The sequence below is a fragment of the Cupressus sempervirens genome, chromosome 10 (genome assembly GCF_028749045.1).
Source record: "Cupressus sempervirens isolate cs-2001-9-10 chromosome 10, ASM2874904v1, whole genome shotgun sequence".
In the NCBI taxonomy this organism is placed as follows: domain Eukaryota; kingdom Viridiplantae; phylum Streptophyta; class Pinopsida; order Cupressales; family Cupressaceae; genus Cupressus; species Cupressus sempervirens.
The window spans coordinates 434,155,879-434,227,967 of NC_143127.1; positions in this window are offsets into that span (position 1 = coordinate 434,155,879).

Below are 72,089 nucleotides of genomic sequence, written 5' to 3' on the forward strand. Positions count from 1 at the left end.
CTCAAGATGCAGTGGAAACTAAAGTTGATGAGGTGAAGAAGGTACTTGAGAATATATTCTCACTATACACAAAGCTATGTGATCCTACACTCTTAACTCAAGAGACTAGGAGTCATATTTCGAGTCTAGAGAGAAACCTCAACATATTAGGTACTAAGCTACCTCATAACCCATCTCAAAGTAAGAAGCATTTTAGAACATTGCTTCAAACACAAAGTCAATTAGCTATACTGATAGTAGATGAGGTTAGTATAAGAGCCAAATTGACATGTGTATAGGCATCCCTTACCCCACACATGGAGATACTACACAAGGAACTAGGTTATGCCAAGACTCTACTAAAGAAATACCCTAATTTTTCTACTTTAGATGGACTAGTGGACCTTGCTACCAAGCTTGCAATCCAAATCAGGTCATTGGATGTTGCATGTGACAACTAGGATGCAAACCTCAAGATCATAATCAATGTCCATAAATCCTTTTTGGAGAAACACACTATAAGTGTATAGCCCATTTGATATAAGTGTCAAAAAGGGGGAGAATAAAGCAAGCAGGAGATATAACAAGAAATGAGGGAGAACAAAGAAAGGAGGAGATAGAAATAGAGAAAGAATAAAGAATGGGGAGATTCATTTTTCAAGAGGGAGATATAACAATAAATGGGGGAGAACATGTTGGCGCTAAAAAATGGCATGGTCAATTTTGAGCACCATTGAGAAAATTGAGCCCTATGAGCGCTTTTAAATGAGATTGTACTTGGTTGTACCTCTGAACCCCAAGTGGTGTTTCATGTTTCTAAAACCTTTCATTTAGTGGTTCTATGCATTCCATGAAGTTAAATTGACATTTTGAACCATTCTGCGAAGTCCCATTTTGAGCTAGTGTCAAAATTTGCAATTTTGCCCAAGTGTCAAATAGCAACCAAAGGCCCAGTTTACATTTGAATATCTTTTACCCATGAATGTTTCATGACTTACTAATTTGGGAGTGTTTAGTGTCCATACCAAAGAACCTATGTTTCAGATTTTGAGTCATTTTGAGTCCATTTGACTAGGTTTGAATCCCTCAAAGTTGGTAGTTTACTGTTTTCATGCTGATGCAATTTGTTCACATTCTTGGGAAGCCCTGTTTGTCATGTTATAACTTTGACCTAGTTGACCTGAATGCTAAAATTACTTTTGCATTGCATTGTAGATATCAGAGACTTGTTATGTTTCAAGTTTCAACTCTTGACGAATCCATTTGATCAATTTTCAAACTTGATTCCAAATGCAATTTCTATCTTTTACTGGTGTTGCATTTGCAGATTTTTCGGAAGCCCTGTTCATGATGTTATATCTTGAAATCCATGATTTCTTAGATCGAATAGATTGTACCACTATGTTTTCCTCTAAAAATAATTTAAGTGTGCTAGTTTACAAGTCATGACGAATCCATTTGCACACTTTTCCAAGTCAATTCCATTTGCAAAAAATGATTTTGTCATTGTTTCTAGTCAGCAATTCCAAGTAGCCTACTTTGACTGTCTGTCATTCGTGTCCTATTATTTTTCATGAGCCTAGATTATAGATCCATAATGTCCTCATGACAAAGAACCAACATCCCATTTTTCATACCTCCAAGTGTCTGTATACCTAGTCTTCAAAGCCAAATCAGAACCCATTTTAGTGTTTTCTAACATGTTTACTTGCAAGTAATTCTAAAAGGGTAAATTCAATAGTCAATATATTTTGACTAGAAATTCGTCATGAGATGAGATTTGATGGTGTGCAAGTGTGTGGAATAGAGAATCAGTGGGTCAGTTTTCAGAGCCCTATCAAGTGTTTGGATAAGTTTTTAAAGCCATCCAACAGGCCCTGTTAGTAGAAAATCACAGTTTGCAGATTATGTAAAATGAGCTTCAAATCGATTATTTAGCAGTTGAATTTGATTCTAATCAATATCAGATGGTTATTGGATCAGTTTGGCATAATCAGTTGTTTGGAAACGAATTTTTTTTTTAGCTGGACCCACTTTGGGGCTCGACTTATTATATCAGGCTGATAGGTATGTGGGATGGTGCAAAATTTGGGAGATTGAAACAACTATTACTCACTAAATGTTAGACATAAGTATATGCCTCTTCGAATCCAATGGTATGTACATGGAATATGTATGGGGTTGTGGAAGAGCTTATTCAGGAAAATGGAGCATTGAGCTTGAAGCCTAATGTTTGGACATTCATTCCTTTGATAAGGTCATATGGTAGACAGAAGAAAATGAGTAACAAAGTTGAAGATGCTTTCTTGAGATTAAGAAAATAGGATAAGTCTTTCCTGCCCAATAGGGATTTGGAATGGTATTTCTTCAGTCCTCATGATAGAAAGTATCCAATTGGTTCATGCACAAATAGGGCCACTAAAGCTGGTTACTAGAAAGCAACTGGTAAAGATCAGAAAATTAACTCTCACTTGGGTGTGATGGGAATCAAGAAAACCCTAGTTTTCTACATGGGCCGAGCCCCACAAGGGAAAAGAATAGATTGGGTGATACATGAATATCATCTAGATGAGATGTAATGTGTAGGTCCAGATGATTTGCAGGATGCTGTTGTTTTGTGCCGCATTTTCAAGAAAAATGGAACAAAGCACATGAATGATGAACAAAATGAAGCACAAATAGGAAATAATATATTTTCTTCTTCAATGAATAATTCCTTTTCTGAAGCCATGCCCTCATTTGACTATGTTCAAGACTGGTCAGAGAAAAAATACTCACAAATCAGGCACAAGGGAGGTGGCATCCAGGAAAACTTGACATCGCTCTTGTTAGCTTCATTTGAAAATCTAAATGATAAGAATGATTGTAAAGCTCTACATGATTGGTTGCTAGAATCTAGATTTATTAATACAAATAAAAAAGGAAAAGATCAATTTTGAAGAGGGCCAGCAGCAAGGGACTTGAAGCTACCAAGCCGTATGGGGAGATGGCGTAGTCAAACAAAGGGTAGCTCCATGCATCCACATTGAAGAGAAGGGAAGACACCAACAAAAAGAAACATCAATATGAATGTCCACAACTTGTAAGAAGGTGGGCAGCCCATATTTTGGCTGCAGTTCACACTAAAGGAAGAGTGGATGTTTTTCATGGCGACAGAAAGTGAGGGAGTAGGAAGGCGCTATAACAGGTTCCACATAGGTAGTAAGAAGTAGGGTCTATGCATTAAAAAGGGGCACCAACTTTGGAGCAGAACTAGTGCATGTAAAGTGTAGATAAGCCATGGCATTGAAAGAAATGCAAAGAGAGTAAGCCACCAAGGAGAATCAAAGATAGCAGCAAGAAGAATCGAGACCAACCAATTCACAATTTGAAAGGATTGTTGTCAAGGGCCCTAAAGATATCAATAGTAAACATAAGAGATTGCTTATTTTTCTCTCAAATATTTCAAATGGCCTTAAAACTAGGAAAGAGAAAAGATCCTCTTTTGTCATATGATGTAGATTTAAGGGTATCTTTGCTTCCAAATATAATGATTGGCTTCTTAGTTGTGCTACATAAATCAAGAGAGACTCTCCAGTCAATTTCATGGAGCTCCTTGGCAGTGTCATGAATGAAGCAATCCACGAGGGGTGTTATTAGTGCAGGGTCATTGTTGGTGGAGGCAACTTCCATTTTCAATTTATGCCACATTAATTTTGTAAGGGGATTTTCCAGTCTATAAATACAAAAGCATATAATAAGATGGTATCATAAAGACAACGCATTTTGAAGCCATAGCTACATGCGCATGGGTCCCAGTTGGATGCTGTAAGAGCTAAAGTTTTGAAGGAATATTTGCATGTAAAAGCTAGTGATATTAGTAGGTAGTAAGTTGCCAAAAAAGTCAAAAATTGGGCAACTCGCTATCTTGCCACCGAAAAGTGGTGAGAAATTTTGGCTAGTGAGGTAGCAACTAGCCGAAAAACTTCCAAAATTTGGCAAGAGTCAAAAATGGTCATGGGTCCCGCTTTTGAAAAATCAAGCAACCTCAAGTGGCAGCAAATAGAATAACTAAGCCATGATGTGGCAGGCAAATTTTAGAAGTCACCAGATCACGCCATGTGGTGAATCCAACAATTGTCGTTAACTCGCTATGGGAAAGTTGCTCACACGATAACATGGCAACATAGCAAGCGTTAAGGTGGCGACAACATGTGGTGCTAATGTGGATGCCTAGTTAGAATGTGACACATGGCACTTGCCCAGGTCTAACCCAATTAGAAGATGACACATGGCAAGGTCGATCAACCAAGTTTGACCCAAATTGAAAAAGCAAGAAATTTTTAAGGTTTCAAATTAAAAGTTTATTTTTCCTTCTCAGAACTACATGAAAGTCAAGAATTTCTTAAATCCAACTTAGGATTTATTCTATAGTTTGACTTTTGAAAAGGGATAAATTTTTGCAATTTTATTGCTTTGAAAATCATGAGCAAAGCCCTGAACTTAATAAGGCCATAACAGGAGCATTTTTTAACCAAAATAGGCATTCCAATATACTGTTGGAACCGAGACGATATGAATTTTTTGAATCTAGAGCCAATTTCTACACAAATGTTCACTAGCTTGTGTTATATGTCAGTTTATGATTTTTGAGGCATTGGCAGCAGAATAGGCAAATTTGATCACGGAGCATCAGAATTGGTTAGATGGTAGTTCTAAAGCCTTGTTGGGATCCAAATGTGAAGAAAATCATCTTTAAGTAGTTTTCTTGCATTCTGGAAATCACATTTCAACTAATTTGTTACTTTTACTTTTTGAATTCATTTTAACATCAGAAATTATTGCATCCTTTCATCATTACATTTTGAGATATTTTATGCCTCTTAGAGACCAAATGAAAGGATTTGATTCACTAGTTAAGGAGAGAGGATAGAAAGAGGTTTTTCATCTTCTTGGGAAGGATTTTTGAATGGACACCTGTTAGTTCAATCAGAGGAAAATAATGAATAGGGAGATTCATTTTTGGAGAGGAAAGTAGCAATTAGATACAATTATCAATAAGACAAAGAATATCATATGAAAAAGTATCAGATATAGTGCATTAAAGTTACAAGGGAGCACATATTTTGGATACAAATTAGATACATTAACTCAGGGGGAGTTATCAATTTTGAGGTATATAGGTTATTGCAGAATTTTGAAATTTTGAAGTTTTGTATATAAGCTGAGTCTTGGATATGTCATGCTCAAGAAGATTGCAGTTGATTATGTATATTCAAGTATTTTTGACACTCATGTAAAAGGAGAAGATTGTTGATCTTAGATTGGTTTTGGAAAGTGAGTGTCAACACACTAAAGCCATATACTTAGTTCATGTTGAACCAATAATACATGCCAATCACAACATGTAAATACTAGACCATGTTGAGTTGCAATGAGTGCCGAGTCACTCATGTGTCAAATCACTCAAGTGTTGAGAAAATAGACTATACCAAGTCATTTAGGAGAAAAGTAAATAGTGTATGCTGAGTAATGTAGGTGTTGAGTCACAGTATATAGAATCTACATGCCAAGCATTAGAGACTTCATATGTCGAGTGACACAATTTTGACATATTTTTTTCTAATGGCACAAACAACTATGTAAATCATTCTTAAGCTGACTTAAGGATAGATTACAATATTTTGGAGATAAAGATGAATCTATATGTAGCCAATCACAAAATGGGAAGGTTTAAGTGGTGAATTGGATGAATCTCAGCCTTAGATTCATACCTAACCCTAAGCCACCTAATTCTTCATAAGGAGGATGAAGCCCTAAACTCTTTACAACAGATGGATGGGTGAATGATCGAATTAGAAGAGTGAACAAGATAGTTTGTAGAGTATTCAAGGTGACTTAGAAGTAAGAGTAAATTGCAGAATTACTTAGAAGAATAGAGGATAGAGAGAAGGATACGTCATTGATATATCCGATCATGAAGGATCAATTAGACATTATTGATCTATTATCATGCAAAAAAGTGAAAATTTCAAGATCTATGCTAAGACATTTTAATAGGTGATTTCAATTAAATCTCTTAATAGAGTAGGCTTAATAGGTTGTATGAAATCCTTTAATAGGGCTCTTACTTAATTTTAAGTTAAAGTCCTCTAACTAGGCACACTTCTAATAGGGTCTTCAAATCCTCTAATAAGGTGAGACCTAATAGTCTTTGTAAGCTTTTAATGTGGTAGACCTTTCATATGGTAGACCATGATTCATGGTCAAATTATTGTAACTTTCATTGGATACACTTTATTACTACTATAGTAAAGATTTGTGGGTGTCATCCCCACCACAATTTTACCTTCTCACTTGGAGGGTTTCTGGGTAGTCATATCTAGTGTTATGTGTGTGACTGATTACATGGTTACATAATTTAGATGCATATGCTTTACATGTTATTTTAGTATATTAAATGCATGTGATGAATGCATGGTGAAAGTTTTTGGGTCCTAGTTTAAACACTTGATTCACCCCCCCCTTATAAGGAGACATTTTATAGATATATATATATATATATATATATATATATATATATATATATATATATATATATATATATATATATATATATATATATATATATATATATATATATATATATATATATGTATGTATGTATATATATATATATATACATATATATATATATGTATGTATGTATATATATATATATATATATATATATATATATATGTATGTATGTATATATATATATATATGTATGTATGTATATATATATATATGTATGTATATATATATATATATATGTATGTATGTATATATATATATATGTATGTATGTATATATATATATATGTATGTATGTATATATATATATATGTATGTATGTATATATATATGTGTGTGTATTTATATATACATACATATCTATATATATACATATATATGTATATACACACACACACACATACATATATATGTATGAATATATATATATATACATATATATATATATACATATATATATATATATATATTCATACATATATATGTGTGTGTGTGTGTGTGTGTGTGTGTGTGTGTACTGCAAACAAGTTAAAAATATTTTTAAAGTGAACAGTTATCCTAAGGAACAATATGTATAGGGGATTTTTGTATAAAGGTCAAGTTATTTGTGTACATAATATTTTTCCACTAATGTCAAAGGGAGAGAGTGTTACTCCTACACATAATTATATTACCAATTAGTGTCAAGTATATGCAGGATCATGGTGTACCAAAAAGTGGAGTTTTAAAACATTTAGAAGCATTTCAAAATCCACTCTGACCTTTTTTCACCCACCTTCTACCAAGGCAAAAAGGTTAGACCAACCGTAATTGGGTATCTAATCCATTATCGGGTACTTGATACAACATGAGATACTTGAAACCTAAAACTAGAAATTTAAAACAAAAAACCCGAGAGCAATCAATCATTTTCATTTTCCATCATTTGGCATTGTTTTAACTCTCCATTTTAGGTACCTGATATGAAAATGGGTATACAATTTAGGTAAGTTAATTTTTATTTTAAATTTGATGGTTTTCAATGAATTATATTTAAAATTAGGTTTTATTTGGTGGTTTTAAATGAATTATATTTAAAATTAGGTTTTTCTAAAGAAATTATTGAATTGTTTAAATTTAATTAAAATTAAAATTTTGGTTTTGAAATTTAATAGATGTGGCTTCAACCTGAATGATATTGACAACATTGAGCCATGATATAATGTTCCTTGATACTCTCCACCAAATGATCTAGTAGCCCCTCAAAACCATCCACCAAATAATCTCTTATCCCCTCAAAACCCTGCTGAAATTGGAGATTTGATACAAGAAAATCTTACCAAACTAAGGGTTTGCAAACTACATGTAACACTATGCCTACATTGGTACCCTTGTTATCCATGTTAAACACCATAGTGGATAATATTCAAACACCTAGCAATGAGAAAAATGTTGCTCTTCACTAGCATGAGAAAATGCATGCCACGTTTGATGATGGGTTGGACTATGATGAGTTTTTGGCCCTAAACATAAGTAAACATGATATAGTTAACCTCTTTTTGAACCCAAAAACTAGTAAAAATAATATATTATACAAAGCCCAAATAATCAATTAAATGGGGCACAAATGACGTTATGTGTGTGAACTTTTGGGATTGTTGGTGAATTACTTTTGGAAAACCTCCATAGATAAATTTAAAGATGTCATTCTATTTCATTAGAAAACTATATGTTGAATTTGTGTTGGGCCTCAAGGTGAACTACTAGAGAATGAAACTAACATGGGTGTAAAAGGAGGAGCTCCTCAAGATAGACCCTTTTTCCCAGTGGAAGAAAGATGACACTTTTGTCCCACCTATTGATGCCTCCCCCCTCCTCCAGTGCATAATCCTAATATCATTTTAGAGGATAGCTTTCAAACTATTAGAGTCATCCATAGATTGAGTAGATTATTGATATCCTAGGCTAGGTTAGTGTTGCCTCCCCATGTTGATTATATTGGCATGATTTCATAATCGACAACCTCATCACATGTTTGTTTGCCCCATAATTGCATAATGTAAAAGAATAATTTTTTTGGGTCCCATTGGTGATCTTCCTGAGTATTAGTTTCTATTTTAGGAGGATGATACAATAGATGTGGCTATAGAGACTACACACCCTGAAGTGAGAGAGGAGGGGCATACAGAGCCATGGGATCCTTCTATATCAATATGTGCATATATATATTTTTTAGATCATATGTGATTTAAGGTTAATCTTTATAATAGAATAAGTTTAATTGGATATGGACTTATATACATGTATATGATATTCATTCATGTTTAGTTGATGACTAACGAGGAGCTTAGACATGTTGATGATGTCACACTCTTTGCTATTTCATTTGCCCTCGAGACATCTATGGTACATTATGTTGTGTTCTCATTATTTTTATACTTGAGATTGGAACATATATAGTTTCTAATCTTTCTTTACTCTTGTAGGTATCACTTATCAGTGGGGGATAGAGCACAGTAGTGAAGCACAAACCATAGACAAGGGAAAGGTAATTAAATATCAATACATTCTTGTAAAAAAAATTTACTAGAGAAATTTAAGTAAATTCTTTAATGTATAAGGCATGGCTAGTTGTGATGATTCCAAGCTGATATGGCATCACAGGACCTCTAGTGTTTCCATTCGTAGTGAGAGCCCCATCATATGGATAAGTATCACTTATTTTTTATTTTCTTTCTTTTCATAAATACATTTAGCACCAATTTCCATGATATTAACAACTAGGATTTTTTATCTCATAGGAAACACCTAATGCATAGGAGCTAAACATCAGAGTTTTGTATCTTTGCTCATGCAGCCATTATATCTAAAAAAGGAGTCAACAAAGATAAGTTTTAGTTTGAATTCTTGATTATATGTTATAAATTTTGTATTCTATGAAGTATAATGTTATATTTCAATTTGTAGATCCATATGACAACCATACTTGAACATATACATGCCATAATCAATGAGGTTCAAGCATTGTCAAGGACATATGAGAGGACTCATGACCACTATAGGAGGTTGACAAGAGAGGTATTTATAATGAAAGTTTTCAACCATAAATCTTCATTAAAGAAATGATCATTATGTATTTGAGTAACTCAATGTTAGATACATAGAATCATGTAAATTTAGTAGTCTAACTTTGGGTTTTCCTTTTTTGTTTATGTAGGATGCATCCAATCCACCTAGTTCAGTGAAGAGGTTGCATTGTGATGATCCACCATCAACATAGGATGGTATAGTTGTCATATGATGTGTCATGAGACATTTTGAAATGGAATATGTCATATTGTATATAGAAAAATTGATATTATACACATTTAAATGGCATGATCAGCCAAATTTTGTATATGGATCTATGTATGTTGATATATATTTACATAATTTGTCTATGGATACATGAACTTTGACATATATTTGCATAATTTTTCTATGGATACATGTATTTTGATATCTATATTTTTCATTTATGTGCATAAGAATATACATATTAATTTAGTATAGTATTGTTTAATTTATCATGGATCATGTGTATTGTTCATGTTTATGGAATATCATTCATTTTGGTCATGTTTGTTGTATTCAATTCAAATGCAATAATTTGTGAAGAACATTTTAACAACATTCATTATAAATTTTTAATGCAATTTTTAATTTGAAATTATATCATATATTTTAAATTTGGAATGATCTTTGTAATCCCTTAAGATGTCTACAATTAGCCAAATCCATGGCCAATTTGGTCTTAGGAGCCCATCTTTGGACTTGCAAGATGTTTTAGTATGTATTGGTCACAAATGTTGTAGGGGCTCTATGGTCAAAATAGGGGTGTTACTAGATCAAGCACTAAGTATCAAGTGGTTGCAAACATTGTAAGCTCTCTATAGTTAGAACAAGCGTGTCACTAGGGTTCACCCGCCCATCTAGGTTTCATGATTTGATACCAAGATCAATGGTTTCAAAGTTATACAATGATGCACCAATAAAATAAGGTACATTACAAGTTTTGGTATTAAGCAAGATCATTGTGCCAAATCAAAATAGAATTTGTCTCTCCAAAATGAGATAGGTTATTTTATACCTTGACATGTCAAACTTGTATCATTTGACATTTTACTAATATCCCTCATGAGCTTCGAGTTACGACCCTCGAAAGATCAATATCCAAATGCACTTAGAGAATATTTGAAACTCTTTGGTACATGGTGGCTACAGATGTTACAATCTCTTCATGTCTAGAAAAAAGGTGTTAATAAGGTTTACATGCCCATTCAGGTCTAGTGGTGCTAATGATTGGATGCTAAGATCAGTTGTTTCAAAGTTACAAAGTGATGCACCAATGAACTACAGCACACTACAAGTTTTGGCATCAAGAAAGATCATTGTGCCAAATCCAAATAAAATGTGATCTCTCTAAAATGAGATATTTTATTATAGAAATTGACATCGCCATCCTATAGTGTTTGATGTTTCACCATTAGCTCCCACGAGCTCTGAGTTACAACCCTCAAAAGATTGATCTCCAAAGACACTTAGAGCATCTTGGAGACTCTTCAGTACATGGTGGTCATGAACATTGTAGGCTCTCTATGACCAAACAAAGGGTGTCACTAGGGTTCACCCACCCATTCAAAGTTAATGGCACTAACAATTTGATGCCAAGATCAACAGTTTCAAAATTATGAAGTGATGCACCAATGAACTAGGGCACACTACAAATGTTGGCATTGAGCAAGATTGTTGTGCCAAATCCAAATGGAATATCATCTCTCCAAAATTAGTTATTTTATTGTAGACCTTGACATCATCATCCTATAGCATTTGATGTTTCACCAAAAGCCCCCATGAGTTCCAAGTTACGACCCTTGAAAGATTGATCACCAAATGCACTTAGAGCATCTTTGAGACTCTTCGGTACAAGGTGTCCATGAATGTTGTAGGCTCTCTATGGCTAGAAAAAGAGTATCACTAGGGTTTACCCATGCATTTGGAGCTAACTGCATTGATGATTTGATGTCAAGATCAACAATTTAAAAGTTATGCAATGATGCACCGATAAATTGAGGCACATTGCATTTTTTGGCATCGAGCAAGATCACTTTGCCAAATTGAAATAGAATGTGGTCTCTCTAAAATTAGATAATTGATTGTATACCTTTACATGACTATCCTATAAAATTTGACATTTTAGCAATAGCCCCCATGATCTATGAGTTACAACTCTTAGAAGATCAATCTCCAAATGCACATAGAGCATCTTCAAGACTCTTTGGTAGAGGGTGGCCACAAACATTGTAGGATCTCCAAGGTTGGAACAAGGGTGTCACTAGGGTTAGTATTAATTAAACACATTATTTTTTACTTCCCTCAATTTTTTGACATTGGGTACAATGCAAGTTTGTTGTTAGTGTTAAGTAAATACATCATTTTTAAGGTCCCTCCACATTAATTACATCATATAAAAACATCCATGTTGCTCACATTAAATCAAAAAAATAATATTTTCAATATCTCAAGTGTTTCATCATTATTACATCAATACAAAACTACAAAAAATTGTAGTATCAAAAATCGTAGTGTAAAAAATAGAATAGATTTTTCTTCATTCTGCTCCTTATTTAGTTTTTATCTTCATGTACGTCTACTCTTCATTATGTAGCTACATTCCACTTTCATTAAAAATATCACTAAATAATCATATTAAACAAGATAATCATTGATTCACTAAATCATTATGAACAAAAGAACACAAGAAGTAAATATACCTAGTCAAGTGTTCCTATAGGATCCTCTCTCTGCCTTAGGATCTCTAATAGGGCTTCATGATCAGCATTGGTAATAGTAAAATGTTCTTTTACTTTTGGTCTTCATTAATTCTTCAACGATTTCACACTTTCTACTATAATAAGATTTGAATACATGAGAATTATTTTGTGCTTTTGATAGTCTTCGAATATGGGAATTCCATTCCTTCTAAGCATGTATATTTGCAACCATGTTCTAGAAACAACAACTCAACAAGTAGAATATGTCAATCCACCATCATCTATAATCAGTTGGGAAAGATTTTTTTCATCTCTTATAAAAAGTATTAACCAATAATCTAATTTCTTGTCATTCTTCTATGGTGCAACCAATGCAAAGATATGTCTTGGCTAAAGAAGATCTTATGGATGGTTATGCTCAACTGAACTTTCTATTTCATCATTGCTAATAGAGGGTATGGTAGAAAATGGTATAAGATAATGTGGATCCCATGTTTCCAACCACTCAATCAACTCATAGTTATCCCAATCACACTGAAAACAACTAAGAAAAGAGAAAGCTAGCAGTCATGTCCAAATGGTCCATGTACTATAATCAGAGCTTCAGAATGAACGCATTTTTGATGAATCTCTAATAGTAGCAAAATACGATCTATCTCCTATGGAACCTTCCTCAACCAACCAAAAGAACCTACATACTACTAAATCAAGATTCCCCCTATGATAATGTTGAACTACATCAATCAACAATGCTATAAGCATCAAGAAGCTTTGCTCCTGAAATCTTCAAATGATTCTTAACTAGAGCTCTCTTTACACATGCCCCTACTCCATCATGTTTTTCTTTCCCATGGTTGAATTTAAAAAAACTCTGAATATGAGGCATCCCCCTCTCTATGTGCATCGTACACAACCAATAAAATATGAGAGCATTCTTGAATTGACCTATGCAATTATATGACCAAATGATATGTATATCCATAAAAATGTCATGCTCCTAAAAGAAATCAAAATATTTCTCAAAAAAATGTTGCACAGACTCATGAGAGTGAGATTTATCATCACTCATGTAAAAATGGTACTCTCTAATAATATTTTTATTATCTTCTAACTATTAGGGGCATTTGTTAATGCTAAGTGAACAAAAATAGCAATCTGAATGGAGTTGTAATACTGAGATTGTGTCTCATTTTGGGGTTGCAAGGTGCAGTTCTCTACAAAGTCAGCAACTGATATAATGGCACCAATGGGAAAATACTCCTTACACATTCTAAATTGTTGATCCAACCACTGAGACTTGTGACTATGCCTTGCATACTTGTAGAAAAGATTTATCTTGAAATTTAAAATAAAACTAGCCACGCTAATTTCTTTTGCAACCAATTCACATCTAGAGCCCTCACCTCCACTCTTTAATGTGTATTTCACCATTTCATATACCTTATATTCTACTATTTTCTTCTCAAGATCTTGTTTTTACCCCCTCATGGAAACATGTATCGAACTTGGATAAGCCACCACATTGAGAACACTCCTCATTTAAGCAAGCATTTTTATAAAAGAACCAAACTATCAACTCTAGGACATAAAAATTGATCTAGAAAGTCTCTTGATGATCTTTGAAGCCCACTAGCACCATAATTCTCCAACATTTCATTACTATGCAAAGTACAATGGATTGAGTGTAACAATTCATGGTGCATAGAAAACTGTACATGATATTTGCAACAACATTTATTTCAAATCTTAAGTGGTACACAATAAAATGGCTTCAAAAATTCAAAAACCCTTTGTGATACATGCAATCTTAGATGATTCTCTCTAAATTCTCTAAACAACATAGTTTGACTTACCTCCAAATAATGTTTAGGATAGAGCATGTGATCTCTAATGCCAATTCTCAACTTCAACATGTCTTTAGCATTGGGTGAGAATCTTGAGCAAGAGAGCCAAAACAATGTAATTTATTGCTTCACATCATTGGTTAGCTTTGTATCAAAATATGGAAGTCTCCCAACAAAAGCCCATGAATTATTTTCAAGAGGATCATCAATTCTCTCTTGTCTAGTAAGTTCCTTCTCAAAGTAGTATGATTTAGGTTCAAGGCAATACAAGTTCGTCTCATATATCTACCCTTTCTCAAATTATGACTTACCAAAGAGGCTGTAATAACCCTTTGAGAAAATCTCTTATCCTTCCCCCTTCTATTTTTCCCAATTTTATTGAGAGCATTGAAAATATTCTTCACAATAACGGCATTTCTTTCCATTTTCTTATTGACATGAATCTTCAATTTGGAAAGCACAGGTCTCATTTTTTGCATCTTTAATAGGTGCATAAAAAGCTAACATTGCCACACCACTGACTTGTTTTCAAAGAAAATCTTATATAGTCTTGAAGTCCATAATCGAATGGTTCTTTGTGAATTTTTTCCTTCCAAATTACTAATTATCATTCTATCAATATCAATCAACCATGTTGCTGTTCTAGTATCTTCATTTCAGTTATAATTAGGAGATATGCAATGGTCTTCTGCATTTTCATTTTTGACATGATTGGGCATTCATATTATGAAGTGGTAAATTTTCATTCTCTGACTTTTCAATCTTTGCATTGTCATTATCAATTGGTACATTTTCATTTTCCAACTAAATATATTCATTTTCTGACTCTATGATTTCATGTTCACTAAATACACTATCAACTTGATTGACAATTAACATACCTTGTAATTCCTCTTATGTTTGCAGTCTGTACCTTGTTATATTTTGATTTGAGAAATACTTGTTACTCCTATTATTTTACATTTGAGATGATCTGATGGTCAGATCTTATACTTTGATTTCCAGTATCATAGATTTTAGATTATTATGTTGTTTAGTTGATCATATCTGCATGATGATGCATTTTTGAAATGACAGTATGTTTATGATGATATCTGGTTATCCAGATTTGGACATATCCTTGATTACATTTATGTGTTGGATTTTGTGATATCCTCATTTTGATATATAATTTAATATTAAATAGGTATTATATATTATTAAAATGATTAATAATGTATATAAACTGAAAATATAAATTATTATATATATCATAAATATTATCATATAACTATACATATATATACACACACAGATATATATACGTATATACACACACACACACACACATATATGTATATATATATGTATATATATGTATCTGTGTGTGTGTGTATATATATATATGTATTAGATATTAAAATACTATATTATTGAATATAAATAATTAATATATACATATAAATAAACTCTTGACAATTACATCTTAATTACTTATTAAAATAGTTATATTAATTACAAGGAATATGATTTATATAATTAATATTAATAATGAAAGGGCATGACTCTTGGAGATACACACACACACACACACACATAAACACACAGAGGATATCAAATAATAAAAAGGGGGAGTTGGAAACATTATAAGAATCATATGAATAAAAAGAAAAATAAATAGTTGTCCAAAAAGGGGACATTACAATTTGTGTTATAGCATAATCCTACCATCCTATGGACAATAATGAAAATAGGTCACTGGTAAGAAATAAAGAATATAATCCACACCACAAGCATATATTAAAAATATAAAGGTGTCTTTAGAAAAAAAAATATAGATCAACTCAACATTTATTAAATACTTTGACTTGACAATATCCTATATTCTGTATTAAGAGAGGAAGATGAATATAGCTATTCTGATGTTAATACAAATTTGATTTTCTAGACATTCTAGGGATATTACACAACATATATTGCCAGTCTAATGAGAAGTATAGGAATCATATGGGATAATGACTTAAGGAAGGAAAAGTCCCCATACCTATGGAAATGTTTGTTGGATGGGTGTAATAAATGAAATTTCCTGCATTTTATGATGGCAATGCATTGATAAGAGGTTGAGCTTGAAGTCAATAAATAGGAATATTATAAGGCATTCTTGAGCAGATCTATAAAGATTGCACTAGTGAATTAAATATTGCATTCCCACATCTTAACAGAGATATGTGGAAGGTGTATATGTCTTAAGGAGAAGCAATTAGGAGTGTCAAAGTTATCATATCATCATTTTTCTTATAAAACATAAACTTGTCAACATTGGATATTTATAATAAAGCAGACAACATAAGTTTGGTGCATAGAAATTGTGACATCAAGTGGCATCTAAGGAGATTCAAGGAGTGCACATCAACAAAAAGAGTTTTCATTTTAGACAAGAATAAGAGATTTTGCAAGATGCTATTTGCAAGACAAAATCTTACAATGCCACTGAAAACTCAAAAGCATATGGTGCATATCAGGGAACTAATTGAATTTCCTATTCAACATTCACAGATTTTAAGCTATTAATGATATGCCTTCAAGGATGTAAATAAAATGTTATAGTCAATTCAAAAAAAAACTTTGTTGGATCAGAACTAAACACCTTCATTGGGAGAAATAAATTTGTGGATTCCTAAAGATCATTTTCATTGGTAAATATCTTGTTATGGATGACATATCTTAGGATTCAAATCCAATAAATAAGGCATGATTTTTTCCTCCAATATTAAAGGAATATGGTGTAGGAATTTTACAAGTTAAGATAATAAATGTGATGACAACTATGGAGCATAATAGAGAGTCTTGAATATGATTGTACTAATAAAGGAAAGAGTAGAAATCCACTAACAGGAAGAAAAAAATCCATAGAGAAAAAGGTGGTTTGTATACTTAAAACCACCACATGATAAAAGAAGGAACTTGGAACATATGCATTAGAAGTGAGGTGGATAGACAATTCTCATCCAACCAATGCAACTGAAATATGTTATCTCTTGAATAAGTATCACCATCTCTAATGAGAGGTGGCTAAAAAGAATGAAGTTTAAAACTAGAAATTTCTTCTCATCCAGCTTATGCATCATGTCAGTAAAAGGAGCCACCACCAACATTAAGAAAAAGGATGTAAAGATACCATGCTAAGTTGATTGTACACACCATTAGAGTACAAAAGGATTTATTGCTCCCTACATGGGTTTTTATGATGTAGATATAGTATAAAGTGATTTCATCATGGGAATATGGATAGGTAGGTCCAAGTATGATCGCATTTTAATTACTATAAAGTATTATGTTATCTCACTTTTATTATTTAAAATATAAAATGAAGAGTTATCTTATAGTTGCTTATGATATATACAATTAGAAGATATGTGTATATATTTGAGATCAAATTAATGATATTTATATTTCATGATTCGCAAATGATGATAACATTGGGCATGATTGAGAGAAAAATTATTTAATTTGCATGAAATTAACTCTTGAAAAGTCCATGATAAATAAATTTGGAATTATAAAGAAATGTCTCAGAAGGAGACATTATTCAAAATATTTGTTCTTAAATTCATGATGGATAGGGAATGTGCACAGGGTGAGGAGTAAATCAGTTGCGTTGGGGCATAGGAATTATAATATGGATTTTAAGATTTGAGGGAGCCCCAAGCCAAGCATGTCCAAATTCGAATAGTAGTAAACCTTCCATCCATAATGAAACTAAAACATGTACTTAGTGGGTAGGAGTGTGCATAGGGGAAGGAGTAAATCGGTCGCATTGAGGCAAGATAATCCAATATGGATAAAGATATGAGGGAGACCCAAGCTGAGCATGTCCAACCTTGAGAAGAAGTAAATCTACTATCGATGTCAAAATTAAACATGTTCCTAGTAGGTAGGGAGTGTGCATGGGGAGGAGTAAATCGGTCACATTGGGGTCATAAAATCTCAATATGGATTAAAATTTTGAGGGAACCCCAAGCTGAGCATGTCCAAACTTGACCAGTAGTAAATCTACCATCCACTATGGATTTATAAACCCTATTATAGTACTAGCTATAGAAAATTTTCTTAAAATATGCATCTTCAAGAACTTTTGATTTTGAGACAGGGGAAAGGAGCATGACATTCATGATCAAAGTGGTAACACATTTTAGTAGGATTATAACATGTATACTATGTGTCTACCTCATGTTTGCATCACATCATCATGCATTAATGTGTCTACTTTGTGTCTTCATTCATATGTTCTTGTACATGCTATTATATACTAACATATTTACTTTGCAAGTGTCTAACACATATGTAGGAAAGAGAATGAATCTAGACAATAAATTAATGAGGATCAAATCAATTGCTTGAGGATAAGAAAATTCAAGAGGGGAGGACTGATATCCTCATTTTGATATATAATTTAATAACAAATAAATATTATATATTATTAAAATGATTAATAAAGTATATAAATTAAAAATATAAATTATTATTATTATTATTATTATATATATATATATTATCATATAACTATACTTGTATACAATATATATACTTATATATATTATATATTGAAATACTATATTAATGAATATAAATAATTAATATATACACATAAATTAACTATTGACAATTACATCTTAATTACTTATTAAAATAGTATTATTAATTATACAAGGAATATGATATATATAATTAATGTAAAATATAATCATATCTAATATAATAATATATGATATAATTATCTTATTAATATAATTAATATTAATAATGAAAAGCCATGACTCTTGGACACACACACACACACACACACACACACACACACACACACACACACACACACAGGATATAAAATTATGAAAAGGGGGAGTTGGAAACATTATAAGAACCATATGAATAAAAAGAAAATTAAATAGTTGTGCACAAAGAGGACATTACAAATTTGATGCTATGGTTATTTACTTCATTCTTGCTTTGTGATGTTTTATGTGAAAGTGAGTGATATAAATGGATTATTTTAGTTAAAAAAATAAATGGTTAAATTAGGTCATTTAATGAATTTATTGCTTTGGCTATTTTATTATATACTATTACACTTGATTGTGTGTTTAGTGTGTAAGATTTATGTCTTTGGTAGTGGCACATAGAGTTAGTGATTTAGCTATTCATAATCAACCAATGTCATCTATGTATGGTCAATGTATCCTATCTAATTGTTTAAAATAAACCTTTTGGTGATTTAATAAATCTGGACTCATTTGCATTATGTGATTAGACCTGTGAGCATGTCTATGAATTTTAGAGGTTTGTGTTAGTTGTGAAAGTTATTAAGAAATTCTGTAATTTTGGTTTATGGGAATTTCTAGCTTTATTTTACAGAATTTCATTCCTAGCATCTTTTTCATAGATAAAATCCAATTATTTGGAATAGCCTATTTTCATTTAGATTAGTCTAGGGTTTAACTAGGTTACCTAATTATTCAACATAATCAATTATTCACTCAAAAAGTGAATAAGTATCCAAAAAGTAATTTTATTCCTAACTTCTCACATTTGGAAAATAGAAATTTGAGAGAAAATTTCCAAATCCTCTTCTATAGAATTACATTTTGGTTTATTGTAGGAGCTATGGGCATGTGATCATCATGAGATCAATCTCATTGGATCTAGCTCAGGGAGACCTTGGTTTGCCACTATTTTTGGCAACTTTTGTGGGATATTTATTTTATTATTCAATTTCCTATTTTGCCTCTTTTGGCTGATAGGTAGGGCTCTCCTATTTTATTGTTTCAACTCTGTCTCTACTTCTATTCCTAATAACTATATGGTAGGAGGTTGAGAACTAGTGTTCCCCTCCATTTCTGATTGCTAGTTCTGCTTGATTGGTCAGGTATATACATTTCCCTAATTTTCGAGATGAGAGTTAGGGGTTTCACACCGTTATGCTAGTCATTTTTATATAGGGTGTTTGAACTTAATTTTAATTGGATTTTTGTGGCTTATTCATCCTTGGGGTGAATCAGTTTTATTTTCATTGATTTTTGTCGACATTAGTTTTTTGAGGTTTTGTCCTCAATTTGTGTGCCACCTAGTTTTCTTGGGTATTCCTAGCATGGTTTTGGTCATGGAATTGGATTATTTATAGGATGTCAATATAACCACTATTTTACTTTCATGTTTCATTGGGATTCATATCACATCCGTACTCCCAAGCTTGTATTTGGTTGAGTGTTATTTTTCTTGTGTTCTCATCTAGTCCTTGTTTTATGATCTTTGTGACATTGGTGCACCCACACAAAATCATGTGCGAGTGCATTCATTAGGTGTTTTTGAGGCTCAAACGTTTGATTTTATTCACTAGATTTATGTTCATTGGGGTTGGGTTGGGAATATGTATTGCCTATGGGCACTCATCATGTGATGAGCATGGGTATGTAGGGTAGCAACTTGGAGGGGCTTCTCTCACAACCTTGGTGACTATTTCCTAGGTTGGCATGAATTTTTTTGTAGATAATTGATAATTAAATAAATTACTGAGTAATAAATTGAAGATAATAAAAAGTAAAATGAACACCTGATTTGGTTTGAGGATACTTGATATGTGAGCACTTGGTTTAGTCTTAGGACATAGTGTGAGAGCCTTCCTGGTGAGTTGAGTCCAAATGATATTCATCTTTGACTACTTGATGCCAAGAGACCTACCCTCCATTGATTCCCTACATAATTGACCCATAGAGTGTCTGACTAGGACCTATTGTACTTGCATTGTCTTATGAGCTTGGTTGCAGTCCTCTTTACTATTTGGTGTGAGTGTTAACCATGGACATTTTCTTTATGTTTGGTTGTGGTTGGATCATTATCTCCATCAGCATGGTGGGAGTGGGCCTATGTGTTCCACATAGTTGGAGGTGTAGCTACCTATACCACTATTGGCGACTAGTGTATAGAGATGATCTATTTCCAGTAGCAATTGATGCTTTCTTTCACTTTGGATTTCAAGTTTCCAATGTATGTTTCCTTATGATTTATTCTTTAATTGGAATGCTTTAATATCATGTTTAGATGATGTTAGTTTATTTCACATGTTCCTTTTTTTGATGCTAGCATATGGTTGAATGATGTGATTCACTATTAGTTGGAGGTTTTGGATGTTACACACGAGGGATGGCTAGGGCCTTCAAGGTTTCATGATGCTAGTACAGTTGGGAGGAACCATGCAAGAGTTTAGTTATTTATGTGCATTGTGATATTTTTGTCCACATGCTCATCAAAATGTTTCCTTGCATCCCTAGATGATAGTGCATCAGCATTGGATGATAGTGGTTAAATATCGCACAATTTAATGAGTTTTATCATATGATACTAGAAAGTATCATATTCCCTTAAGATTTGTATTGTATGATGAAAGAAGAGTATCACACAACTATATGTAGCTCTATTTCCTAGCCCCTAAAAGTATCATGCAAAATGGTAAGGAATTTCATATTATACTAGTGAAGTATCACATGGATGTATGGAAGTATTGCATGGGCCTATGAGAAAACCTGTATAGGTGACCAGAGGGCACTTTTCAATTTGACCAAAACTTTTTGAGAGGTTTTTTGGCTACCCTTTATGGATTTCTTGAATCCTAGTGTTTGGCCTTTTAAATCTAGGATGTTTTAGATTCAAATGCAATTTTTTGACCTCCATAGCTTTGTCACTTTTGGTTAGTAGTAGTGCTTGGGTATCGTTGGTGTTTGGATGTTTTTTAAGTCTTCTATTGAATCTTTGTGATCCTTGTATGTTGATTTTTGTGTGCATCCATAATTCTTTTTTTAAAAAAAACTTGGTCTTTATTTATCCTTGTTCCAAGGATCTCTAGGTGGGGCATTACATCTAGTATTAGAGCCCATGTTGCAACATTGGGATCTCTATGTTATGCTCCAACTATGATATTATTTTTAGTGTGTATATTATTATCTTATGTTTTCTTATTTTGATATATTGTTTTGGTTCATTCTTGTGACTCTTATGATTGTTATGTATGACTCTAACCCTTATTTTGTTCCTCCCGTAGTGATGCCTCATGCATATAAACCAAGTGGTCAGGGTAATAACTGACAAAATACCATTGAAGAAGAACACCATGAGGAGTAACATCAAGATGGAGGGGGAGAATAAGATAATAATGATCATGGTTACATTAGGGCATTTATTCCTTTTCTACAAGAGAATAATTGTTTGGTTGGGACCTTGTGTAGAGGAACACAAAAATGGTCATGGTCAAGAAGAGGGATCTCACCATGGAGATTTCCACATGTTAGATCATCAAGAGGAAGAAAAATGTGAGCATGAATGAAATCACACACCACCTAGTCGTAGAGGGCACCATCAGAGAGGTTGAGGCCATGATCATGAGGATTCCATACACATGGACATGATGAAATCCCTTCAGTAGTCTAAATTGTCATACTATAATGGTAAGGGAGGTGGCCTCGGGGCTAAGAGTTGGTTATTGGACATGAAACATTGCTTTTCCATGTACCCATATGCAAACAACTTGAGAGATCATTGTGTTGTCATGTAGCTGAGAGACTATGCATCTATTTGGTGGAATATTGAGGGATGGTAGCTCTAGGTCAGTATAATAGATCTCACCTAGGAGATCTTTGAAGAGAGATTCAGAGAAAGATTTCTATCCCCTTAGTTAAGGGAGGCTCGGGCTAATGAGTTCCATGATATTAAACAAGGGGGAATGTTAATGGATCGGTGTGAGATTAGATTCTTTGAGCTCAATAAGTACTCATGTTATAATCATGATGAGATAATACTTACTCAATATTTTGTCAGTGGTCTTAAAGACTCCATTAGTGGATATGTATAGATGCAGCAACCTAGGACACTTTCTTTTTCTATTAAGAAAGAAAATATTACAAAGAGAAATGTGGCTAAGGGGTTTAGTGGATAATCAGGCTCTCAAGGCCATAGCACATGAACTTCATGGTAGGATGCATAATTTACTCTATTCTTTGGAAAGGGCCAAACCCAGTCAGGACCATTGCAAGGGGATCGTGGTCACTAGAGCTGACAAACTTTTCATCAATGGTCTAAGGGTGGATAGAATTTAGGTGCCTTAGGGAAGAAAGGGGATGACTAGAGTCATGGCCAAAAGTCTCAGCAGGATTGCCAATCTCAAAGTAGTCAATAGAACTCTAGCAAGGGAAGTGCACCCTATTTTAGTGCTTCTTAGGGTGGATGTGGGTAGGGCTCCTTTACAAAAGGAGCATGTTTCTCATGTGGTTAGTTTGGATCTAGAGTGATGGAATATCCTTCAAAGACTTCTTTAGGACCTAGTATAGGTGCATCCAAATAAGATCCTACCATGGGAGATGCAAGTAGGAGCCATCAAGTCTGTGCAGTGGTTGATAACTATCAAGTTGAGCACCAGGGTACTATAGTCATGGCTATAGGTACATTGCATGATATTTTATCTTCAATATTATTTGATTTAGGTGCTTTAGATTTTTTTATTTCACCATCAATTTTTTAGCAATGTGGGCTAGTAGTAGCACATTGGGTCAATAGGTGGCATGTTGAGTTAGCCACAAGATCCAAAGTGGTTGTGGACTCATTGGTGAACATATGTGAATTGGACTTTGGTACCTTCACCAACATAGTGGATTCCTACCTCTAGGAGCATATGAAATTGTATTGAGAATGGATTAGTTAGCCACCCATCTATTGAGTATAGATTACTAACATAAGTGAGTGCAATGTGTTGATGACATAGGTGGGCAAGTGGATCTTTTAGGGGCCTAGGGACCAGTCTCACCTTGGATGATCTCTACTAATTAGTTGAAGCAGAGTATGTGAAAGGGATGCCAGATGTTTAAGTCTCTATCAATAATCTTCAAGAGGCCAAGAATCATATGGTGACACTAGATAATCACCCACTCATTTGTGAGTATGCATATGTGTTCCCTAATGAGATACCATATATGATACTACATCATGACATTGATTTTTAGATCAATCTCATACTAAAAGTAGACTGAATTTCAAGAGTTCCTTACCACATCACTACTTAGGAGTTGAGTGAGCTCAAATTATAGTTGGAGGAATTTTTGGCCAAGGGCCATACTCTTCCTAGTGTATCCTCATGGGATGCACCTATCATCTTTGTGAAGAAGAAAGATGGATCATTGTGTTAATGCATTGAATAAGGTGATAGTGAAGAACCTATATCCTCTATCAAGGATAGATGACTTGTTTGATTAGATGAAGGGAGCGCAAGTGTTCTCAAAGATTGATCTTAAGTCAGGATACCATCACCTTTGTATTTAAGAGGCAAATATTCATCACACAACTTTTTGTACACATTATGGGTATTAAGAGTTCAGGGTTGTACCCTTTGGGTTAACCAATGTGCCATCAGTGTTCATGAGTTTGATAAATGGAGTATTTGGCACATACCTTGATTTGTCTGTCATTGTATTCTTGGATGAAATATTGATCTATTCTAAGACTATAGAGGAACATGAGGTCCATTTATGCCAAGTGTTGTAGTGCTTGTGAAATAAATGGTATGGAAACTTGGGTAAATGTGGATTCTTTCAGTGAGAGGTGAAGCATTTGGGTCATATCATCACTAGTGATGGTATTGCAGTGGATCTAGAGAAAATCCACGCTATCATGGATTGGATGGTACCTACTAATGTTTATGAGGTTCATAGTTTCATGGGATTGGTGGGTTATTACAATCAATTCATGAATGACTTTTCTCACCTAGCTCATCCCATCACTTCTCTTTAGTGAAAAGGGAAGAAGTATGTTTGGCCAAACTAGTGTGAGGAAACATTTGAATTTTTTAAGGAACATTTAACTAGTACACCAGTCCTTACAGTGCCTAATCCTATAGGCAATTTTATGGTTTACACAAATGCTTCATCGAAAGGTGTAGGTGCATCCTTGATGCAAGATGGTTGTGTGATTATATATGAGTCTAGAAAAATCAAGGACCATGAGTTTAACAACACCACTCATGATATGGAACTTGTAGTCATGGTACATGATCTTATGCATTGGAGACATTTCCTTTTGGGACATAGGCTTGAGTTGCATAGCTATCATAGGATCTTGTAGTATATCAAGTTACTCATCCAATGCACAATACTGTCGTTGGATAGAGTTCTTGTGTGAGTATGACTTTCATGTTCACTACATTAAGGAAAAATATAATTTTGTCATAGATGCCTTGAGTAAGAAGGAACATGAGATAATAGTTTTGTCATTGGGACTAGATTTACAAGGCTGTATCTTGGAGGCTTTTCTTAGTGACACATGGTATTAGGAGGTGAGGGGAGATTGAGTCTAGACATGCTATTGAGGGGAGGTTTTTAGGTTATTTTCTTGAGATTGATGGATTGATGTGACACATGGGGTGTATCTATGTAGTAGTGTTTGGTGATCTTCATACCTTGATTTTTTTGGAAGCACGCCATGCACCATATTTCACACATCCTAGCATCAAGAAGATGCATGCCAATCTTAGATAGTTGTACTCTTGGTTTGGGATGAGGTGCAATGTTGCTGATTTTGTTACTTGATGTATCGAGTGCCAGAGGGTGAAGGTAGAGCATCAACATCTGATGGGTCTTTTGCATCTACATACCATTCTAGAGTGGAAATGGGAAACCATATCTATTGATTTAATCATAGGGTTGCCTATTTTATCACAATAACTTGATTATATCATGGTGACAGTGGACAAGTTGTCTAAGATAGCACATTTTTCACCCATGAGGACATCTTACACAATTTCTTCTATATAACATGTTTTCTTGGAAGACATTGTTTGATTGCATGGGATCCCTTGTCAAATCATATCAGATAGAGATCTAGTGTTTACTTGAGCACTTTGGACATCTCTCCAGGATGCTTTGGGTGCACAACTCAATTTTAGTTTGTCTTACCACCTAGATACTGATGGTTAGATTGAGAGAGTAAAATAGGTTGTGGAAGACATGCTTCATATGTATGTGATGGACAAGTAAGTGAAGTGGAAGGTTTATTCATACCTTGTCAATTTTGCATATAACAATGGGTATCATAGTTCTCTCAATATGTCACCTTTTCAAGCCTTGTATGGTAGACCTTGTTGTACCCCTTTGAGTTGGGATCATTTAGAGGACTGAGTAGTTCTAGTTTTGGAGATGCTTCATGAAATGTAGCAACATGTTGTTCACATTAGAGAGCATTTGGTTACTACTTAGTATAGGTAAAGGAAGTATGAAAATTCCCATAGGTTGGATCATCACATTTCTATTGGTGATAGGGTTTTTTTGAGAGTGCATCCGAGGAAGAGCCCCATTCATTATGGGAAAGGCTCTAAGTTGGCGCCACATTTTTTTGAACTATTTGAGATCCTCAAGAGGATCAGTCCTATTTCTTATTGACTAGCATTGACAAATAGCCTATCACACATCCATGATGTTTCCTATGTTTCTATTTTGAGGCAGTATATTCCTGATGTGCCCCATGTTCTTGATTAGGATGCTTTATAGGTGGAGGATGAGAAGCTTTCTTTGGAGCTCATTCATATCCTTTAGCATTGAAGACTAACTTTGAGAGGTTAGGACATATAGCAGGTAAGGGTCCAGTGGTACCTAAGCGATGAAATTATAGCTACTTGGGAAGATGCCACATGATTGAGAGATTTGTAACCCTATCTTTTTGCAGGCTTCAAAGAGTAAGCCTATGCCTAGTGGAGGAGGATGTAGTTCCTCTCGTGTTTGTAGTTTGTACCTTATTATATTTTGATTCAAGAGATACTTGTTACTCATGTTATTTCACATTTGAGATGACCTGAAGATCAGATGCTATACTTTGATTTCTAGTATTATATATGTTAGATTACTATGTTGTTTAGTTGATCATGTCTACATGATGATGCCTTTTTGAGATGACAGTATGTTTATGATGATATCTAGTTATCTGGTTTTGGACATATCCTTGATTACATTTATGTCTTGAAATTGATGCTATGGTTATTTACTTCATTCTTACTTTGTGATGTTTTATGTGAAAGTGAGTTATATAAATGGATTATTTAGTATAATTAAATAAATAGTTAAATTAGTTCATTTAATGCATTTATTGCTTCATCTATGTTATTATATACTATTACACTTGATCGTGTGTTTAGTGTGCAAGATTTATGTCCCTAACAATGGCAGATGGAGTTAATGATTCAACTATTCTTAACCAATGTCATCCCTGTATGGTCAACATATCCTATTTTATTACTTAAACTAAACCTTCCAATGATTTAATAAATTTGGACTATTTTCCATTATGTGATTATACCTATGAGTGTATCTATACATTTTAGAGGTTTGGATTTGTTGCAAAAGTTATTAAGATATTAAGTAATTTTTGTTTGTGGTAATTTTGGGCTTTATTTTATTTAATTTAAAACTTGATAGCTTTGTCATAAATGAATTCCAATTATTTGGAGTAGCATATTTTCATTTGGGTTGGTTTAGGGTTTAACTTCTCACTTTTGGAATATAGAGATTGGAGAGAAAATTTCCATATCCTCTTTTGTAAGAATGTGTTTCTGTTCACTATAGAAGCTACGGGCATGGGATCATCGTGAGATTCGTCTTGTTAGATCCAGCTCATGGAGATCTTGGTATTCTATGGTAGGATTTTTATTTATTATTTAGTTTACCATTCTGACTCTTTTTGTTGGCAAGTAGGGCTCTCCTATTTTATTATTTCAGCTATGTTTGTACTTTCTTTCCTAATAGTTGTATTTTAGGAGGTTGAGAACTAGTGTTCCCCTCTATTTTTTGATTGCTAGTTTCCTTGGTTGGTTAGGTATGAACATTTCCATAATTTTTGGGATGAGGATTTGGGGTTTCAAATTGTCATGCTAGTTTTTTATGTATATGGTGTTCAAACCCAATTTTAATTGTATTTTTGTTGTTTATTCATCCTTGGGATGAATGGGTTTTATTTTCATTGATTTTTGTCAATTTTGGTTTATTGAGGTTTCCACCTTGATTTGTATGTCACCAAGTTTTCTCATGTTTTCCTATCATGTTGTTGGTCATGGAATAGGATTATCCATAGGATGTCAATCTAACCATTTTTGCACTTTTATGTTGTATTGGGATGTGTGTTGCATCCATACTCTTAAGCTTATATTTGGTTGAGTGTTATTTTTCTTGTGTTATCATCCAACCTTTATTTTATGATCTTTGTGACATTGGTGCTCCCACACATAAGCATGTGTGCACCTATTTCTTAGGTACTTGTGATGCTTGAACTCTTGGTTGTATTTGGTGGAGTTATGTTCATTGGGGTTGGGTTGGGAATATGCATTGCCTATGGGCACTCATCTTGTGATGAGCATGGGTATGTAGGGTAGCAAATTGGAGATGGTTCTCTTGCAACCTTGGTGCCTATTTCCTAGGTTGTCAAGAATATATTTTAAATAAGTTATGATTAAATAAATTATTGGGTAATAAATCTAAGATAATGAAAAGTAAAGTGAGCACCTGATTGTTTTTTTAGGACACTTGATATGTGACCACTCAATTTAGTTCGAGGACACAATGTGAGAACCTCCTTGGGGAGTTAAGTCCACATGATATTAATCTTGGGCTACTTGATACATTGATCTACATCAAGTACCTACATAATTGACCCATAGGTTGTCTAACCAGGACCTATTGTACTTGCATTATCTTATGATCTTGGTTGTAGTCCTCTCTACTGTCTAGCGTGAGTGTTAGTCATGGATATTTTCTTCATGTTTGGTTGTGGTTGGATCATTATATCCATCAGCATAGTGGGAGTGGGCATATGGGTTCCACATAGTTGGGAGGTGTAGGCACCTATACCACTACTGGGATTGATGTATAGAGATAGTTTATTTCTAGTTGCACCTGACGCTTTCTTTCGCTTGGTATTTTGGGTTTCTAGAGTATGTTTCCTTGTGATTTATGCTTTAATTTAAATGCTTTGATATCATGTTTAGATTATGTTAGTTTATTTTATGCATTCCCTTATTTGATGTTAGCATATGGTAAGATGATGTGATTCACTATTAGTTGGAATATCTATTGCTTTATTGGATTAGCATGTTAGATCTTCTTGTTCTTATGATGTTATTATCTTGTAGTAGTAATGCCCTCATAAAATCACTCTAACTATCTAATTGGTAGTTTAGGATGTTATGCATGGGGGATGAATAGGGCCTTTGAGGTCTCATAATGCTATTATAGTTGGGAGGAACTTTGTAAGGGTTTTATTTGTTTGTGTACATTTTCATGTTGTTTTTGTAACGCCCCGCCAAGGGATCCAAAAGAATTAACCTAAAGTTTCACTAAGTTTGCTAAACATTTTTTTTTTTTTTAAAAGTAAGAATGTATAACATACACATCAAACACATAGTAGCGGAAGCAATAACATGTAATCATTGACAAACATACATTGCAAGTTACATTTCTTAAAGATCCCAAGACGTTGAGTCACATTTAAATTTAATTAAATTCTAAGTCTAACAACTAATACATACATAATAAAGAATAATCAAAAACTCCAATGTCCATAATATACATTTATTCTGAATGCTCCTTGGCAAATTAATTCGGAATGCTCCATCATCCACTGTACATGTCACAAGGTATGAAAGGTTTAAAAGAATATACATATGTAAAGATCAAGATACAACATCCTCAAATCCATGATACAAGGTACAGTAAAAATATATGAAACTATTCACCATACATGATACATCCATACATCCATAATGATAAAACATCTATCATAAAATCTAACCATCCGTCATAATAATCCAAGAACATAGTGAAGGTAAAAGCCAATCACGAAATCTCCAGCCACGGTGACCACGGAATGGATCTCAATGGTAAGAGTAAAAGCACTACCACCCGACCGCGTGGAACCTAAATGGTCCACTCCCACCGCACTAAGGAGATAGTCTCAAGTCCCAAACAAGGTATCAAAACACAAAACACAAGTACTCTCTAAGTCTGGGAAATCCTAAAAGTATACTAACTCAAGGGTTCCAACATAGATAGACATCTAGACCCAGAGGCACCCCAAAGACACGTAGAAAACCTAATATGCAAGCGGGAAAGTGTCATCGCAAAAGTCACGTAGAAGTTACCCGAGCAATCCCTTAGGAATCCCGGGTCCCTACTGATCCCTGCGGCCATTAGTATCCTCTCATACTGACGAGGCATACTATGGAATGCAAGGTTGTAACCAAGCGTTCTCTCTACCCCATCCTAGTCTGTACTAGCACTCAAGGCATGGGAGAGAACATACAATTATCTTATTAGGTTCATTTTCCCTTATTTAGTGTAAATGTTTTCACTTATTAAAACAACTTACAATGGGTTACTCCAGGCAGCCTCTTAGGGCCCTGATCCCCATTGCAAGCCACTTCCTGAATCTACACATAGATAACCTACCCTAGGCTCATGAAATCACAAATCAAGAATCATAATAAAATCACCTCAGTCCTATACAAGCAACTGAAAAACATCATAAAGATAAGCCACAAAACTACATCAATTCTTCATGAGCAACAGATAAGCACCAAATAATAATCATATGACCACGACAGTTCTCTATCAGCAACTGAAGGCATCAATGATAGATCACAAAATCCAATGGTTCTCCAATGAGCAACCAGAAAGTATCCCAATAGTAAATTTCAATACTGATCGAAGACTCCAAAATGGTCAAGTCAAAACATGACATCATCAAGAACATAACCACCACTTCAGTCCTCACAAGCGACCGAAAAGCAATCCAAGTATAACTGATCGAGACTCAAAAATGGTTATCAATATAACTGATCGAGACTCGAAAATGGTTAAGTCAGGTATCTCAAATACATACATCTCAGCTTCACACAAGGAAACTGGAAAGCAATAACAAACAGTAAATACAATCATGTCATAGAGCACTTCATCACATTACCATGGTCGGGTTAAGAAAGATCGAGACCAAATCATCATGACATCACATTCACAACCCCGAGCCTCTGGTAACAACCTAAACTAGTCAAAGCTAAGTCAACCCCAAAACATAAACAGTACAAGAAACATCATAATCTCATAATTTGGTTTGATTTGAAAACACATAGTTTTGAGTTTAACAATAAGGTTTAAATTTTCCAATGTTCGTGTTCAAGTAATAGTCTCATAGTTCAATTTGATTGATAATATACTGTTGAGTTAATGTGAGGTTTCCATTTCCAGTTGAACGTATGTTTTAAACAGACAGAACCCATAGTTTACCCTTACAATTATCCCATTCCTATATCCAAATGATATGCACAATTACCCCTAATTGATTATAGAAAATTTTCTCAAAAAAAAAAAAAGTCAAAGGTAATAATTTATTTATTAAATAATAATTAAATAAATTAAAAACTTCATTTTACAACATCCTTTATTAATTAACTTAATTAAACTAAATTTAATTAAATTAACTATTAAATATAAAACTATATCAATATTATTTAATTGATTAATAATATGTAATAATAAATTTTATTAACAATATTAATAATTGAAGAAAATTGCATTTTTTTTCTGGGAGATTTTGAGATTTAAAAGAAAATGTAATTTAGAAATTAAAACGGTTAATCGAATCTTCCTATCAAATAACTTGGGAAAGAATTGAGATTGAAAATTGAATATTCTAAGTTGGAAATTTGTTTGGTTGTCCGTATCTCTCCTATCAGACTATGGTTACAAATGTTTTTTTTTTTTTTTAAATAAAAAATAAAAAATAAAAAATAAAATAAAATAAAAATAAAAATAAAAATTATATAACTACTGCCTGCGACAACAGGCCGTTTGCAGATGCAGAAGGCCGCACGGCTTCATTTAAAAGCCGGCAGACTTTTCAAATATACGTTGGTTGTTTTTTTTTATTATGATTTTTTTTTTAAATTATTAATTTATTAAAAATAAATTATATTTAATATAAATTGTTAAATGATAATCTATTTAAATTGTATTTAATTTAAATGAATTAATTATTAATGTTATTAAATTAAATTTATAATGAATTTAAATTATTAATTATTAATATTGTTAATAAAATTTATTATTACATATTATTAATCAATTAAATAATATTGATATAGTTTTATATTTAATAGTTAATTTTATTAAATTTAGTTTAATTAAGTTAATTAATAAAGGATGTTGTAAAATGAAGTTTTTAATTTATTTAATTATTATTTAATAAATAAATTATTACCTTTGACTTTTTTTTTTTGAGAAAATTTTCTATAATCAATTAGGGGTAATTGTGCATATCATTTGGATATAGGAATGAGATAATTGTAAGGGTAAACTATGGGTTCTGTCTATTTAAAACATACGTTCAACTGGAAATGGAAACCTCACATTAACTCAACAGTATATTATCAATCAAATTGAACTATCAGACTATTACATTAAATAATAGAAATTAATAACGTTATTTTAATTTCATAAAGTGCACATGACATTAAAGTAATAAATTAATCTAAATTAGAAGTCAAGTAGAATATTAAATAAAGTTATTTAATAAATCAACTTAATGTGCATGAAAGATGAATGCAAAATAAAATAAAAGATAAGAAAGGTTAATTGGAGTTAACTCAGTTGTGCAAAGAGTCTTCTTGGGTGAACGCACAATTAGTGCCTCGGATTTGAGAAGAAAATTGCTTATCACAACTTTGGGAGTTCATTCTTGGGGAATTTTTCGAGACAGGAATTTGGAGACAGATTTTGGGAGACGTATTTTGGACTGGGAATTTAGGGGGAGATAAAGAATTTTGGAGAGACAACTTTTAGAAGCGAATTTCAGAGGAGCGGATTCTCGGGGTTTTCATTTTAGCATCAGAATCAGGTAGGGTCTTGTGCTTTGATCACTGGTTAAATTATGCAATTTGAGATTCCTGTTTTCTTCGTGAGTGTTTTAAAGAAAAATCAAGTCTCTGGTTTCCATTGCATGAATCTCTTGTTCTTTGGTTTTATATCTACGATAGGGTGTTGTTAAATTATGAATAGTAGAAAAATAAATTTACTTAGGAACCCTCATCTTCTAGCTTAAAGAAGACACGATTGGATTGGGAAGGGTTCGAATTTTTTTTATAGCCGGAGTAGTACTGGGATGGGTGACCTCCCGGGAAGTCCCGGTGTTGCACCCTTCTTTTAACGAAATTTTAAATTGATAATTTGGATAGTTGGCAATAGTTTCTCTATCAGAGTAATGTGGAGATCAAATTTTTTAAAAAAAAAAATTAAAAAAATAAAAATAATAATAAACTTTAAACTTAAAAAAAATAATAATAAAAAATAAGTTTTTGGGAGGGGGCGGGAATACCCACACACCCCCCCCCCCGTACCGCTCCGGCAGCTCTGCCGTCCCTGCCGCAGAGTACTGCGGCAGCGGCAGTACAGAGTACTGCCGGCGGCCGCAGTCCTCTGTGGCAGGCCGCAGGCGGCCTTTAGGATTAAGCCGGCGGGCTTATAAAAAGAATACGCATTTTTTTTAATAATTCGATTTTTTTTTAAGGTTATTCATAAAAAGGTTTTATGAATATTTAAAATTTTGATTTATAAATTTTAATATGTTTTTATAATGTTTTAATAATAATTTTTATTAATATTTAATAATTAAATATTAATGCATTTCATATAGTCTTTTTTTGTAAGTATTAATTTATTAATAATTTTTGGGTAAATATTAATAAATTAGTAATTAATGAAGATATTAAAATAGGTAATTAGAACAATAATTATTGAGTAATTTAATTAAAATTAGTTTAATTAAGTTAATTAATAATGAATTTTATTTGACTAAATTATAAATTTGGATATTGATTTAATGAAAGTTATTATAGAAAAGGGTTAATCGTAAAGGGTAGTTGAGAAAACCTAGTTACTTGAATTTGACATTAAACTGAAACATAAACCTTACCTTAACTCAATAATATACTTTCAAATCCAATCTTCGAGACTTTGATGTTGTCCTTGTGCTTTGAGTGTTTTGGGGTTGTTCTAGTATTGACCAGTTTAGGTTTTTACCAGAGGCTCGAGGTTTTGAATGTGATGTCATGATGAGTTGGTTTCGATCTTTCTTAACTTGACCATGGTAATGTGATGAAGTGCTCTATGACATGATTGTGTTTACTATTTGTTATTGCTTTCCAGTTTCCTTGTGTGAAGCTAAGATGTATGTATTTGAGATACTTGACTTAACCATTTTTGAGTCTCGATCAGTTATATTGATAACCATTTTTGAGTCTCGATCAGTTATACTTGGATTGCTTTTCGGTCGCTTGTGAGGACTGAAGTGGTGGTTATGTTCTTGATGATGTCATGTTTTGACTTGACCATTTTGGAGTCTTCGATCAGTATTGAAATTTACTATTGGGATACTTTCTGGTTGCTCATTGGAGAACCATTAGATTTTGTGATCTATCATTGATGCCTTCAGTTGTTGATAGAGAACTGTCATGGTCATATGATTATTATTTGGTGCTTATCTGTTGCTCATGAAGAACTGATGTAGTTTTGTGGCTTATCTTTATGATGTTTTTCAGTTGCTTGTATAGGACTGAGGTGATTTTACTATGATTCTTGATTTTTAATTTCATGAGCCTAGGGTAGGTTATCTATGTGTAGTGTCGGGAAGTGGCTTGCAATGGGGATCGGGGCCCTAAGAGGCTGCCTGGAGTAACCCATTGTAAGTTGATTTAATAAGTGAAAACATTTACACTAAATGGGAGAAAATGAACCTAACAAGATAATTGTATGTTCTCTCCCATGCCTTGAGTGCTAGTACAGACTAGGATGGGATAGAGAGAACGCTTGGTTACGACCTTGCATTCCATAGTATGCCTCGTCAGTACGAGAGGATACTAATGGCCACAAGGATCAGTAGGGACCCGGGATTCCTAAGGGATTGCTCCGGTAACTTCTACGTGACTTTTGCGATGACACTTTCCCGCTTGCATATTAGGTTTCCTACGTGTCTTGTGGTACCTCTGGGATTTAGATGTCGATCTTTTTAGGAACCCTTGAGTTAGCATACTTATAGGTTTTTCTGGACTTAGAGAGTATTTATGATTATAGGTTTTGTTATCCTATTTGGGACTTGAGGCTATCTCCTCAGCGCGGTGGGAGTGGACCATTTAGGTTCCACGCGGTCGGGTGGTAGTGCTTTTTACTCTTACCATTGAGATCCGTACCATGGTCACCGTGGCTGGAGTGTTCGTGATTGGTATTTACCTTCACTATGTTCTTGGATTATTATGATGGATGGGTAGATTTTATGATAGATGTTTTATCATTATGGATGTATGGATGTATCATGTATGGTGAATAGTTTTGTATATATCTTTACTGTACTTTGTATCATGGATTCATGGAGGTTGATGTATTTCTATTATTACATATGTATATTCTTTTAAGCCTTTCATACCCTGTGCATGAAAGATGAATGCAAAATAAAATAAAAGATAAGAAAGGTTAATTGGAGTTAACTCAGTTGTGCAAAGAGTCTTCTCGGGTGAACGCACAATTAGTGCCCCGGATTTGAGAAGAAAATTGCTTATCACAACTTTGGGAGTTCATTCTTGGGGAATTTTTCGAGACAAGAATTTGGAGACAGATTTTGGGAGACGAATTTGGGACGTGGATTTTGGAAGCGAATCTTCTCACAATTCTCAGTTGGTTGCGTGTTAGCATTAGGTTCAAGTAGGGTCGTGTGTTTGATCACTGGTCGAATTATGCAATTTGATAATCCTATCCTCTTGTGATTGTGGAAATTGATTCTCTGGGTTTTCGTTGCATGAATCTTTTGCTCCCTTCTTCTAAATCTAGGATGTGTGAATTATATCCCATCTTATATTATGGTTGAAAGAAAATAAATTAATTTGAAAACCTCGTCCATAGTTTAAAGAAAATTGCATTTTTTTTCTAGGAGATTTTGAGATTTAAAAGAAAATGTAATTTAGAAATTAAAACGGTTAATCAAATCTTCCTAAAAATTATATATATATATTGTGAAGGGTCTTATTTAATAAAAGAAAAAAAAAAATAATAATAATAAAAAAAAAAATTTGATAGGGAGGGTGGGGACCACCAACCCCCCCCCCCCTACCCCATTTCTTACCTTCCCCCGCAACGTACATTACTCTGCGTACCCAGACGTACTGTTGTACGCAGCAGTAGTAATAACTACTGCCTGCGATAGCAGGCCGTCTGCGGACGCAGAAGGCCGCACGGCTTCGTTTAAAAGCCGACGGGCTTTTCAAATATACGTTGGTTGTTTTTTTTTATTATGATTTTTTTTAAAAATTATTAATTTATTAAAAATAAATTATATTTAATATAAATTGTTAAATGATAATCTATTTAAATTGTATTTAATTTAAATGAATTAATTATTAATGTTATTAAATTAAATTTATAATGAATTTAAATTATTAATTATTAATATTGTTAATAAAATTTATTATTACATATTATTAATCAATTAAATAATATTGATATGGTTTTATATTTAATAGTTAATTTAATTAAATTTAGTTTAATTAGGTTAATTAATAAAGGATGTTGTAAAATGAAGTTTTTAATTTATTTAATTATTATTTAATAAATAAATTATTACCTTTGACTTTTTTTTTTTTGAGAAAATTTTCTATAATCAATTAGGGGTAATTGTGCGTATCATTTGGATATAGGAATGGGATAATTGTAAGGGTAAACTATGGGTTCTGTCTGTTTAAAACATACGTTCAACTGGAAATGGAAACCTCACATTAACTCAACAGTATATTATCAATCAAATTGAACTATGAGACTATTACTTGAACACGAACATTGGAAAATTTAAACCTTATTGTTAAACTCAAAACTATGTGTTTTCAAATCAAACCAAATTATGAGATTATGATGTTTCTTGTACTGTTTATGTTTTGGGGTTGACTTAGCTTTGACCAGTTTAGGTTGTTACCAGAGGCTCGGGGTTGTGAATGTGATGTCATGATGATTTGGTCTCGATCTGTCTTAACCCGACCATGGTAATGTGATGAAGTGCTCTATGACATGATTGTATTTATTGTTTGTTATTGCTTTGCAGTTTCCTTGTGTGAAGCTGAGATGTATGTATTTGAGATACCTGACTTAACCATTTTCGAGTCTCGATCAGTTATATTGATAACCATTTTTGAGTCTCGATCAGTTATACTTGGATTTCTTTTCGGTCGCTTGTGAGGACTGAAGTGGTGGTTATGTTCTTGATGATGTCATGTTTTGACTTGACCATTTTGGAGTCTTCGATCATGTAACGCCCTGCCAAGGGATCCAAAAGAATTAACCTTTCTTATCTTTTATTTTATTTTGCATTCATCTTTCATGCACATTAAGTTGATTTATTAAATAACTTTATTTAATATTCTACTTGACTTCTAATTTAGATTAATTTATTACTTTAATCTCATGTGCACTTTATGAAATTAAAATAACATTATTAATTTCTATTATTTAATCTTTTAATTTAATTCTCAAATTTAAACTCATGCTTAGATCATGCGATCTAGAATTCTTAATAATTTTATATCTTTCAATTTTTAATTAGTTTAAGAAACTTTAATTGATAAAATATTTATTAATTCAATTAATAATAATATTTAGCATTTATTTAAAAATGAACTCTAAATATATATTATTATTAAATTAAATAAATATTATCACATTCTAAAATTATACTTAAAACTTTTATTTCCAAATTTAATACTTTTTAAAAAAATTAATTTCTCAATTAATTAAATATAATTAAATATTAAAATATCATAATAATTTTCTATTAAATTAAATCATTAATTAATCTTTTTAATAAATTTCTTTTATTTTAAACTTATGCACGCATCATGCAATGTAGAATCTTTTTTATAATTTAATATCTTTTCCACTTCTTAATTCATTTTAGAAACTTAATTAATAAAATATTTATTAATTCAATTAATAATAATATTTAGCATTTATTTAAAAATGAACTCTAAATATATTATTATTAAATTACATAAATATTATAATGTTCTAAATTATCCTTAAACTTTTATCTCCAAATCTAATTCTTTTTATTTAATTAATTTCTCAATTAATTAAATATAATTAAATATTAAAATATCATAATAATTTTCTATTAAATTAAATCATTAATTAATCCTTTTAATTAAACTTAATTAATAGAAAATACATCAAGGACTCATAAAGCAACATATAAAAACCCATCATAGAAGAACCATACTAAATCAAACAAAAAGGATTATAATCACGAATTAACATCATTTGATGCATTCGGAGAGTACTTAACTCAGATACTTGTCCTAATTATCAATTAGGACAATTGGCTAAAGGGTTTAGGATTTGGACTTAAGAGTTTATCTCCCCTCTCTTACCATTGAGACAATGCGATAGGGTACGTTCATCCTGGCAATTTAGGGAAGTCGATACCCGGTACCTGCAACCTACATAAAATCCACACATGTACAAACACAATATTCTAAACTAAACAGACAATGGCAGGAAGTGGTGCATCGTGTAGATCCCGACTAGCAGGTGACTACGACTCCCTTCCTTAACCACATCAGAAACACCATACATAAATAAAATAAACACGCACACCATACACATGCAGTATGTGGTAAGTATCCATAAGAAAGCACATGGAATAATAAACCATCTAACTAATCATCATCGATAATTGAAAACATTGAATAATCATCATACATGCATGAAATATAGAGTACCAAGTCATCTCATCATATAATAAATTGAGTGTAAAACAACATCTAATAATTTGAAAGTAATGCTACTAAACATCGAGTATAAAACTGGCCTAAAAGAGTTTGGCAATTAAAATAAAATGTGAACTAGGGGTAGGCACTACATCCACCCCCCCTAGACTTAAGCTTACTCCTGGAAGCGTACATGAATGATAAAACTAAGGGTCTCACTGTGTGGGTCCCATTGGACCCTTCCCCCCCGTAGGAGGATAAGACGCCACTGAGTACACTCTCTGGGCTCTATCCATGCCACCAACTGTGGGTTCTGAAGCTATAGGTCTCTGGCCTGAGAATTGAGGTTTCCCTTGAGGGCAATGAGACGACTTGTGTCTGTGTTGTCCACATGAGAAACACTCTCCATTGAAGCTCCTCTAAACTCTAGGTGCACTAGACTGTTGGAAACTACCTCCACTAGGATAAGACTGAACACTCTGAGATGGTTGGTCATACTGGATGTGCTTGTTGCGCTGAGCGTTGTGATAGTGCCTAGTATTGGAACCACCGCCACCACTCTGTGCTGGAGGATAAGTACCCTCCTGCCGCTGATTACCCCCAGTCAGAGGTTTCCTATTGCCACCTGTTCCCTGACCACCCTTCGATCCTGATGCTGAAGGTGCTCCTACAAAACACCCATGTCCTAAGTTCACACTCTGCTCTACAAGGACGGCTCGATGTACCGCATCCTTGAGGGTTTTAGGTTCAAACACCTTAACACCCCCAATTAAACGGTTGTTCAAACCTCTAATGAAATGTTGTGCCAACTGCGCTGGGTTGTCACTGAATCCTAAAAAGGGCATGAGCTCAAAGAACTTGCACTCATACTCTATAACAGTCATAGTGTACTGTCTTAGGTTATGGAACTCATCTGCTCTATGCTGCTTCCATTCCTCTGGTAGGAATCGCTCACAGAAGCTCTCTAAGAAAATCTCCCAAGTGACACTACCCATGTTAATGCCCAACTTCTTTTCCTCAATAGTCCACCAGGTGGCCCCAAAGAACTCTAGGTTGGTGATAGCAAACCTCGCTTTGACATTACTGTCAAAGTCCTGCATAGCAAAAATCCTGTCAAGGGCAATAAGCCACTGCTCAACTACATATCCAGAACCCTGCCCATTAAAGGACTTGACCTTGGACCTCTGAAGGTCCTTCATCTGTGAAGATACAATGGATCTATGTCGATCCCTTAGAGGGCTCCTAGACCTAGGTCTATGCTCATGTCTTGCCTGATGTGCTCTATCCTGATCAAGAACAGGAGGTAGGCGATCAATGATGGTTCGCATCATTTGCCTCATGTCAACCTCCTCTGAGTCAGCATGCTCCTCTCTATGGTTCTCTTCCTGATGCTCACTGACATGCTCTTCCCTATTCTCTTCCTGAATGGGGCTCTCATGGATAGACTCATGAACACTAATACCTCTGCCTTGTCCACAACCTCTGCCACGGCCAAGGCTACGGCCTCTAATGGAAGATCTCATCCCAGATACCATCCTACAATAATATCCAAGACACAAGATGCTAAAATAACCATGAAACATACTACTGAAACACATAGATAAAAGACACATATTTTGCAAACAAGATATTTTCAATTTTCAGTTTACCTATAATTTCAGTTTAAGTATGATTTCAGTTTTGAAGCCTAAGTGTTGAAGTATGAAAAATAGGTAACTAATAGTTTACATAATGTTTCAGTTCAACTAGTTTCAAGTTCCAGTTTAAGGTTTGCATTTTTGTTCAACTAGTTAACACTAGTGGCGTTCCAATATACCCAGAGCTCCCAATGTAGAAACTAGGCTTTGATACCAGATGTAACGCCCCGCCAAGGGATCCAAAAGAATTAACCTTTCTTATCTTTTATTTTATTTTGCATTCATCTTTCATGCACATTAAGTTGATTTATTAAATAACTTTATTTAATATTCTACTTGACTTCTAATTTAGATTAATTTATTACTTTAATCTCATGTGCACTTTATGAAATTAAAATAACGTTATTATTTTCTATTATTTAATCTTTTAATTTAATTCTCAAATTTAAACTCATGCTTAGATCATGCGATCTAGAATTCTTAATAATTTTATATCTTTCAATTTTTAATTAATTTAAGAAACTTTAATTGATAAAATATTTATTAATTCAATTAATAATAATATTTAGCATTTATTTAAAAATGAACTCTAAATATATATTATTATTAAATTAAATAAATATTATCACATTCTAAAATTATACTTAAAACTTTTATTTCCAAATTTAATACTTTTAAAAAAAATTAATTTCTCAATTAATTAAATATAATTAAATATTAAAATATCATAATAATTTTCTATTAAATTAAATCATTAATTAATCTTTTTAATAAATTTCTTTTATTTTAAACTTATGCACGCATCATGCAATGTAGAATCTTTTTAATAATTTAATATCTTTTCCACTTCTTAATTCATTTTAGAAACTTAATTAATAAAATATTTATTAATTCAATTAATAATAATATTTAGCATTTATTTAAAAATGAACTCTAAATATATTATTATTAAATTACATAAATATTATAATGTTCTAAATTATCCTTAAACTTTTATCTCAAAATCTAATTCTTTTTATTTAATTAATTTCTCAATTAATTAAATATAATTAAATATTAAAATATCATAATAATTTTCTATTAAATTAAATCATTAATTAATCCTTTTAATTAAACTTAATTAATAGAAAATACATCAAGGACTCATAAAGCAACATATAAAAACCCATCATAGAAGAACCATACTAAATCAAACAAAAAGGGTTATAATCATGAATTAACATCATTTGATGCATTCGGAGGGTACTTAACTCAGATACTTGTCCTAATTATCAATTAGGACAATTGGCTAAAGGGTTTAGGATTTGGACTTAAGAGTTTATCTCCCCTCTCTTACCATTGAGACAATGCGATAGGGTACGCTCATCCTGGCAATTCAAGGAAGTCGATACCTGGTACCTGCAACCTGCATAAAATCCATGCATGTACAAACACAATATTCTAAACTAAACAGAAAATGGCAGGAAGTGGTGCATCATGTAGATCCCGACTAGCAGGTGACTACGACTCCCTTCCTTAACCACATCAGAAACACCATACATAAATAAAATAAACACGCACACCATACACATGCAGTATGGGGTAAGTATCCATAAGAAAGCACATGGAATAATAAACCATCTAACTAATCATCATCGATAATTGAAAACATTGAATAATCATCATACATGCATGAAATATAGAGTACCAAGTCATCTCATCATATAATAAATTGAGTGTAAAACAACATCTAATAATTTGAAAGTAATGCTACTAAACATCAAGTATAAAACTGGCCTAAAAGAGTTTGGCAATTAAAATAAAATGTGAACTAGGGGTAGGCACTACAGTTTTCTACATGCTCTTCATTTACTACTATGGATTAGATGGTTAGTTGTGTTTTTGTCTTGTTATTCTTGCATTTGAGTGTCCAAGCCTCAATTTTTGGATCCTATACTCCCTAGTGTAGAGGTTTTATCTCTTTTCTTTGCCTTTGTTTGTTCATCAAAATGTTTCCTTACATCCCTAGGCAATAGTGCATTAGCATTGGGAAATAGTGATAAACTATCACATGTTCCAAGGAGTTCTATCATATGATACTAGAAAGTATTGAACACCTTAAGGAATTCTATCATATGATACTAGAAAGTATTGCACAACCTTAAGAGTTTTATCATATGATATTGGAAGAGCATCACACAACTATAGGTAACTCTACCACCTAGCCTTTGGAAGTATCACATGTCAATGTAAGAAATGTCATACGATATTGGTGAAGTATTGCATGGTTTTATGGAAGTATCACATGGGCCTATGAAAAAACTTGTGCGGGCACTTTTTGACTTGACTAGAACTTTTTGAGAGGTGTTTTGGCTATCATTTATGAAGTTCTTGAGCCCTAGTATTTGACCTTTAGAACCTAGGATGTTTTGGATTCAAATGCATTTTTTTGACCTCCATAGCTATGTCATTTTTGATCAATAGTGGTGCTTGGAGATCGTTGGTGTATGGATTCTTGGTTAGTCTTCCATTTTGATCTTTGTTATCCTTGTATGTTGATTTTCATGTGAATCAATACTTGTTTTAAAAAAATCTTATCTTGGCTTTTATTTATCCTTTTTCCAAGGTTCTCCGAGAGGGGCATTACATACCTTGTCTCTTCCTTTGGTAATTTACCTTGTCTCTTTCCCTATATGTTGCAATGTCTTCATTTGATACCTTCCTTTTGTGTTTATCATTTCAACAATTACTACTCCCCATTGAGACAACAATACCAGACACCTAATGAATTTTTGTAGAAAACTTTTCAAACAATGGGCCCCAAACAATGCTTTCTCTACAAGCTTATGAAAAAGAAAAAGAAATGTGATTGTCGGGTCTCTAGTGATAAAGAATATTTTTGTATAAGTATGCTAGTAAATAGATTCGGGTACCTGATCCCATATCAAGTATCCAATTTGGGATCAGATAACCAATATAATATTAGGTACTTGAAATTCGTGCCCAAAATTTGGAGTGAAATCAAATGGGAAATCAAGTGGAGATATTAGGTACTCTGATATAATATAGTAATGTATTATTATTATTATTTATTATTATATAATTATATAATTATTATATTATGATTATATAATATATAATTTATTTTATAATCATATGTATAGTTGAGAAAAATTATATAAATATATATAATTTACTTATTATATATTGTAATCAATCATATTTCTCAAAAGTGGTCATAGGCCAACCTACAACCCCCTTTGACACATTGTATTATGACATGTGTCCCTAGGGGTCCTAGTGACCCTAGGGACATATGGTAGTTGATCATATGGGTCAATTGGGGTCATAGGCTAATCTATGATCCCTTTCAATCCATTTCATCATGACATGTGTCCCTATGGGTCCTTGGACTCCTAAGGACATATCATAATTGATCATAAATGTCGAACTGAGTCGTAGGTTAACCTACAACACCCTTTGATCCATTTTATCTCAAAATATGTACCTAGGGGTCCTAGGAACCCTAGGGACATATGATAATCAATCAAATAGCTCAAATAGAGTTGTATGCTAATCTATGACCCCCTTCAACCCATTTCCTCATGACATGTGTCCCTAGTTGTCCTAGGACCCATAAAGACATATTATAATCCATCATAATGGTCGAAGGAGGTCATAGGCTAACATACAACCCAATTTGACCAATTTCATCATTATATGTGCCCCTAGGGATCTTGGGACCCCTAGGGACATCATAATCTATCATATGGGTTAAAGGGGGTCGTAGGCTAACCTATGACCCCCTTCAACCCAATACCCTATGACCCCTTTCGACCCATTTTATCATGACATGTGTCACTAGGGGGTCCTAAGACCCTTAGGAACATATGGTAATTGATTATATGGGTCAAATGGGACCATGAGCTAACCTATGACCCACTTGGAACCATTTCATTGTGACATGTGACCATAGGGATCATAGGACCCTTAAGGACATATGGTAATCGATTATATGGGTCAGAGGTGATAATTGGCTAACCTATAACCCCCTTCAATAAATGTCATCACAACATGTGTCCCTAAGGATCCTAGGACCCCAAGCAATATATGCTAATAAATAATATGGGATGAATGGGGTTGTAGCCTATCCTATAACTCTCTTTGACTCATTTCATCACAACATGTGTCCCTAGGGCTCCTAGGCCACCTAGGGACATATCGTAATTGATCATATGGGTTGAAGGGGGTCGAAGGCTAACCCACAACCCCCTTCAACCCATTTCATCACATATGTGTCCCTAGAGGTCCTAGGACCTCTAGGGAAAAATGATAATTTATCATGTGGGTTAGAGAGGGTCGTAGACTAATGTAAAACCCCCTTTGACCCATTTCATCACAACATGTGAAACCTATGGACATATGCTAATTGATCAGATGGTACAAATGGGGTCGTAGGCTAATCTAAGATCCCCCTTAATCAATTTTATCATGACATGTGTCCCTTGGGGTCCTAGAACCCCCTAGGGACATATGGTAATCAATCATATGGGTCAAAGTGGGTCATAGGCTAACCTACGACCCCCTTTGACCAATGTCATCATAACATGTGTCCCTATGGGTCTTAGAGACCAATTTAATCACAACATGTGTCCCTAGGGGTCTTAGGATCCCTAGGGACATATTGTAATCGATCATATGGATCAAAGAGGGGACCCATTTAATCATCACATGTGTCCCTAAGGGTCCTAGGACCCCTAGGGACATATCCTAATCAATCATATGGGTTGGAGGGGGTTATAGGCTAACCTATAACCACCTTCAACCTAGTTCATCATGACATGTGTCCCTGGGGTCCTAGGACCCCTTGGGACATATGGTAATTGATCATATGGGTTGAATGGGATTGTAGGCTAACCTATAACCCCCTTCCACCCATTTCATCATGACATGTATTGCTAATGGTTTTAGTACCCCTAAGGACATATGGTAATTGATCATATGAGTTGAAGGTGGTCATAGGCTAACATATGACCCCGTTCAATATATTTTATTATACCATGTGTCTCTAGGGTCCTAGGAACCCTAGGGACATAAGGTAATTCATTATATGGGTAGAAGGGGATTGTAGGTGAACCTATGATCCCCTTGAACCCATATCATCATGAAATGTGTCCCTAGGAGTTCAAGGACCCCTAGGGACATATGGTAATCAGTCATATGGGTTGTATGACCCTGTTTGACTTATTTAATCACATGTCTCCAAAGGGGTCCTAGAACCCCTAAGGACATATTATAATCCATCTTAAGGGTTGAAGGGGGTCATATGCTATCTTATAACCCCGTTCAACCTATTTCATCATGAAATGTGTACCAAGGGTTCCTATGACCCCTAGCAACATATGGTAATCAATCATATGGGTCGAAGGGCATCACAAGCTAACCTACAAACCCATTTGATGCATTGCATCATGACATCTTAAGAGTGAAAGGGGGTCATAGGCTAACCTATAACCCCCTTTGACCTATTTCACCATAACATGTGCCATTTGGGATCCTAGGATCCCTAGGGACATATCATATTTGATCATATGGGTCAAATGGTGTAGTAGGATAACCTACAATCCCCTTCAACCCATTTTATCATACCATGTACCCTAGAGGTCCTAGGACTCCTAGAAACATAAGGTATTCAATCATATGTATTGAAGGGGATCATAGCCTAATCTATTACATCCTTTAACTTATTTCATCATGACATGTGTCCCTATGGGTTCTAGTGACATATGGTAATCAATCATATCAGTCAAAGGGGGTCATAGGTCATTCAACCCTTTAAATAACATGTCTCAAAAGGGGTCCTAGAACCCCTAGGAACATATTGTAATCCATCTTAAGGGTTGAAGGATATCATAGGCTAACTTACAACCCCCTTTGACCAATTTTATCATGATATGTGTACCTAGGGGTCCTTGGACCCCTAGGGACATATGGTAATCAATCATATGGGTCGAATGGAGTCATAGGTTAACCTATGAACCTCTTTGACCCATTTCATCATGACATGTGTCCCTAGGGATGTATCATAATTGATCATATTCATAAAAGGCATTTGTAGGGTAACTTATGACCTCCTTTGACCCATTTCATCATGACATGTGTCCCTAGGAGTTCAAGAACCCTTAGGTACATATGGTAATTGATCATATGGGTTGAATGAGGTTTTATGATAACTTACAACCCCCTTCAGCACATTTTATTATGACATGTGTCCTTAGGGTTCCTAAGACCTCTATGGACATATTGTAATAAATCATATGGTTTGAGGGTGTTGTAAGCTAACCTTTGACCCCCTTCAACCCACTCCATTAAGATGTGTGTCCCTAGTGGTTCTAGGACCCCTAGGGACATATGGTAACCAATCATATGGGTCAAAGGGGGTTATAGGCTAACCTATGACCCCCTACAACCTATTTCATCATGACGTGTCCCTAGGGGGATTGTAGGCTAGCCTAAACCACCCTTTGACCTATTTTATCACAACATGTGTCCCTAGGGACTTATCAGAATCAATCATATGGGTCAAAGGGGTTCATTATCTAACCTATGACCTCCTTCAACCCAATTAATTGTGACATGTGTCCCTAGAGGTACTAGACCTCTAGGGACATCGTAATAGATCATGTGTCGAAGGGGGTCGTAAGCTAATGTAAGACCCTCTTTGACCCATTTGATCACCACATGTATCCCTGAGGGTGACCCCTAGGGACATGTGGTAATCGATCATATGGCTCAAATGGGGTCGTAGGCTAACTTATGACCACTTTGACACATTTCATTGTAATATGTATCCCTAGGAGTCCTAGGATCCCTAGTAACATATTATAATCAATCAAATGGGTCAAGATTCAACCTATTGTATCATGACATGTTTCCCTAGGGGTCCTAAGACCCCTAAGGACATATGGTAATTGATCATATGGGTCGAAGGGGGTTGTAGGCTAACCTATGAGCCCCTTCAACCCATTTCATCATGACATGTTTCCTAGGGGTCCTATAACCTCTAGGGACATATCATAATTAGTCTTAAGAGTCAAAAGAGATACAACACCCTTGGACCCATTTCATCATGACATGTGTCCCTAGAGGTCCTAGGACCCCTAAGGGCATATCGTAATCAATCGTATGTTTTGAAGGGGGATGTACACTAACCTACAACCTTGTTCAACATATTTTATCATGACATGTGTCCCTAGGGACATATTGTAATTCATCTTAAGGGTCAAAGGAGGTCATAGGCTAACCTACAACCCATTTTGACCAATTTCATCAAGACATGTATCACTCCCCTATGAACATATCCTAATTGATCATATACATCAAAGGGGGTAGTAGGATTACCTACAACTGTCTTCAATCCATCTCATCATGACGTGTGTCTCTAGGGATCCTAGGATGCCTACAGACATATATTATTGATCAAATGAGTCAAATGGGGTCATAAACTCACCTACAACCACTTTCAATGCATTTTATTGTGACATGTATCAATAGGGGCCCCAGGAACCCTAGGGACATGGTAATTGATCATATGGGTTAAAAGGGGTCGTAGGCTAACCTAAAACCTCCTTTGACCTATTTCATCATGAAATGTGTCCCTAGGGGTCCTAGGACCCCTACATACATATGGTAATCGATCATATGGGTCAAAAGTGGTTGGAGGCTAACCTACAACCCCCTTTGATCCATTTCATCATGACATGTGTCCATAGGGGTGCTAGAACCCCTAGAGACATATTGTAATCCATATTAAGGGTCGAATGGGGTCATAGACTAATCTAAGATCCCCTTCAACCCATTTCATCACAAGATGTGTCCCTAAGGGTCTTGCGAACCCTATTGACATATGGTAATCGATCATATGGGTTGAATGGGATCATATGGTAACCTACAACTCTCTTTCACACATTTCATCTTGACATGTGTCCATAGGGGTCCCAAGACCCCAAGGGACATATCATAATTCATCTTAAGGGTCGAAGGGGGTCATAGGCTAACCTACAACCCCCTTCAACTCATTTCATCATGACATGTGTCCCTAGGGATCTTGGGACCCCTAGGGAGATATCATAATCCATCTTAAGGGTCGAAGGGGGTAATACACTAACCTACGAACCCCACTGACCAATTTCATCATGATATGTGTTCATCCCCTATGAACATATCATAATTGATCATATGGCTCAAAAAGAGTTATAAACTAACCCACAACCCCCTTCAACCGATTTCATCATGGTATGTGTCCCTAGGGGTCCTAAGACTCCTAGGGACATGATAATCAATCATATGGTTCGAAGGGGGTTGTTAGCTAACTTACAACCCTCTTCAACCAATTTAATCATGACATGTGTCCCTAGGGTACTATGACCCCTAGGGACATATCATAATCCATCTTTAGTGTTGAATAGGGTCATAGGCTTACCTAAGACACGCTTTGACCCATTCCATTGCAATGTGTATCCCTAGATTTCCTAGGATACGTAAGGAAATATGGTAATTGATCATATGGGTTGAATGGGGTTGCAGGCTAACCTATGACCCCCGTTGACCCATTTCATTATGATGTGTGTCCATAAGGGTCCTAGGACTCCTAGGGACATATCTTAATTCATCTTAAGGGTCAAAAAAGGTCGTAGGCTAACCTATGAACCCCTTTGACCCATTTCATCATGACATGTGTCACTAGGGTCCTAGGACCCCTAGGGACATATCATAGTCCATCTATAAGGATCGAAGGGGATCGTAGGCTAACCTACAACCCCCTTTGACCCATTTAATCATGACATATGTCCCTATGAATTTTATGACCCCTAGGGATATATCATAATTGATCATAAGGGTTGAATGGGGTTGTATGCTAATCTATGACCCCCTTTAACCTATTTCATCATGACATGTGTCCCTAGGGTCCTAGGACCCCTAGGGACATATCATAGTCCATCTATAAGGGTCGAAGGTGATCGCAGGCTAACCTACAACCCCCTTCAACCCATTTAATCATGACATATGTCCCTATGGATTGTATGACCCCTAGGGATTTATCATAATTGATCATAAGGGTTGAATGGGGTCGTAGGCTAATCTATGACCCCCTTTAACTTGTTGGTATTTAAAAATGTTACCCATTTCCAATTACCCTGATGAGAACAAAAAATATCTAGGGGCAGCTAACTCCCATTTTCAACATATCCATTCAGACACCGGGCCAACTATAAGGCATGACCCTTCTTCTTCTCCAGGCTCTGCAAAACCTAGGCAGGTGAACCTCTTTAGATCTGACTATGTGACTAGTGCCATAACCATATTCAAGATCTATAAAAGTAGATTAAACCCCTAATTCTTCTATGCTTAACCAGGAGATCACAAGCATGAAATAGCTAAGGACATGACTCATGAAACTGGAAAGCTAAGTGCGGGTTATACTTTGAATACCTTTCAACATAAAAGGGAAGATTGATTTAATATGTTGATATCAGCAAGACCCAAGTATGAGCAACAAAACTTAATGATCCTATCTCTAACCAGTGCCTTATCTATTGGGAAATTAAATGAATCATAACCATACATCTCTTGGAAACCTCAAACGTATCTCTACATCAAGATCCCTGATCTATCTTTCACCTTGTGAATAGACATCTGCTACAGAATGAATCTCATACTTAAAACATCCTATTATGAAATCTGCAAACCCTGTGACAAATATCAAGCAATTACATGATTCTTTGTTCCATAAGCAAGACATTTTAACCACATACATTTCAAAATGAAATGCAACCTAATTCATGCTCTTTGATCACAAATTAGAAGAAATAACAGAGCCATAATCAGGAGACAAGATTCAGACTGAACTTCAAACTTTTGCTGCACTTTATTTGTTTTCCTTGAAATCAAATACATGAAATGTACAGAAAAATAACTCATAGATCACCTAACATAATAGAACTATCTGCATAAAACTTAAAATGTTGTTCAATACAAGAAGAAATGCTGAAGAATGGTTTCTTAGTGCAAAAAAAATTGGAACCCTTACAATGGAAGAAAAATAGAAAGATATAGCAAAGGAAAGAATCTCGGATCTGTTCTTCAAATGACAAGTGTCCATTTGAAATGCAATCCTCTATAACTAAAAATCTCTTTCTTCCATGGGTGAAACAAATCCCTCAACTGTTAATCATATCCTTTTTGTTTTGCCTTGCAAAATATCTTAGTAAAGACAAATATCTGTTAATGAACCTGGATATGTGCCTATTTACCAAATTGAAGCCAAAACAACATAAAAACACCAAATAATTAGACACAAAGGTTACTGAGTGCATTTTATGCATCTTTTCACTGAATCCTGCAACTGGTGATTCAAAACACCGAATAAAACATGCCTACCAACCTCTGATAGAAAAAACCCCCTTGTAGCAGGAAAAAACTACTACCCGTGCAAAAAATGACCTCATATTTGGAAAATTTAGATCTTCCCAGTTCCGACGGTATATTGGAGTGCATATCTGGCCTCCCGAAAATGCCCAGAAAGTCGATTTGAAAAATGCTCCTCTGTCTAGAAAAATCAGGTCTGCACATCTTTGATTTTAAAATGTTGAAAATTTTTTAATTTATCTAAAGTTAAAACTTTAGAATAAAATCCCTTTTGAAATTCAAAAACCCTACATGCATTTAAAATGATTAAAAATCATTTTGTTTAAAAACTTTTATTTTTTAGCACCCTTGAATTTTGGGGTCAAACCCTCATTGACCGAGTGACACGTGTCACTCACTAATTCATCCACCTCTACTTCATCTGCCATGTCACACATGCAGGACTCACTGCCACATGGAAACTTACCACATTCTCGCATTATTTATCCTTCGCACAACTTAGAAATGTGGGATTGCACCCACCGTCCAATCTGGACACATGGCGCAATCTCGCGCATTTCGCCACATCATCACGGTTGTTCCATCATTCAAAATTATGTCATTATTACCCCCGGCTGACATCATCTCCATCTCATTGATGATAGTTCAGGCCCACCGAGTGGCCACTACCTCCTCAAGAGCCTCGTCTCTTTTTTTTTTAAGACACCTTTCATTGATAATGAAGTGCATTTAAAGACATAACTTATCCTTCACACAATCAGTGTGGGATAATTCATGCTTGCATTTTGACTGCCATGCTCTACTCTATTTTCCTACGTGGGGTTAGATTTATTTCTCTTTATTTGCTTGTGGGGTCTACGTATTTTGATGGAGTCTTTGATAGATTTTCTTTACCACTGCCACCTGGGGTCTTCCTTATGGATATGAGCTTTCTTTCTATGCTAAGGTGGCTTCATTTTTTTTAGATTGGGTGACTACTCTCTATGCCTAGATGCCCATGCCTTGACTGGGACTGAGGGCACCCTTTTTTTATTTGTGTAGAGGATTCTCTTAAACTTTATTTGTTGCGTCCCTTTTTATCAGCGTGTTCCAGCTTGCTGCAACTCATTTGCCTCAAACTGCATGTGAATGCCCTATTCTCATGCCGTCCTCCTCATTCCTTCTTTTTTAGCGTTGATCCTCTTATTTAGAGCAGCTTACTCTTCCTAATGCATTGGTGGGAGTTTCTATTTGACTTTGCAGGCTGCGATATGGGGGTGAATCTTCTTTGATTGGTGCGAGAGTCTGTTCTTGCATGGGCTTGCTTCTAACTTATAATTTATTGCCATTTAATTTGAAAATGTGTGGACTAGTCTTAGATCAGTGGCTGGGTGCTTTATCTACTTGCGTGAGGCTCTCATTTATTTTTCCTAGCTTTCTCTGCTCCTCACGCCTCCCCTGCAACATGATTTCATTTTACTGTTGATGCTTGTTACCTCTGCTCTGTATGGAGTAACTACGGCTTTACCTTTTCACATGAGCTTAATCTTTGTCTGATTTTTATTGAAGCTTTCATGCTTACTACCAATTGCTCCTTTGAAACTGGCATTTTTCTTTTACATGCATGTGTTCTCTCCATAAATGCGTGCTCTATTTGGTTGTTTAGAATGGAAAGTTTTAAAACATTATATAGTTAAAACTATATAAGCCCTTTAAATTATTTGAACCTTTCCTTTTAAATTCGAAGAAGGAATGCATCATGGAGGCATTTATGTATTGATCCATTATGCTATTTTAAAAGCGTTTAAGGGCATGATTTTTTTAGTGCTCAAAATTGAGAAGGCAATTTTAAGCGTCAACATAACCTATTTCATCATGACATGTGTCCCTAGGGGTCCTAGGACCCCTAAGGACGTATCATAATTGATCATATTGGTTGAAGGGGTTCGTAGGCTAACCTACAAGCCCCTTCAATCTATTTCAACATGACATTTGTCCCTATGGCTCCTAGGGCCCCTATGAACATATCATAATCCATCTTAAGGATGAAAGGCAGTCATAGGCTAACCTATGAACCCCTTTTCCCTATTTCATCTTGAAATGTGTCCCTTGGGATCCCTAGGGAGATATCATAATCTATCATATGGTTCAAAGGGGGTTGTAGGCTACCCTATGACCCCCTTTGACCCATTTAATCATGACATGTTTTCCTAGGGGTCCTAGGACCCCTAGGTACATATTGTAATCCATTTTAAGGGTTAAATGGGATTGTAGGCTAACTTATGACCCCCTTTGACCCATTTCCATGTGGCATGTGTTCCTAGGGGTACTAGGACCCTTAAGGACATATGGTAATTGATCATATGGGTCAAATGAGGTTGTAGGCTATTTTACAACCTTGTTGAACCCACTTCATCATGACATGCTATGTGTGTGTGTGTGTGTGTGTGTGTGTGTGTTATAATGCTATGTTATAATTTCTAATACTATGTCAATATATATTATAGAACTATATGTCATAATATATATTTAATATTATATATTTAATAATAATATAAATAATATTTATAATATTATAGATGATACAAAATACTATATAATAATATATAGTACTATGATTTCAATATACTATCTTATTATATTTAATAACATATATAGTATTATAACAATAAAATTTATTAAATAATATATAATAATAAAATAATAAGTAATAATATTCAAATATCATTATATCTGAAATGTCAAAATATATTTAAATATGTTTGTAAGCCTTTTGGTTTAAAATGTACAATTGGTTCTGACTATCACAAATTTAAAATTTTGTGTTTTGCCACTACATTTTGGGTACCCGATCTAGGATTGAGTACCCAATTTTAGATGAGGTACCTGATTAGGCTTGGTATTTACCAAACCTCTTTTATCAACTCAAAAATTTTGTTCAATAAGTATTTATTAGTTAATTTATAATGAAGATGTTTGTAAACTTCTTATTGGCATAATGATTGAAAATTAGTTATAACTTTCAAATGATATAACATAGTTGAAATCCAAAAGTTGTGTTACATTCTATGTTTCACCTAGTATAAGAAAAAACTACTTTTGTACAATTTCCAATTAGTTAAGGTGGTCAGAAATAGGATTTTTTTAATTCTAAAAAATTTATAGTAGAAATTTCATAATTAATTATTTGTTTGGAATAAAAATCCCCAAAAATATGCATCCCATTCGAGCATGATTCTACTTTTTATATCTATCAGTATAATTAAATATTATCATTTGATTTTGATTAAGTTGGTATACACCTTTTTATTTTCACCCTAAAATTTTTGTAGTAGTGCATTAAAATAAAAAATTTGGACCGATCAAATAATTTTCCTCTAGATAAGGTCTAGTAGTTTAGAAACTATGTTCAATTTCCTAGAGATTCTTTTCTTAAAATTTTTCGATATAAAGTCCATAACTAATTGAAAATTACATGTGTCAAGTTAACATAACTGTGATTTGTTGGTTTTTCATTGCCACCTAAGGCCATAGTTTAGTTGACCATGATCCTAGATATACCCTATCATAACTGTGCATAGAAATTGAGATACCATTTTTCTTAAGCAAGGAAGGAGGAGATACCTATTGTCAAGTATTCACCAAGTAATTCTACTTGTACTAAGTAGAAGAGTTAGTCAGGTTATACCAAGTAGTCAGAGACTACTAAGCTACAAAAAGGACACCTAGTGACAGTATGTTACAACATTGTATTTATTATGTGTTAGAGAGGCTATATGAAAGTTAGAAATTGCACAAAATATAATGCAACATGATCATACCAAGTAGGATAAATGGTTTACATTGATTGAGGTAAAGATTTGAAATTATTTTCTTCAAGAATGCGAATTGATTGTTGATGGATGAAAGAAGAATGAGATGATATACACTTCTAACTATTGATTGTGATCTGATAAAAGAATTAAAAGTTCCAAAATCCTAATTAGGTCAAATAGAAAAATGAAAAAAGAAAAAATATAAAAGGACATCTTAGCCCTTATTTCACTGGGCCAATACTTTGGAATTTTATTGTGAAAATATGTTTAAGTTTGTTGTATTGTTAGGGTTTTTTCTTTATTTGTTGTTAGTTTACCTCAACAACCCTAACCAGCTCATTTTTTTCCTTTCCCAGTTTGAAAATATTTTTCCCTAGAGGGATAGTCTTATATCATAAGTATTATGTCTTTACCCTATCATGTATAATTTTCTTAAATCCACAATCAATGTTAAACTTTACCCTAGGTTTTGTTTCAAGTGGGAGATTATATATCATCTTCAAATTTTCTACTGTATGATAGAATCTTACAATTGAGGTTTCAAGAATCTAGTCATAAGTCTAGGTTTTCCCTCTCCTGATGTTACAATGTAGGGGTTAGTGAAGGATCGCAAGGGTAAAGGGTGGAGTCTCTCGATCTTAAGATATACTATATGTTTGTAGTATCACAGGTGTTTGTTATGAAGGTTCTGATCTTATGGTCATCCTTTTATCATCTCATCATAGGTATCTTATGGTAAATAGAAAGTGTTATGATGCTATGATAGGATGCAAATTGTATAAGCATAAAGGTTATTGAGAAGACTTTAGAAGCTATGAAAATAAGGATGTCATAAGATCGTAAAGGAAATAAATGTTGAAGTTAAATTATAAAATGTTATGACAAGTTGTTAATCATGGAATAATAAAGGAAAAATGGGGAGACTGTCGACCATACAAAGTGTGGAGGATCATGAGATTGTAAGTGCTCCTAGGGAAACTTTTGAAGCTACAGTAAGGAAGTGATCATAAGATTGTAAAGCATGAAATATTAAGTGATACATAGGTGCAAGGTGGGGCCTGGTGGATGAACATAGAATTTTGAGACACATGAAAAATTGGTATCCTCTAATAATATGAAGAGTAGTACATGTAAGATCGCAAGGGAAAATTATGAGTGTTTTGAACCTACGAAGAAATGAAAGATCATAAGATTGTAAAGATAAAGGTTAAAGATTTTGAGGCTATGATGAAGAGTGGTAACAACTAGCATATGGTTGGGAGTCATAGTTAGTAGTTAAAGGTAACTTTTAAAGTTATGAAGTTAGTTAATTGATTGTGATTGAGAAATCATAAAGTAAGAAAAGTTGAAGCTTGTTGTTATGCCAAGTTGTGTTCATGATATCATAAGGGTTTATGAGGTAACTTCCAAAGTTATGAAAAGGCTTAGTTAACTGTGATCGTAAGGTCATAATGAAAGAGAAGGTGAGATAAGATGCTATGAAAAGGTTTATTCATTGTTCAATGTAAGTTTGTAGCTCTAGAAAGTGACTTTGTTTTCCAATGTTCCATTCTTATGATGTGTTGTGTCTTGTAAGATCATGAGAAACTTGAGGGGCCTCTTTGAAGATACAATAAGTGTGGATCATAAGATCATAAAGGCCATTTTCCAAGCTTAAGAGAATGTGATAATAATTCAATTCCTAATTGATCATGAGATCGTAAAGCACATGTTCCCCACCTAAGATGATATGAAGGGTTTAAATTTCAAAGTAGATCGTAAGATCATAAACCCTAAATAAGATATGAAAGAATTTTTTCTTTTTTTTTGAGCTAGACTAATGATGTATATTATTGACCAATGACATTTGAGTAAAGTATAGTGAATGTGGAGCTAGAGAACTATGTTGATGCTCCCTTGACGTGATAGAGAACACTAAATTTAACATTTGAACATGTAGGAAATCAATGCACAAAGAAACATTGATGAAGTACATATAGTTTAAAGACATTCTTAGAGATCAGTTATAGATTATCATTCGTAGAGAGAGAATTTAAAGTAGTTGTAGAGCTTTCAGTGTGAGCAACATATAGTTTTCAGTGACACTTGTAGATTTCTCAGTTTCATAACTCTGAGTCATAATTTTGGATAAAGAGGTGGAAGAAATCCAAGCCACAAACATGGAAGTTGTAAAGACTTCAACGTCCAAAGGATGAAAAACCAGGTACAGAAAGCCAAATAGGTTTTCAGATGAGAGTAAAAGGACAAACCTGTGTCACCTTTTATAAAGAAATGAGATGTCAGAATGTGACAGTTCAACATTAATAACAAAAAAATGGTACTTGTCTTTAGAATTTGAAGATGATGGAAACTGATGAAATGTGTAGAATTGGATGAATTTTATGGCTATAATTTTTATTATTTTTTTGAGTAATAATTTATTCATTTTATTTTATTTTGAAGTCCCTTTTTTAACTATAAAAAAACATAGGGTGTAGTTCCCGTCGAAAAAGTATATGAAAATCATCTTTTTTTGTTCTAATTTGAAAATATCTTATAGATGACATGTGTAGCTAGGGAACAAAAAAAGAAATAATTAATTTTTATGTATATTGTCTTTGTTATAAGTACTCAAGTTTGACTTTATCAAAATCTAATAGTTTTTTCCTCCCATCAAAACTTCCTTATCAAATCTACACCTTCTTGAAAAAAATTGCATATTCGTGAAGAGGACTCTCTCCTCTATAGATAAATATAATGTTTTAATTTTTTAGTATGATTTACTATTTTTTTCCCTTTTTGAGGGAGAATCTTCTAAAATGTTGAAATATCAACTTATAATATTTTAAAATTATAGCATATTATAACTAATCAAAACACTCAAAAATTTATATAATGATGATATTGAATATGAGATCTATAAAAAGGTATTTTTAGTTTTAGAAAAAAATGAGTTTTGATAGTGAAATGAAATTTGACCAAAGCAAGTTTTTGATATCCTAAACAGTTACACAAATATGTGCTTTTACCCATGAATGGATTAAATTGTTTCCAGAATCCTCCAATGCCATTTTTGCAAATGACCATTATTTTTGAGATCCCTATGCATTTTGTAGAGATGCTATATTCCTTAGTGTCAACAAGTGTGAATTATTTAGGTACTTATAGCACACTAGAATGGATAAAATCCTTGTTTGCAATCCATGGAAAGAATATGGAAAAGCTCATCTTTCCAATGGTATTTGTGGACATCAATTTGGTAAGATATCTTATTAGGTCATATAAGCTAGGTACCAAATCATTCCATAGGCATGATGAGACCATTCTATGCACATTGGATTGTGCTTCTTTCATTGAAGCCTTTGGATTAGATGGTGATATAAGTGAACCATTGGACCTGATTGACCTTCAAGAAAAAATTGAGAGAAATACCAAGGCTTATACAAGGAAATCTATGTTGTAGAATATGCCTATGGACCTCAAGAAATTTGGAGACTATCCCAAGAAAGCAGATAAAAAGGTGCCTCTAGACAAATTCAAAAACTATTTTGTGAAGACTATATTTGGTGTCCATAAAGTGGTAGGAAAAGATGGATCTGATATGGTCTATGAGGTAGAGTTCATTGTAGCCAAAGATGTACAAGATGCATAACATGGTGGAGAATATGACTATGTCAGCTATATTCTAGAGAAGATGAAGGATAACATTGGGCTAGCATGAGTGGAGAGATGGGAAAATTGAAATTCCATCATTACTCATTGCTGATGCATTTGATCCTATACAAGAATGTGGGGTATATTAGCCCAAATTTTATTGATCAAATATCTAATGCTAATGGAGATTTTCTAGTTCAACTATGGACATGAGTATGGGATAGATTCTATCATTATTCTAACTTTATTTTTTTTTCCAATAATTTTAGTTTTGTTGTTATGAAGATGTTAGATCCTAGTTACTTTAGGTCTCTTGAAATATTGAAAAGTCTTTTGAGATTAATCCTACTCCTTGAAAATAAGAGATTAGATCACAATTCAGGAGACATCTTCTTGTTTCCAACTTTTTCCCTTATGAAATTTTATGGTTGTCCTCAACCACCCCATATATTGCACAAATTTATCCCTCCTAGACTAGCCATCATTGAATTCATGGGGTAGTTGTGCATGGTTAACAGTGAATACCCAGGGCCTAAGGTGCATAAAGGCACATTTTTGTGTAGGTGCTTTAAAATAGGAGACTTTTCAATTGGAAAAGAATCCTTTGACTAGATCCATTATTTCCTCTACTATTTCAATTTGTCAATGGATCCCAAAAGAATGTATGAACCTAACAATTGGATGAGGAATGCCCTAAAAGAAATTAGAAATTATGTGTTTCCAAGCACCAAGGAATTACCTCACAATGACCTCATTCCCAACATTGTAGTTGAGGGGGAGGCTATTGATAAATTGGAAAAAATTGATGATGTTTTGAGGTTGGAGAGGGACCTAAAGAGGGTAGATCCAAATTTTGAAGGTTTTTATATGGATACCCCTTATCCACAAAGAATAAAGAAGATGGTGATTAATCATGTTGAGATCATGGCAGAGATGCTAGAGGAGCCAATAGGAGAAGAGGAAAGGGTAAATCTTGATAGCCCAAAGCCTGATGTAACTCTAGAAATTAACGAGGATGACTCTATTGAAGCGTTATGGGTTACCAAGGGTAACAAAAGATTGAAAATTATCCACATACTTGAAAGGGTAAACCAAAAGACACTTAAACTTATTGCTAGTAGTAATCAATATTTTTTTGATCTTAGGAAAAATTATATATAGGAGAGGGTTAATGCCTCAGAGAATTCTCTGACTCACTTGGAGCTAGCAGTAACAAGATTGGATGATAGGATCATCCAAGCTCAATAATTATTTGAGGATGATGAATTCATCAAATCTGTTGAGTTCAAGAGCTTCTCCTTTACAAGATAAAATAGAGTGAACTAGTATTGAAGATGAATCCAAGAGAATCTAATGAGGAGAAGTAGGAATTAGTGAACAAGCTTCATGCCTATGACCTAGAGAGTGAAGTGATGACTCCTAAAGAGGCTCAATACCTAGTATAAAGAAGTGGTATGCTTCTAGTGCTTGGCTAGGAGTAATATTTCATGCTTTACTAGATTAGGAGACAAGCAAGTGCAATATCATATGAGGCATATGGTACTAGTGGACTTCAAAGGGGATCTAGTTTTAATATTGATTCTAAATCGTTGGTAGTGTGGAGCATGGCTCCTATAACTTATAAAGCTAACTTAATGGATGTATAGAGCACAGATCAAGGAAACAAGATAGTATGGACCTTATAGGGCACCTTAGGTACAAAAATATCCAAGGCAATGGAGCATTTCTCATTCAAAAATGAGGCCAAAGTGGAGGAGATAGAGAGAAGACTATCTAGAGATTTCCATGATTATATAGATGTCAAGAAACTCTATGAAGAAGAGCTCAAAAAGAGCCATCTGTAAAAACAAAGAGTAGAGGAATTGGAGGCCAAAGTTCAAGGGTTAGAAGCTAAGGTTGCATCTTTGAAAGAGAAACAAGCTAGTACATAGTACATCAAGGAATAGGGTGTCTAGGAACAACTAGGTGAGGTCATAATGGAAATAACTACAAAGATAGAGGAGCTAGAAATAGAGGAAGAAAAACTTAAAAGGATGAGCACAGATGCTCCATCTCTATAGCAAGATGATGAGGTAAGGACAAGTGTCCTTAAAAGAATGATAGGCCACATAGTAGAAACTCTAAAAAATATATCTCAACAGGGTCATGCTCTATTTATCTCTTTACAAGATGTTGAGCATGCTTGCAATAAAGTAGTTGCATGGCTATCGCCCACTTTTAATCTTTGGGGGTCACACACAATTTTTGGAGAAGCTAATCATGTTGATGGTGAAGAAGCTAGATCTGCCTAATAGAATTATCACAATAAAGGAGGTCCTAGAAATACTGAAAGAAATAATAGGATTCTTTATTGGCAAGCTACAAATTATATAAGGAAAAATGAAAGTCTTATCACAAGGGATTGAGCCCTATATTCCACCAAATTTGGATGCTAATAGTGAATTGAAAGACTGATAGGAGTGGTTAGATTCTTTTGATTCAGTACTAAAGCAAGCACAACACCAATTTTTGAAGATAATAGTGATATTACTTTCAATAACCTAATTGATTTTTTATTTAAAGTTGAAATAGACTTAAACAAGTTTTCATCAAAATCAAGGGCTATAACTGATGCAAAGTAGAATAAGGTGATAAAAGAGTTAGATGAAGTTAAAGGCATAGAATGGCCCACAAAAAGGGAAATATATTTTAGGGAAGTAGTGGAAGAGATTAAGGATTTATCGGTAGGAAGTAGTTGAATATTTGTTGGCTAAAGATAGTAGAGGACAAAAGTAATTAATTCAAAGCTCCTGTAGTAAATTGTCACTTGTTGATCTTGCAACTACCTTCCTAGTTTGGTTCAAACACAAAGAATGTTTTAATTGTAAACTTTAAAAACATATCTTGCCTTTCTTTTCTCCATTAGGGTTTTGACATGAGTCCTCCCATCTGAAGCTATTTGTAATCCTCTATGTAAGGATTCCAAGGATGTGGAGTGAGGGTCTAAAATTTGTAGAATTTTCAAGGCTTTATGTTGTTCACAATTGGTCCATTTTTATCAATTATATGATTGTATTTAGTTTTGCAAATCTATGAATATAGTAAATATTGAATGATTAAGTTTTCCACGTTTTGAGTTTATACTAGTAACATATTTGTAGTGCCTACCCCTAGTTCACATTTTGTTTTAATTGCCAAACTCTTTTAGGCCAGTTTTATACTTGATGTTTAGTAGCATTACTTTCAGATTATCAGATGTTGTTTTACACTCAATTTATTATATGATGAGATTATTTGGTACTCTATATTTCATGCATGTATGATGATTATTCAATGTTTTCAATTATCGATGATGATTAGTTAGATGGTTTATTATCACATGTGCTTCTTTATGGATACTTACCCCATACTGCATGTGTATGGTGTGCGTGTTTGTTTTCTTTATGTATGGTGTTTCTGATATGGTTAAGGAAGGGAGTCGTAGTCACCTGCTAGTCGGGATCTACACGATGCACCACTTCCTGCCATTGTCTGTTTAGCTTAGAATATTGTGTCTGTACATGCGTGGATTTTATGCAGGTTGCAGGTACTAGGTATCGACTTCCCTGAATTGCCAGGATGAGCGTACCCTATCGCATTATCTCAATGGTAAGAGAGGGGAGATAAACTCTTAAGTCCAATTCCTAAACCCTTTAGCCAATTGTCCTAATTGATAATTAGGGCAAGTATCTGAGTTAAGTACCCTTTGAATGCATCAAATGATGTTATTTCGTGATTATAACCCTTTTGTTTGATTTAGTATGTATTTTTCTATGATGGGTTTTCGTATGTTGCTTTATGAGTCCTTGATGTATTTTCTATTAATTAAGTTTAATTAAAAGGATTAATTAATGATTTAATTTAATAGAAAATTATTATGATATTTTAATAATTGATTATATTTAATTAATTGAGAAATTAATTAAATAAAAAGAATTAAATTTGGAAATATAAATTTTAAGTATAATTTTAGAATGTGATAATATTTATTTAATTTAATAATAATATATATTTAGAGTTCATTTTTAAATAAATGCTAAATATTATTATTAATTGAATTAATAAATATTTTATCAATTAAAGTTTCTTAAATAAATTAAAAGTGGGAAAGATATTAAATTATTAAAGGTTTCTAGATCGCATGATCTAAGCATGAGTTTAAATATAAAAGAAATTAATTAAAACGATTAATTAATGATTTAATTTAATAGAAGATTATTATGATATTTTAATATTTGATTATATTTAATTAATTGAGAAATTAACTAAATAAAAAGAATTAAATTTGGAAATAAAATTTTTAAGTATAATTTAGAACATTATAATATTTATTTAATTTAATAATAATATATTTAGAGTTCATTTTTAAATAAATGCTAAATATTATTGTTATTTAAGTTAATTAAATATTTTATCAATTAAGTTCTAAAATAAAGTAAAAAGTGAAAATATATTAATTATTAAAAGTTGTAAGATTGCAAGATGCGAGCATGTGTTAAAAATAAAGAAATTAATTAAAAAGATAAAATAAGAGGAAATTATAATATTATTTTAATCTCATAAAGTGCGCATGGGATTAAAAGTAATAAAAATTAAGAAATAGAAGTCAAGTGGAATATTAAATAAAGTTATTTAATGATTCATTTAATATGCATTAAAAAGATAAAGCAAAGATTAATAAAAGATAATTTTGGAGTTAACTCAGTTGAGCAAAGAGTCTTCTCGGGTGAACGCACAATTAGTGCCCCGATTTGAGGAGAAGACTCCTTATCACAACTTTGGGGGTTCATTTTTGGGGGACACGAATTTGGACCGTGAATTTTGGAGATAGGAATTTTGGAGAGAGTTTTTGGAAGCAAATTTCAGAAGGAGAATTCTAGGAAAGATTTTCAGAAGAAAGTTATTGAAGAGGAGCGAGTTCTCTTACAGATTTAGGGGATTGCGTATTAGCATCAGGTTCAGGTAGGGTCTGGTATTTTGACCCCTAAATGATTTAAGAAATTTAATATGTTCTATCTACTTCATGATTGTAAATATCTTGTCTTCTTGAATGTATCATTTCTTCATTCTGGATCTTTTGCTATTCGATTTCATTTGTAAATCTAGATTGAAAAATTGTTCAGGAACATCCTTCAACAAAATTAAATCAGGATTTAGGATTGTATTAAAATAGAGAAAAGAGAGAATTGAATTGGGGAGAGTTTTGAGATTAAAAAGAAATTCGTAGGATTGGAATTATTTTCTCTATTAGATTGCAATTGTTAATGTTTAACATAATAATAATAATAATAATAATAATAATAATAATAATTATAATTATAATTATAATTATATATATATATATATAATATAATTTTATTTAATTTATTTAATATTAATCTTTAAGCAAAAATTTTTATATATAAAAACAAAATCGTTTAAGCAAATATATATATATATATATATATTGTAAAGTCTAAATTAAAAAAAAAAAAAAAAATTTAATTAATTGTTTGGGGAGGCGGGGCCATCACCCCCCCACCGCCCCTTCCTTTGATGTCGCGTCGCAGCAAGTACTGCTGCGACAGCAGTACTGCTGTGGCAGCAGGTACTGCTGACGCAGCAGTACCTTGCTGCGGCAGACTGAAGTCTGCCGACCGACGGGCCTAAAACATTGGCCGGGGGGCCTAAAACATTTTTTTTAATATATAATACGTTTTTTAAAAAAAAAGACTTTTAGGGGTTAGTTTTTTTTGTTGTAATATGATTTTTTAATTTTATTTATTTATTTATTAAAAATAGATTATAATTATTACAATTTATTAAAAATAGTATTATTAATAAATTGTATTTAATGTCTAGAAATAAATTTGTAAGGCTATTAAAGTTAGTTTATAATGAATTAAAATTATTAATTATTCATATTGTTAATAAATTTTATTAATATATATTAATAATTAATTAAATATTATTGATATCGTTTAAAATTTAATTATTAACTTAATTAGAATCAGTTGAATTAAAGTTATTATTAATAGATATTATTTGATTAAATTGTAGATTTAGATTATTGATTTAATGGAGGTTATTATAGAAATGGGTTAATTGTAAGGGGATAGTTGCGAAAACTTAGTTACTTGAAATAGATGTTAAACTGGAACTTAAATCTTACCTTAACTCAACAGTATATTATCGTTCAGATCGAACTATGTGATGACTTGTTTTCTATAAGATTATTTTGTTGTCTATGTTTTGAGGTTTTGGGGTTTGTTCTAGTATTGACCAGTTTAGGTTGTTACCAGAGGCTCGGGGTTGTGAATGTGATGTTATGATGATTTGGTCTCGATCTTTCTTAACCCAACCATGGTAGTGTGATGGAGTGCTCTATGACATGATTGTATTTATTGTTTGTTATTGCTTCCAGTTTCCTGGTGTGAAGCTGAAGTGTATGTATATAAGATACCTGACTTAACCATTTTTGAGTCATCGATCAGTTATATTGGATAACCATTTTTGAGTCATCGATCAGTTATATTTGATAACCATTTTTGAGTCTTGATCAGTTATACTTGGATTGCTTTTCGGTCGCTTGAGAGGATTGAAGTGTTTGTTATGTTCTTGATGATGTCATGTGTTGATTTGACCATTTTGGAATCTTTGATCAGTATTGTGATTTATCATTGATGCCTTCAGTTGCTGATAGAGAACTGTTGTGATCATATGATTATTATTTGATGCTTACCTGTTGCTCATGAGGAACTGATGTAATTTTTGTGGCTTATCTTTTATGATGTTTTTCAGTTGCTTGTATAGGACTGAGGTGATTTTATTATGATTCTTTGATTTGTGATTTCATCAGCCTAGGGTAGGTTATCTATGTGTAGTGTCGGGAAGTGGCTTGCAATGGGGATCGGGGCCCTAAGAGGCTGCCTGGAGTAACCCATTGTAAGTTGTTTTAACAAGTGAAAACATCTCACCTAAATACTGACTTAAATGAACCTAATAAGATAATTTTATGTTCTCTCCCATGCCATGAGTGCTAGTACAGGCTAGGATGGGGTAGAGAGAACGCTTGGTTACGACCTTGCATTCCGCAGTATGCCTCGTCAGTACGAGAGGATACTAGTGGCCGCAGGAATCACTAGGGACTCGGGATTCCTAAGGGATTGCTCGGGTAACTTCTACGTGACTTTTGTGATGACACTTTCCTGCTTGCATAGCAGGTTTCCTATGTGTCTTTGTGGTGCCTCTAGGTCTAGATGTCTATCTATGTTGGAACCTTTGCGTTAGTGTACTTTTAGGATTTTCCAGTACTTAGAGAGTACTTGTGTTTTGTGTTTGATACCTTGTTTGGGACTTGAGACTATCTCCTCAGCACGGTGGGAGTGGACCATTTAGGTTCCACGTGGTCGGGTGGTAGTGCTTTTTACTCTTACCATTGAGATCCATCCGTGGTCACCGTGGCTGGAGCTTTCTTGGTTGGCATTTACCTTCACTATGTTCTTGGATTATTATGATGGATGGTTAGATTTTATGATAGATGTTTTATCATTATGGATGTATGGATGTATCAGGTATGTTATTAGTTTCATTTATTTTACTGTACTTTGTATCATGGATTTGAGGATGATGTATCTTTATCTTTACATATGTATATTCTTTTAAGCCTTTCATACCCTGTGACATGTACAGTGGATGATTGAGCATTCCAAATTAATTTGCCAAAAGGCATTCAGAGAAAATGTATATTATGGACATTGGACTTTCTGATTATTCTTTCATATGAATGTGGTAGTTGTTAGACTTAGAATTAATTAAATTTAAATGTGACTCAACGTCTTGGGATCCTTAAGGAATGTAACTTTTGATGTATGTTTGTTGATGATTACATGTTATTGCTTACGCTACTATGTGTTTGATGTGTAAGTTATACATTCTTACTTTTAAAAAAAAAAAAAAGTTTAGCAAACTTAGTGAAACTCTAGGTTAATTCTTTTGGATCCCTTGGCGAGGTGTTACAATATTGTTTTCAAGGATAATTAATACAAAGAAGAAATTATGCATATTAGTGTCTCTAAGTTTTGTCTCCATTTTTATATATCTATAATCTTGACATTGAAATGAAAAAAATTCTTTCATTTTAATGTAGCTTGGATGATTTGCATATATTTTCTTGATTTCTTTTAATTCAAAGAGTTAAGTAATATCTTTCAAGAATTGATAGGGTTTCTAGATATATGGGAGGGATATCATAAGAATTGATAGGGTTTCTAGATATATGGTAGGGATATCCTGTTGAATAAAATTGATTAATTGTGTAATAGTCTTTGATGTTACACAAAATATCATATCATTATCAGACAGTGTATGTTGAGCTCACTCAGGTAGTGAAGATAGTTTTCTATGTCTACCAAGCATTCTAGAGTTTGTCTAGTTTAGAAGGCTATATCTACTAAGTTCACTTAGGCATTTAAGGAAAGTCCATGGAAAATGAGTGTCAACTGAGCTCAGTTAGTTAATGAAGAAAATATTGGATGGAACCAATGCTAACTGAGATCACTTGGCTACCAATGAATCTATACAAGTATGCAATGTTAACCAAGTTCACTTGGTTAACATAGGAAAATCATTTTTAAGTTAGTGTCTACCAAGCAAGGTCAGCTAACAAAGGATTTTCTTGTTTTGGCATATTGATCTCAATTGGTTTAATTGTTGGTTCTAGTTGACTAAGAAGATGAATATTAGTTATTGCAAGTTGTGTTTGAGCTGACTTGACAAAATGAAAGATATAAATACAAGTTCAAGTTGAGGATTAGAAGTAAGAAGATGGATATGTTAATGTATTGAAGATTTGATGATGAAAAGAGGAAGAGAATTAGAAGGATAAGCAGAATATCCTTGTGGAGCTGAAAAGATATATTCAAATAGGAAGGATGATGTATACAAGCCAGAATTGACATCTATAATCAGCAATTTAGTTTCATCCAAATCAAGTCATGTCATTGTTACTCTCCAACCAATTGTAGTAGTGATCTAAAGCTCTTAACAGAGTTGGCTTAACAGTTATTTGTAAAACCTCTAACAAGGTAGCAATTCTATTCAATTGTCTAAAGACATCTAACAAGGACACTCCTAATAGCATGATTAAATCCTCTAACAAGCACACACCAAACAGTGTGTTTTTTAACCTTTCATAGGGTTGACTCCTAACAAAGCTCACTTTAGAAGAGTGAAAATAGTAAGTAGTTGCTAGTGCTAGTTTTTCCCAAATTGAGTTTCCATGTTAAATCTTAGTGTCTAACATGTTCATGCTATTTCTTTTCTATGTTTGCAACTAAGTTAAAATAATGGTACTCATAGATATCATCTTAATATTTTCATGCTAGTTAATTTTTGAGCAATTATAGTGTTTATCGAGTTACAACGTTTCTTTATTTGCCAAGCATTGACATAATCAAGTTTTGATAGAATTATTTTGTACTAGCATCTACAGGATCTGGGATTTTTTTGTAGTAACTAATTCACCCCTCCCTTTTTAGTTACTCCTTTTCTATTTCCAATAATTGGTATTAGAGATTTTGGTGCTTGTAGATAAGGTTTCAAGGATCTAAGCTAAAGATCAGGAAGTCCTACAGAAGATAGATTCCCAAGTTAAATAGAGACAATTTTGTTGAATGGCAAGGACTTATGAGCTTACCTTTATCTATTAGCAGTGATTCAAGTTGTAAATATCTTGATGTTGAAAACAAAACTCCCACTATAATCGTGTTAGTAGAAGATATTGTTAAAAAGAAGAATCATAACATCATGATTATTTATATGATAAAGATAGAGTAACTGAGAGTGGGTGGGCGGGGGGGGGGGGGGGGGGGGTGAATTAGTTACTTATAAAATTAATCCACAGATCCCTTAAATGTCTTAAAGATCTAGTTAGTGCTAATAATTACTAAACAAATGTTGTAACTTAGTAAATTAAAATATTACTTATTTTCAAGCATTCATGCATGTAACTGAAAACAAAATGAACACAAGAGACTCCAAATTTAACGTGGAAACCCAATATGGGAAAAACCACCAAGTAACTAGTCACTAATTTTTCACTCTTCTAAAGTGAGCCCTGTTAGGAGCAAATCCTATTAAAGGTTACAATACACATTCTTAGGTGTGACCTTATTAGAGGATTCAATCACCCTATTAGGAGTGGCCTTGCTAGAGGTCTTTAGAACAATTCAATTGAACTGTCACCTTGTTAGAGGATTTACAAAATGGCTATTAAACCAACTTTGTTAAGAGATTTGAAATCACTGCTACAATGGTTAGAAATAAACAATGAATTGACCTGAACAAGATGCAACTAAATTGGCTGGCTACAAGTCTCTTTTTAGCATCATTAGATCCTTCTTGATCAAATATGGCTTTGCTACTCCTCAATGATCTCTGATCATGCTTCAAATTTGCTTCCACAATAATTAGTCCTCATATCTCATTAATTCCACTCTTCCACATCACACACTTAGAATTTGCAACTTGACCTCTTACTTATACCATTTCGATTGTCAAGTCAGCCCATTTACAAGTTACATTTACCAATAAACCATACATAAGTCAGCTATAGATATTACTCTAAACAAATAAACATTAGTTCATTAAACAATGAAATCCTTTATTGGCTAACCTTGCTCGGTGAATAGTGCTTCCAAAAATTTCCTAAGTTAACCTTCTTAACTCGGTTAATATTGCAATAGATAAGTAGAAGATAATTTCCACAGCTAGTCAAATTGTGATATGAATATCAGGATTTAACTGTGTGATTTTGAGTCAAACTCGATGACCCATGTTTCATGAGTAGTGATTCAACATGAATCCATCTCTCATGAGAATAAATGGAACACTTAGCACTCATTGGATCTAGGTGATGCTCACAGGGGTGAAGCACCGGGACTTCCCGGGAGGTCAAGCTTGCAAATGGGGTTGCAAGCTTTGGGTTTAACTATGGAGGAAACTCTGTAGTTAAGCGCACTCAGGCTGGAGTAGTACTGGGATGGGTGACCTCCTGAGAAGTCCTGGTGCTTCACCCCTGTGAGCATCACGTAGATCGAATGAGTGCTAAGTGTTCCATTTATTCTCATGAGAGATGGATTCGTGTTGAATCACTACTCATGAAACATGGGTCATCGATTTTGACTCAAAATCACACATTTAAATCCTGATATTCATATCACAATAATATTGCAATATCTGTAAAGTCCTTTGGCTACCAAGTTTACTTGATAAGAACTAAATTCCTTCATGAGAGCTCAGTAAGAACTACTTTTGCCACATTCCCTTTGATGACCGAGTGAGTTCGATATGTTTTTACCACATTTCCTTTGATGACTGGGTGATCTCAGTAAGAACTATTTTTGCCACATTTCCTTTGATGACCAAGTGAGCTCAGTAGATTCTATACTTTTGCCTCGCTGACCATCTGAGCTTGGTAAACACTTTCTTTTTCCTTGCTAACCTTCTGAGCTTGATAGACACTATCCTTTGCCTTGTTAACCTTCCAAGCTTGTTAGACACTATCCTTTGCCTTGCTAACCTTCTGAGCTCGGTAGACACTATCCTTTGCCTTGCTAACCTTCTAAGCTTGGTAGACACATTCCTTTTCCTTCCTAACCTTTTGAGCTTCATAGACACTATTTGATGATTGATATGATATTTGTGTGACATCAAAGACAACACAAAATTTGAACAATTTTATCCAATAATCTCCCTCTTTGGCATTGATGGAAACACAACGTCATAGCAGAATGAAATTTGAAAACAAGTCTTTTATTGATAGAATACTTCACTTTCTTTTTCAAATATAGAAAACTCCCTCGTTCATAATAATCTTTCCCTTTTACACAAACTCTTATTATTTTGCAAATTTCAAAACGATATGACAGTATACTCTCCCTCTTTGAAAAAACATGCCAAAGACAACTCAAAACAACTGAATATCATTCTACCTAATGTACTGATTCATATGTAATGTCTTCATTGGTTTGCTACATCAACTGATAGATCTTCAATTCAATTTTTTTTGATGCATCACTAGAACTATATTTTAGTGAGCTTCAGATAGGGGAATGACCCCTAACTTACCTCTTAGATACAAGAATGCATCCTTAGGTAAAGGCTTTGTGAATATGTCAACAATTTTTTCCTTTGTATGGACATATTCCAATCTTATTTCCTTTTCTTGCACCAATTCTCTAACAAAGTGATACTTTATGGCAATATGTTTAGTTTTTGAATGCATCACTGGATTCTTGGAAATGTTAATTGCATTTGTGTTATCACAAAACATAACAACGGGTTCTTTGATTTATTGCTTCATACTTTCCAATAATTATTTGGACCACACAATGTTTGAGCAATTTGCTGCTACTACAACATATTCAGCCTCTACTATGGATTGAGATGTACAATTCTACTTTTTGCTTGTCCAAAAAACCAACCTTTTTCCAAGAAAGAAAGCTCCTCCACTTGTACTCTTTCTATCATCAACATTTTCTACCCAATTTGCATTAGTGAACACCTTTAAATCCATATTTCCTCTAAGTTTATACCATAATCCATATTCTTCAGTTCCTTTTAAGTTTCTCATGATCCTTTTGATTGCCATCATGTGAATTTCTTTTGATTTTTCTGAGAATCTTGCTACAATTCCTACTACAAGGACAATGTCTAGTCTTATGTGTACTACATATTGCAACTTTCCAATCATGGATCTATACAATGTTTGATCCACTTCCTTTGATTCATCATCCTTGGTTAGTTTTAATCTAGTACACATAGGAGTCCCAACTGGTTTGCAGTCTTCCATACCAAAAAATTTCAGTATCTCCTTGATGTATTTAGATTGAGTGATGTAGTTGCCATTCTTATTCTATTGAATTTGAAGACCAAAAAAGAATTTTATTTCACCAAACATTGATATTTAAAATTCCTTGTTCATTTGTTCTAAAAATTCTTTGCAAAGATCATCATTTCCTATAAACAAAGTATCATCTACAAATATTTCTGCCAAAACAATCTTATTATCTAGTCCTTCCTTTATGTACAAACTGTTGTTTTCATTAGTTCTTTGAAAACCAATCTGAATAAGATAGTTATGCAATCTTTCATACCATGCTCTAGGGGCTTGTTTTAGACTATATAATGCTTTATACAAATTACAGACCATGTCCTTCTTGTATGGATCAACAAAACTTTCAAACTGTTCAATGTAAACCTCTTCATCCAATATGCTATTGAGAAATGCTGACTTGACATCCATCTAATAAACTTTGAATCCTTTGAATGTAGCATATGCAAGTAAGGTTCTAACACCTTCCAATCTTGCAACAAGAGCAAAAGTTTCTCCCTAGTCTACACCTTCTTCTTGTGAATATCCTTTGCACACCAGTCTAGCTTTGTTCCTTTATACCTTACCATCTTCATTTAGTTTGTTTCTGAATACCAACTTTGTTCCAATCACATTCTTGTCTTTGGATCTAGGTATAAGAGTCCATGTTTTGTTTTTCTCTATCTGTTTTATCTCTTCATTCATAGCTTCAATCCAACTCTCATTGTCTAGTG